At 43.7% G+C, this 71,273-nt stretch overlaps 1 protein-coding gene, 1 non-coding gene and 1 pseudogene across 2 annotated transcripts; all 3 read left to right on the top strand.

The window, feature by feature from the left end:
- Window positions 1-29,968: 29,968 nt before the first annotated feature.
- On the top strand, window positions 29,969-30,033 carry Trnaa-ugc. Its single transcript has one exon. It is a non-coding gene; the product is annotated as a tRNA-Ala (tRNA).
- A 4,813-nt stretch (window positions 30,034-34,846) lies between these two features.
- LOC122127714 (anaphase-promoting complex subunit 4-like) lies at window positions 34,847-48,498 on the top strand. The gene is made up of 7 exons (XM_042702134.1): window positions 34,847-34,865; window positions 36,298-36,381; window positions 38,150-38,236; window positions 38,976-39,040; window positions 44,547-44,602; window positions 46,368-46,414; window positions 48,466-48,498. The coding sequence occupies exons 2-7, from the start codon at window positions 36,343-36,345 to the stop codon at window positions 48,496-48,498; spliced, it is 327 nt and encodes a 108-aa protein (XP_042558068.1). The 5' UTR covers window positions 34,847-34,865; window positions 36,298-36,342.
- A 5,036-nt stretch (window positions 48,499-53,534) lies between these two features.
- On the top strand, window positions 53,535-59,497 carry LOC122127720 (annotated as a pseudogene).
- The last annotated feature ends 11,776 nt before the right edge of the window (window positions 59,498-71,273 follow it).

The following is a 71,273-nucleotide window of genomic DNA, read 5'->3' as shown; positions in this document are numbered from 1 at the left end:
TATTTTCCTTTTCCTTCCCTCCCCCTTCCTTCTCTCCCTCCCTCCATCTTTCCTTCCTTCTTCCCTCCTCCCTGTATTCCTTTCTTCCCTCCCTTCTTCCTTCCTTCCTTCTGCCTTCCCTTTTTTCTTCACTCCTCCCTATATTCCTTCCTTCCCCCTTCTTCCTTCCTCCCTCCCTCCCTTCCTTCTTTACTCCTGTCTTCCCTCCTGTCTTTTCTTTCCTCCCCCCTGTCTTCCTTCTTCCTTCCTCTCTATCTTACTTTCCTCCTCCCTGTCTGCCTGCTTGCCTTCCTTCCTTCCTTCCCTCCCTCCATTGTTGTGTCCCCTGGGATGAGGAGCTAAGGTACAGAGAACTGGCACACAGACTGGGCTGAGCTGTGTAAGCCTTGGGGTTGGTTTGTGGGAGATTCTTAGGAAAGTCTGGGGGTTTGGGCGGGGCTGGGACTGCTGATGACAGGGCACGGCTCCGGGGCAGACCAGAGGGCTGGTGATGAGAGTTTTGAGGTTCACCTTTGGTGCTGACAACAGGTGGGGTTGTGCGTGGTACAGTATCTGCCCCAGAAGCATTTTCCTTGTGCCAGAGGTTGGCTGTCATGTGTGTGTGTGTGTGTGTGTGTGTGTGTGTGTGTGTGTGTGTGTGTGTGTGTGCATATGGTGTTTTCTTTTTCCAGTACTGGGGTTTGAACCTGGGGCTTCATGCTTATTAGGCAAGTGCAGTACCACTGAGCTATAGCCCAGGTACTGTTATGTGTATATGAGGTTGTTGACCTTTTATTTTTGATGCCAGTCCTGGGACTTGAACTCAGGGCCTGGGTGTTGTCCCTCAGCTCTTCAGCTCAAGGCTGGCACTCTACCCCTTGAGCCACAGCCCCACTTCTGCTTTTCTCATGGTTTATTGGAGATGAGTCTCACAGACTTTCCTGCCCAGGCTGGCTTTGAACCACGATCCTCAGATCTCAGCCTCCTGAATCTCTGGGATGTCAGGCGGATGCCTGGCTACTTCCTTGCTTTTTAAGTTCCCGATTAAGAACACAGATGTCAGCATCTGCCTCCCACCTAGGCAGAGCCAAAGACTGATCATTAGGGAAATTTAAACTTCATTAATTACCTACCCCATGTTCGTAAGAGGCTCGGAGAGAACAGGAGTGCTGCCTAAGTAAATACGTTCTCCTCCCAAGGTGACGGCTCCACTGCCATTCAGACACAGGCATCAGGGTTGGCTTTTTTGCCATTTAACTTTAATTTTAGTGGGTTGGGCCATTAAAAACATTTGGGTTACCGAGCATTTGATAAGCTTCTTCCAGCAGGTTCTCTCGCAGAAACTGCTCTGTGCAATTTTGAAGCTAAAAGCGATGTCTAAATCTAAAGTGGTTTATTTTATGTTACGTGTTTATTTTTACTTTAAAAAATTGTTATTATAAAGGTGATGTACAGAGGGATTACAGTTCTATAAGTCAGATAAAAAAGTACATTTCTTTTTGGACAATGTTTATCTTGTGTGTGTGTGTGCTGATCATGGGGCTTGAACTCAGGGCCTGGGTGCTGTTCCTGAGCTTTTGTATTTAAGGCTAATGCTCTACCACTTGAGCCACAGAGCCACTTGTGGCATTTTTGGTGGTTCACTGGAGGTAAGAATCTCATGGACTTTCCTGCCCAGGCTGGCTTTGAACTGAGATCCTCGTATCTCAGCTTCTTGAGTAGCTAGAATGACAGGCGTGAGCCACTGGCGCCTGGCTCTAAGTTTGCTTATTTATTTTTTATTAGCACAGAGCATTCCATCTGTGAATAGCTGCAGCCGCCATCTTCTGGTTCCTTTACCGGGGAGTCCATGAATGCTTAAAGATTTTTCTTGTCAATTGTAGCCCAGGTTTAAGGGGACAGAGAAATGTCAGTTGATAAGTGAATGTTTCATGCTGAATTGTCCCATGTCAAGATTTCTTGACCTCCCATTACCCCACCCCTCACCTCCCAATCTCCGAGACGCTGAATAAAAATTGTGGTTATGTGTGTTGCTGTTTGATTGGCTCTTGCTTTAAAATTTAAATATTTTCCTTAAAATTTAAATACTTTGTTCATTCTGAGTCTCAAAAAGTGATTTCAAGCCAAGCACCAGTGGCTCACTCCTGTCATCCCAGCTACTCAGGAGGCTGAGATCTGAGGATTGTGGTTCAAAGCCAGCTCGGGCAGGAAAGTCCATGAGACTCTTATCTCCAATGAACCACCAGAAAATCAGAAGTGGAGCTGTGGCTCATGTGGTAGAGTGTCAGTCTTGAGTGAAAGGCTCAGGGACAGTGCCCAGGCCCTGAGGTCCAGCCCCAGGACTAATAAAAAATAAAAAAAATAAATCTCACAGTTTGATTTCCTCTCCTTTTTCCTCCCCTGTCCTTGATAACTCAGGCTTCTCATTTGTGAGTAAGCTGAAATACAAATTCCTAAAGACTCCCTTAAAAAAACTGTCTTCCTCAAAACCCCTTCTTTGCAAGTTGTTATAACTGATTGTGATCGTCTGTTTGCACGGCTCTCACTATTTTTCCTTTTCACAAATCTGACCACCTTAGAAGCTGGGATCATTCTTGAGTTATTTTGGTCCATCAGTTGCCTGGTGAAGTTTAAAAAAAAAACCCACATGCAACCCAGTAAACACTCAATAAAGACTGTATAAATAAGTAAGTCTTCCCCTTGGAGATCTTTCACGGACCTTTCTCTCTTCCTCATTTGGTGCCTTAATTATGTCAATTACTGTAAGTGTTCCGTTCCTGATTGCTGCAAGAATTCAAGCCATTTACCCTCGAAGAATGGTTCTTATGAGAAGCAAGCAAGCCGGACATCAATGTCAGGAAAAGGACATCATATCGCCACATATCTGATGCATCTGGGTCCAGGATTTCTTTGTTCTGTCACAGCAGGGATCATGTTTTCCCTGAAGGGGTCACTGCCATGACTCTCAGGGGCTTTAAACATTGCTTGTGGTCCAGTCCCACACACACAGAAGAGTCATGAGGTCAGACTTCACTGATAAACCTTACATGACCTCCCCAAATCAAAGACAGCCAGCCTTCCATATTCACCTGGGCCACATCTATGGGTCCAACCAATGGTAGACCGAAAATCTCTGCATGGCAAAAGCATGATGCCCTTTCTGGAAAAAAAATAGAACCTAAGGAAAAAAGTATTGGAGCTTATGTTTCAAATGGTAGAGCTTCTGCCTTGGAAGAATGAGGCTCTAGATTCAAATCTTGGTGCGAGCCCCAGAAAAATCTTTCGGTGTTCAATTTCTCTCCAATCCTCTTTCCCACATCAGCCTCCAACTGGCTCCCTGTACCTCAAGTCATCCCATCCCACATTGCATTGCAGACCGCAAGTGAGCTGTGCATTTCCACTGTTGAGCTACGGTTTCCTCAAGCACGATTGTCATCAGAAAGCTAGCACCAGAAATAGGGCAGATTCTCATTTTTTGGACTTCTTTTTGTCCTTGCACCCCCCCACCCCACCATGGTTTTAATTCACTCGGTTCGCAGATGGGAAGCTTAGCCCAGCAGTACGGAGCTGGTGCCACTGCCTTGCTCATATGTCATATGAGCATCAGTGGCTCATGCTTGTCTTCCCAGCTACTCAAGAGGCTGAGATCTGAGGATCACTGCCCAGGAGAACTCAGTGGACAGTTCCCATGCAGGAAAGAAACATAAAGATGAGGGTGAGCAGAACCTTCATTTTGCTGAGTTTAGAAGCTTTGTCCCTCAAGGAAGAGGAAGAGAACAGTTGAATGAATGAACCTGCTAATTACCAATGAATGAATGAATGACCAGCAACTATTAACCAACTAACCAATCACCAATGAATGAATGAATGAGCCATCAAGTACTAACTAACCAACTAAACAATCACCAGTGAGTGAATGAATAAACTATCAACTACTAACCAGCCAACCAACCAACCAATCACTAATGAATGAGCCATCAACTACTAAGCAACCAACTGACTAGACAAACATCCAACCAGCTAACCAATAACCAATGAAAGAATAAACATCCAACTAACCAACCATCAACAAATAAATGAGCATCAACTACTAACCAACCAACTGACCAGCCAAAACTAACCCAAAAAACATCCAACCAACTAACCAATAACCAATGAAAGAATAAACATCCAACTACCAACCAACCAACAACAAATGAATGAGCCATGAACTACTAACCAACCAGCCAACTAGCTAAAACTAACCAAAAACATCTAATCATCAAGCTACTTACTCACTGCCAACAAATGAGTGAATAAACCAATTACTAACCAGCTAACCAACTCACCAAACATCCAATCACCAACCAACCAATCACCAATGAATGCATGAATGAATGAACCAACTGCCAACCAACGAATGAATTAACCAGCCAAATAGCCAACCATCAACCAACCAAGCAGGCAGGCAAACACTGAATAAGCCAGCCAGTCCACGGCTGCCCACTCCAGTCCACGCAGCTCTCTGTGGTCCGGGATCTACAAGGGCCACCTGGAAGCCTGGAGCATGGAAGCCAGGCTGCCCAGATGGTGTGGGAGGTAGGGGAGGCAGTGGGGAGGAAGGAGTAGGGAGCAGACAGTTGGGACAGGAGCAAAGAAGTAGCAGAGAAGTTTACTGAACCACACCCAGGCATGCTCCTGTGGCTGCTCCTGGGGTCTTGTCTGTGTCATGTGTGATCCAGGTAGAGCCCTGTGGTTCTGACTCTGCCTGCCCGTGGCTGGGTGAGATCTCCATCCTGGCCTTGGGCTGTGAAGTAGGGTAACATGACAACGGATGAAGCAGGTCCTCTGGGTTCTCAGTCCTGGGTCTCCACTTGAGGTTTCGTGAGGCACCATGCACGCAGAATGCTAAGGCCCAGCCACCGATGGCTTTCTCTTATCCAGCTACCTCTACGGGTGGCATTCTCTGGCTATAGCTAACCAGAACAGAGTGAAGCAACAGGAAATATATATCATATGAGCATCAGTGGCTCATGTCTGTCTTCCCAGCTACTCAAGAGGGTGAGATCTGAGGATCACAGTTTGAGGCCAGCCCAGGTTGGGAAGTCCATGAGACTCTTAGCTCCACTGGACTGCCAAAATGCTGGATGCAGGGGTGTGGCTCAAGTGGTAGAGCGCCAGCCTTGAGCATAAAACAAAAAGCCAAGGGACAGTGTCCCAGGCCTTGAGTTTTATTTCTTCCAAGGTGGCTGCGAACCTGGCACATTTCCACTGTTTCAAAACCATTTCCTCTTTGCACTGACCACACAGAGGAGGCAGCTCGTCCAATTGCTCATGCCATGGGTGAAATAAAAGACCCTGGCTTGCTTTGGCTTTTAAGCTCATTTTCTTTTGCACATGCTTTCTTGTCCCTCCCAAATGGAGCCATCCAATTACTCTCCTCTTTGGTCTTTTAATTTCACATTTTTTTTCCTTTTTCTTTTTTGTATACTTGGAGACTGCACTGAATTCACAAGCAAAGCACCCAAAGAGCATTTAGATGAAAAGAAATGTATTTTACCTTGTAGCCACGTCACCTGGACTAGCCCTTGTGTTAAACCAAGTGAAGAAAACAAGGTTCTTATCACTATTATTATTATTACTTGCTCATCGTGGGGCTTGAACTCAGGGCCTGGACACTGTCCCTAAGCTTTTTTTTCCCCTCAAGGCTAGCACCCTAGCATATTAAGTCACAGCCTTATTTCTGTCTTTTGGGCAGCTAACTGGAGATGAGAATCTCACAGACTTTCCTTGCCAGGGCTGGCTTTGGACTGTGATCCTCAGATCTCAGCTTCCTGAGTAGCTGGGATGACAGGCATGAGCTACCAAGCACCGGCCACCTTCATCTTTTCTTGAGACTCCTCCTCTCCAACACCACAGTCACCTCTTCTGCAGTTTCCTCGCTTAAACCCGGGGTGCTGGCCATTCCTTGTAGGCCTTTCATCCCCTGCCTCACCATTCCACCAGAACATGCGAGTGGGTACAACCTCCCTCCCCAAATCTGGGAGACACGAGTCCCAGCTTCGCCTGCTCTGAGAATAATGATGAGGCCTTTGCTGAATTCTGAAGATCATGGCGGGGTGGGAGGGTGGAGTTACAGTCTCCTTCCTGTGCCATCTGTTCCCTGTGGATCTTGATGCTTCTGGGTACAGCATGTCTGAAATCCCCCATCATCTTTTCCAAGTGGGTGATGGGCCTCGCTGGTGCGTTGGGGTCTGGGTTGGCCACAGTCGTGGTTGGCACTGAGCGCTTGTGGTGCCTTGTGTGACTGGGTGATTGTGTGTGTGTGTGTGTGTGTGTGTGTGTGTGTGTGTGTGTGTGTGTGTGATTTTCTGGAGAAGGCATGGCATGGGGGGGTAGAACGAGGGGGGGAGGGGAAGAGAGAATGCTGGACATCTTTTCCGAGCAGAGACACAACGAGGAGGGAAGTGGTTTCCTAGGAGATGGAGCTCTTCTTTATTTAAAGTTTTCCCACAGAAAGATTTCTGTGCTGGCTTCTGTTCAGTCACTAGATGAGGGGGAGACGGCCTGGGAGGCCCCACTCAGCTCTGCTCTCCGTCAGGAGCCATTGTGGGTCAGCTGAGTCCCCCCACCCCACCCCCTGTCCTCCCCGGTTCCCTTTCCTACAGCGATCCTACCGAAGGCGGTGGGGCTTGGCTTCCCAGGACTGAGAATCAGTACCTTGTTGGAGAGGGAGGAGGACTCTGTTTGCCTGAGTGCTTGTGATCGGTGTCTCGGCCAGTGGAAGGTGATAGGAGTCAAAACGTGGGTGAAAGCACACGGCGGCTACCACCCTGCCCCAGACCCCTGATTTCAGCATCTTCCTCAGCTCAAGGGGCGACCAGTCTTCCTCAAGGTTGAGCAAGGTTGATGCGGACAGCACTGGGATATTGCACAGTGCTGGCTTGGGCTCCTGGTGTGGATCCAGGGAGATCTGAGGGTCTGATGCTGAGATCTGAGGATCAGGGTTTAAAGCCTGCCTGAGCAGGAAAGTCCATGAGACTTTACTGCCAATGAGCCACCAGAAAACCAGAAGTGGCACTGTGGCTCAAGTGGTAGAGTGCCAGCCTTGAGCTGAAGAGCTCAGGGACAGTGCCTAGGCCCTGAGTTCAAGATCTATGACTGGCACACACACACACACTCACAGAGTGGAATGGAAGGACCCACGCCATGGCTCAAGTCTCTAGAGCTCTAAGTTCACACAGGAGTGTAGGGTCGGAACACGTCTTGTCACTTGGTCCCACAAGCATGTCAATACTGTAAGGCAGCTGTTCTCTCTGTTTTTTGGTGGTCATGGGTCTTGAACTCAGGGCCTGGGCACTATCTCTGAGCTCTTTTGCTCAAAGCAGGCCCTCTACCAACTTAAGCCACAGTGCAACTTCTGGTTTTCTGGTAGTTTATTGGAGTCAAGAGTCTTATGGACTTTCCTGCCCTGGCTGGCTTTGAACTGTGATCCTCAGATTTCAGCCTCCTGAGTAGCTGGGATGACAGGCATGAGTACCAGTGCCTGGCTTGTAGAATTCTTGCAAGGGCAGTGAGGAGCCGGGAAGCTGGCAGGGTCTGATCAGCACAGCCAATGACACCTGCAGCGATCGCCCGTCTTTGCTTCCATCCTCGCCCAATCAGTCGCTGTAGGCCTATTTAATTAAATCTACCAGTTGATCTGATAACAGGAAGGTTTCCTTGCTTATGGACACAGACACTTTAATCACTGGGAAGATATGCCCTACATTTAACATGATGAATTGCCATTTTGATTCATATTCTCTGGTGAATCTGTGTAGTGTAGGTCAGCTCTCCTGGATTCCTTCCACTCCACAGGGATCCAAAAACTCAATTAGTTGTCTTCATTAGTTACTATCTCTTCTTCTCATTAACTAATGGCATGGGTCTCTTTCTGGACCACCCAACACGTTATTTAACATTATTCTGTCTCAGATTCATACAAGGCTCCAAAAGGTAGACAGGAACGGTGGACAGGAGCTGTGGACAGAATACATAGCTCAGCTACTCTCAGGGTTGGTTCCAGATGGTTCTATGTTGACACAAGTGTCAAAAGGGTAGATGGGCAGGGGCAGAGGGAAGATACCTGCAGTTTTGGTTATCCATTTTCTATTGTTGCTTTAAGAAATCATCACAGCCTATTGCTGGTGGCTCCCCCCTGTCATCCTAGCTACTCTGGAGGCTCAGATCTGTGGATCAAGGTTTGAGGCCAGCCTGAGCCAGGGAAGTTCATGAGACTCTTATCTGCAAGGAACCACCAAAATAAATAAATAAATAAATAAGGGCAGATAGAGAGTTGTGGGCAGAAGAGCTCAGGGAAGTGCCCAGGCCCTGAGTTCAAGCCCCACAATCGACAAAGAAAAAAAAGAAAAAAGATCATACACTGGGCCTCACTCTGAGTCTGGGAAGAACATTACCATTTCATGAGATCCTGATGGTTTCCTGGGGTCAGGGGTCAGAAGCATCACAAAAGCTGCCCGGGTGTCCTCAGAGATTCACAGTGAACTTCCTCAGGCCAAAGGAAGTATCTAGTCCTGGGTGCTGTTTAACTGGGTTTCTCAAATTTGATATTTTAACATTTTGGGGTGAGTGTGTGTGTGTGTGTGTGTGTGTGTGTGTGTGTGTGTGTGTGTGTGAGTGAGTGCCAGTCCTCTGTCTTGAACTCAGGGTCTGGGCACTGTTCTCAACTTTTGTGCTAAAGGCTGGTGCTCTACCACTTGAGCCACAGCTCCACTTCTGGCCTTTTGATGGTTCATTGGAGATAAGGACTTTCCTGCTGAGCTTCTCACCATGATCCTCCGATCTCAGCCTCTTGAGTGGCTGGTATGAAGATACAGACTACGGGGCAGTTCTTGTTCTCGCTGGGCCAGCCTGGACTGAAGAAGAGCACAGGTTAGCAAATCCATCCCTGGGGCCGGCCAGGACCGCCTTGCTGTCCATCGTGTCCCCTGCGGGTTTTCTTCATGTTCTCCGTGCTGGTGCACTGTGGCTGCCAGTTGTCCCCAGTGTTCCCAGCTCTAGGCCCCCTTGCTGGGCACAGGGCTTGGACGTGTTTGTCGAGGGCATGTGTCCTGCTTTCTTGGCTGGTGACTTTTCTGACACAATAGCTTGGGCACACCCTGCTGCCTTCCATTCTCTGCAAACACGCATTCCAGCAGCAGGCCTCCACAAAGGCAGCTCAGTGCCCGGCCAGTCTCAGACAGCAGGACTTAACTGGGCCTTTTCAGGATCAATGTGAGCTGGCCCCACCCTCAGGGACAAGAGGACAGGGGACAGACAGACCCCCCCCAGCCCTGTGAAGGACAAGCAGCCCTTTACTAGTGGGTTCCATCAGCCCAGGGAAGGATTCTAAGAGGCCTTGTCTTGCCTTACATTGGGGCTTATTGGCTGGTTTGTGGCTATTTGAACTGCACCGCATCAGGGAACATCCTAGTACTTGAGGCACAAAAGCCATAGGCCTTGAATGACCACAGGAGGGCCACTAAATTGTGCTCAACATCTTGGCACAATTGAACAATGCTTAGTTAGGTCAAAACTTGGTCTATCAGTCTCACAAAAGACCCAAGTGGATTTCCCATGTCTGTCTTTTTTTTCCCCTTCCTTCCTTTTCTCTCTCTCTGTTCCCCTCTCACCCCTTTCTCTTTGATGCCAGTCCTGGGGCTTGAACTCAGGGCCTGGGTGCTGTCCTTGAAGTTCTTTGGTTCAAGGCTGGTGCTCTACCACTTGAGCCACACCTCCACTTCCAACTTTTCTTGGTGGTTCATTGGAGATTAGAGTTTCACGGACTTTCCTGCCTGAGCTGGCTTCCAACCACGATCCTCAGATCTCAGCCTCCTGAGTAGCTAGGATGACAGGTGTGAGCCACCAGCACCTGGCTCTATTCAGAGCTATTTTTATTTAATGTAACAAATTAGGCAAGTTAGGCGAAATAGTTAATATTCCGGAAGGATACAAATTCTCAAAAAAAAAATTCCCAAGAAGAAATAGAAATCTAAATAGGTCTGAAATATATAGAGGTTGAATTAGTAATTAAAAATCTTCCTACAGTGCCACCCCAGTGCCAGCTGGTGTCAATAGTAAATTTTACCAGGCCTTCAGAAAATTTCAATAACACCATGCTAAATAAACATGTTCAGGAGGAAGGATGAGCTACGTTCAGCTTGACAGTGCTAGTGCAGACTCAAACCCAGATAAAGGGGGTACAGGACAAGGAGCCAAGGAAAATCTCTTCCCAGGAGTGTAGCAGCATCCTCTAAAACCAAAAATGTTCCAGAAAGTGAAATGAAAACCACAATGAAAAAAATCACTAAAGATACACAGAAATATCCACTGTCAGAAAGCCCCACATTCTTATACACTGGGCAAATTAAAATTTTTAATTTTTTTGTGCTTGTACTGGGACTTGAACTTGGGTCCTTTAAGCCTTTTATTATGATTGAATTTAAAAAAAAGTTACATACCTGTCATCCCAGAGACTCAGGAAGCTGAGATCTGAGGATCACATTTGAAAGCCAGCCTGGGCAGGAAAAGTCCGGGAGACTCTTATCTCCAAGGAACTACCAACAAAACCCAAAGTGGAGCTGTGGCTCAAGTGGTAGAGTGGCAACCTTGAACGAAAAAAGCTCACGCAATTTGATGCTAGTACACTAGACACATAGATGTAAATATGACAATAAAATCCCTATGTGCAATTAATTTATGCTAATCCAGAAGGAACAAAAGAAAGCGACTCAGACTCAGGTAACTGTGCCTTGCCTACGGCTATCATCGGAAAAGCATTTACTAGCATTCACTGATAATTATTACACGTGAGGTTGGAAATTAGCAATTTTCTCCTGTCATTCCTTCAGCATTTATGACTTGCATGAAAAACCTTTTGTTTCCATTGTTCACTATGTGGGGCATCCCCAGAGAGTAATGATTTATATAATGAATCATGGTCAATAGTGGTCATTATTGATTTTTGCTTATACATTTATGTATATTTGGTGTATATGCTGGTCCTGAGGCTTGAACTCAGGGCCTGGGTGCTGTCTTTGAGCTTTCTCACCCAAGGCTGGTGCTCTACCAGTTGAACCACAGCTCCACTTCTGTTTTCTGGTGGTTCATTGGAGATCAGAATCTCATGGACTTTCCTGCCCCGGCTGGCTTTGAACAGCCAATCCTCAGATCTCAGCCTCCTGAGTAGTTGGGATGACAGGCATGAGACACTAGTGCCTGGCCCAAGGATATTTTAATCATGATCCCTGGTGATCTCACCCTAGCTTTCCCTGTCCCCTTCTCCACCCCCACGCGACCCCCAGCCCCTTTGGCTGGGTATTTTGAAAGTGATGCTGAGCACTCTGGAGATGAAGCTGAATGCAAGCGCAAGTTGAACTGGAAACGGGTTTAGTGAGATGTTATTTATGAAGCTCGAATCAGCTCCTTAGAGACTTAGGTTGTTGGTAGCTTGCCCCAGGGAGAGAAAGACTTTCTGGTACAAGAAGTCACAATTGCCCTGTTCATCTCCTTGCTCTTTCTGGATGTGAAGCTGTGGGATAGATAAATGGGTTAAAGTAGATTGCTGGCAACTGTGAAAGTGGAATGAAGAAACCTGTTGAAATTGTTCTGGGAAGGGGAGAAAGAGTGCTAGAAGGGGTGGGACTGCAATATATTGATAATCTGTGTGGAAATGTACAATGAAACACCTGTAATACTAATACAAGCTAACATATATGCATATACATTATAGACATACAGAAAGAGGCACTCTGTATTGCATGTATGTATGTATATATGTACCTATGTATCTATGTATCTATCTGGCATTGCCTCTAACTCAGTCCTTGGTGAGAATTTGTTCTTCTCAATAAGCATTGCTGGGGAATACAGTCAGACCCCTTGTCTCATTAGCACGCACTTTCCTTTGGGGTGGTGAGGAGGTGTGCCAGGACATCATAATTTGCCACATCAAGGAATGGCGTTTCAGATTTGAAAAAGCTGCCTGGCTCCTGACATAGTTTTAATGAAAGGTCTGTGGTTCACAGAGGCCAAGTTGTTTGTAAAAATGTGTAAAAGTAGCCGGGTGTCAGTGGCTCACACCTGTCATCCTAGTTACACAGGAGGCTGAGATCTGGAGGATCATGTCTGGAGTCCTCGCTAAGATCTGGAGGCTGGAGGCTGGAGGCCCGGCAAGGGGCAGCAAAATCGGCTGGACACAGCCCCCGTGGATAAAGCCAGGTCGCCATTCCGATTTTAAGGAGAAGTCTAGAACCAGGGGGCCGCAGTCCCGCTAGGTCCTGCACAGGAAGCTGGTGCAAAGTGGGCCAGGGCCTGGCTCAGCGACAGAGCACCCGCTCGAGACAGAGGGTCTGCACGCGAACGAGCGGGTGTGAACTGTGAACCGTGTGAACAGGCATGACAGGTGTGATCCCAGCTCGAGTGTCGGGGAGGCTGGGGCCTGCGGGGCACCCCGGATCCCCCATCCTGCTTGCACTTATCTCAGTCCGCACCTTCCCAGGGATCGAACTCCGGGCCTCGAATTTTGGGCCCTCAGGCTGCACTTTCCCTGATTTTCTTTCTTTTCCCCTCGAGGCTGGCGCTGCACCGCTTGAACCACAGCTCCATTCCGGGCTTTGTGCTGGTTAGCTGGAACTCAGGAGAACCCCGCAAACTCCGTGGCCTGGGCTCTGATACAGGTTCCGGGAGCGATGGTGGCGGCCCCCGGCCGCGCCTACGCTCCTAGAAGGCTGGAACCAAGCCTAGCAAGCGCCTGGCTGCCTGGCCACCGTATGCAAATTACCGCCTGTCAATCATGCCTCTCAACCTATCAGAGGCCCCCACGGAGGAGTTTAGCCAATCAGAGGCGCCCAGGGGCGGCCCCACCCCCGGCCTGGGCCCCTTCATTCGCCTTAGCGGCCGGCAGGAGGCCCCGCCGACTCGGGGTTCGGCCTTGGGTATCCCCCGACGCCCCCGCTAGGGTGCTCACGATCCTGCAGGGCAGAGGCAGGGGTGCAGGCCCGCGGGGAGGGGGCACGCGCCTGCGTGTGCTGTGTGTGCGTGTGCGCGTGCACGACCCGCCTCGGGCGGTGTGAACCCCAAATCCATCCCTGGCCCGGCCACCTGTGCGGTCCCCAGGCGCTGCCGCTCCGGCCGGGTTCCTCCCAGATTGCTCCGACTGAGGTAAACCTGCCGCAGGAGGGAGGCGGCCCGACCCTTGACCCCAACCCCCGCGGGCGCACTGAGCTGCGGTGAGCTCCCGGCGTTGGGCCTGCGGGGGGGCGCGGCTGGGACCCCCGGGCTCGCTGTTGATCTCTGCGGGTTTTGGGGGTCGAAGGGATCCCGGGGGGCTTGTTGTGGTTCTCTGCGGGTTTCGGGGGCGGGGGCCCGGGCTGGGCCCTGGGGATCCCCCCCTTCTCCTGGGTCCTGCACGGGGCTGGCATGGCAGGTGAAGCCCGTGAGGATGCGCGCAAGCGGAGGGGGCGGGACAGTGCGCGAGGGGGATGGCGGTGGTGACTTGCGTCGGGGACGGGGGGGGGGGGGGGGGGGGGGGGGCAGTGCGCATGCGCGGAAGGGGGGGAAAACGGCGGCGGCGGCACGCGCAGGGGGAGCACGGCGGGGGCGTGCGGGGCTGAGCGTGCGCGCGTGCACGGGGGCGTGCGTCCGCCCGAGCCAGCGCCGGCCTGAGAGCGGAGCCCCGGGTGCGGCGCGGGCACCGGCAGAGCCGTCTGCACAAGCCGGGGTAGGAGGAGGAGGAAGGAGAGGAGGAAGGAGAGGAGAAAGGAGGAAAAGGAGGAAGGAAAAAGGAAGGAGGAAAAGGAGGAAGGAGAGGAGGAGGAGGAGGCCCCGCCATGGTCCGGGTGCCCCCTACCTGTCAGCCCCGCAGCCCGGGGCTTTGGCCGCATCAGCTGGCCCATTCCCAGTGTGAGTGACTGCCGTGCTCGCCCGCGCGTGCCCGTGTGCACGCCTCCCCCCCCCCCCCCCCCCCCGCCCCCCGCCCCCCCTCGGGTCGCCCGTCCCGGCGCTGTCTGGCGCCCCCCCCTTACACACACACACACACACACACTCGGGGTGTGGGGCTCCTCCTCCACTGCCACCCACTCGGGATCTCTCCTGGAGCACGCTCCCCTCCCCGCCCCCCTCCACCCTGACCCTCTTTCTCTCTCTCACTCTCTCTCCCCCCCCAGGAAGGGGCGGCTGCGCCATGCTCCCTTGCCGCCTGGGGAACACAGCCGGCGCCCTGCTGCTCCACCCCGAGCCTCTGCTGCTGAGCCTCTGTAAGGAAGAGGAGGGTCAGGAAGAAGAGCCAGGCGCAGAGCCCCACCGACAGTAGGAGCCCCACCAAGGGGGCTGCTGGAGGGGGGAACCGGGGCCACCCACCGACCGACCGACTGGACTGCCCGCCTGCCAGCCGGCCCACCGCCCATGCTGGGGCTGCCCCACAGCGCCCTTGGACCCCAGGGCCAGATTTCCATGCAAGCTTCCTGGCTCCCTCCCAGGTGGATATGACAGGCAGCACCCCAGGCCTGAGCCACCCAACAATGCTGGCCGCTGCCCTGACCGGCCTGGCTACAGGTTCGGCTCTTACCCACCCAGGTGAGCCCCGCACCGGCTGTGCCTCCCCCCACCCCACCACCCCCGCTCCTCACAGGGGGCAAGGGGCTCCCTGCACCCCTGTCCCCTTCCCGGACCACACACACACACAAAAGGGGTCTCTACTATTCATTCCCTTCAAGTGATTCTTTATTCATTTATTTTTGGGTCTCTCCCCCCAAAAAATGGATCTGAAAATTAATGCTTTTTTGGGGGGGGAAGACTTCTTACAAAGAAGGCGGCCTCTTTCCCCTCCATCATCAAACAGGTTTTATTGGGGGATCCTGGCAGGGGGCAGGTGGGAGGGTGGGTAGGCCTCTGAGTGAATGATGATTTTCTAGTTAAATGCCATTTTCTTTGCCCAGAGCTCCAGCTATCTATTCTTTTTTCTTTTCTTTTTTTTGGGGGGGGTCCGGTCATGGGGCCTGAACTCTGGGCCTGGGCACCGTCCCTCAGCTGTTTAAGCTCAAGGCTAGCGCTCTAACACTTGAGCCACAGCGCCACTTCTGGCTTTTTTCTTTTTGCTTATGTGGTGCTAGGGAATCGAACCCAGGGCCTCATGCATGCAAGGCAAGCGCTCTACCACTGAGCCTCCTCCCCAGTCCCCATGTGCTCCATCTATCTAGATTCCACCCCCCACACTTCTCCCCTTGTGCCTAATGTCTCCTCCCCCACCCCCACACCCCTATCTCCTGGCTCCATCTTTCCACCCCATCCTAATGATCTTCTCCACCCTTACATTAAAAAATCAGGAGAGAGGATTACAGCGAGGGTCACTGCGGCCATCCTGAGGGCAGACCGCTAGTCCCGTGCTGCCTCCCGTCCCTGGAGGCCAGGTCGCCCAGGGGCCCAGGCTGGCTGGAGAGGCAGGATTGCCAGGTTCCACCCCCCCCCCCCCCCCCCCCCCCGGGGGTCGCTGAGGGAGACCTTAAAATCCTGAGCTGGGCAAGGAGGGACTGTGTCTGTAATCTGCTTTTTCATTTGGATTTGGGGGGGGGGGGGGATTTCTTTATTTCTTTATGTTTTTCAATCATCCTCCACGCCATGTGTTCTCTCTGAGCTGTAAATTTCTCCTGTGTCTACACATCTATTTGTACCCACACATTCCTCCCCCCTCCCCCTTCCCTCCCTTTTTTTGGGGGGCAAACTGCTGGAGCTCCCTGGTTGCAAATGGCTCTCTCCCTGAGTTCAAAATGCAGGGCGTGTGGGAAGGGAGTCCACACGTGAGAGAGCTTTTGTGCTGAACAAAGGGATGGTACTGACCCCGCACGAACATACGTGTGTGTGTGTGTGTGTGTGTGTGTGTGTGTGTGTGTGTGTATGTCTTACCAGCTCTGAAAATCACATGGATACTTCCATTTCCCCCACCTTCCCCTCTCATCCATTTTCACAATATGGCAAAATGTCGGTTAGGCAGCATCTTAATGTGTGTGTGCATGTGTGTGTGGGGGGGGGGGGAGGAGAGCTGAAGAAAGACTTAGTGAAATGATTCTTCTATGAGCCACTTGGGCAAGCCAAGGTAACTCCTGAGGGAAAAACAAGATGGGATCACTACCCAGCTGGGGGGTGGCAACAGCTGGAGCTTCCGATCTTCCAGGGCCCAGCTTCCTGCCTCGCTCAACAGACAGCTGCAAACTCGGGGAATAGGTACATACCAGCCTGAGCTTGGGATCAAGGTCTGGAAGGAATCTAAAGCAGAATCATCAATAATGCTTTCCCGATATCTCATCCCTTTATGTGTGTTACTTATTTTCCCATCTCTGGTCTTAAAAAAACGAAGCAGCAATGCTTTGGAACCACTGAGATGGAGAGTCAGTGGAAGTCCCTCCGCCCTCTGGTAGATGATTATTAAAAAAAAAAAAGAATTGGCCAGAAAGGGTGGATGGATGTCAGCCAGATGCCCAGTCATCTCCTCTTATTTCAGAGTGTGTGTGAGACTCCAGTCTGTGCCCGAGGTGTCTCAGAGTGAGAGGTTCGAGTCCCACCGCATCCACACATCCTCGAGGTGCTTGCTCACTTTGGAGGTCCCTCAGCTGGCTTCTCCACCTGCTTGCTCCAGGAAGGGGGTGGGCTGGGAGAACTCTTCATCTTTCTTCAGAATAGCTCAGAGGCAGGGGTGGGGTGGGCCGTGATTGCAGGTGGAGTTGGCAGGTGAGTACCTTTGGGTCTCCCAGTGATTGGCGTGGAGTGGGTTGGGGCAATGGCAGGGTCTCAGCCCCCCTCCCTCCCCACTCACCCAGTGGGACAAAGCCAGGTTTCCAGTTGTCATGTGTGGACCCCAGGACCCACCAGCAATGGGGAGGGAGGGGGTGACAGAAGGTGGGTGCAGAGGAAGAGAAGAGAAAGGGCGTGAGGAGGCTGTGGAGGGGAAGGACCCCGAGTGGGGGTGAGGGGTTCCAACTGGCCAAGGCCTCTGGGGGAGTGGCCACAGGTGGGCCTTTGTGGGGTGGGGGGGACCCCCAAGGCGAGGTGTCCATGTGAGGGGGAGCCTTTGTTCTCTTCTCCTCTTGGCTGCATGAATTGCCAGTTGGGTTGGCTTTTGTCTCCTCCTGCCCCCTCCCCCGTGGCATGCATGACAAGGTTGCTGGTGGGAGCAAGAGCAGCTTTAATAGCAACAGCAATGAGGAGCATGCGTGGTATGCAATTAAGACAAGAAATTAATAGGAAACCAAGACTTCCCAGGAAGGGTCAGTGGTGCTGCGAAGCGAGGAGGCCCAGCCCCCCTGGGGGCCGTGTTTCTGGGGTGCCTGGCTGGGGTCCCCGCATGGGGATGGTGGCCCATGGGCTCCGGCCTGCCTCCTCTTCTCACTCATTGGCCTTGGCTCTAGGAAGCCTGTCTTGTCCGAGAGTCTGCCTCTGCTACTGGGTGATTTTTTTCTTAGGGGCGATGCAGCAGGCAGAGGAGTAAGTGAGGATAAATGGCAGGATAGGGAAGGGAGGAGAAAAATCCCTCTCGAAAAATCACCCCCTCTGCACACCAGTTGCTTTTTTGGGGGGGCTTGAACTCTGGGCCTGGGCGCTGTCACTGAGCGCTTGAGCTCAAGGTGAGTGCTCTACCACTTGAACGACAGCACCACTACCTCCAACCTTTTCCCAGTAATTTACTGGAGACAAGAGACTCACAGACTTTCCCACCTGGGCTGGCTTTGAACCTCGATCCTCAGATCTCAGTAGCTTGGATGACAGGTGTGAGCTGCTGGTGCCTGGCTTCTTTCTCCTCCTCCTTTTATTTTAGTCTGGTTGAGAAGAGCGGCTCCTACTGGAGGCGGAGGGAACTGTAGGGCCTTGCATCTAGAAAGATGGCAGCAGATTCTTCCCTGTCCTCTTGGCTTTTGGCCTCATGGCCCCTGTGGGTAGGGCCTGGTGCAGGGGAGGCTGGGTGGGGAACAGCACCAGGGCTGAAATCAGCAGATGGAGGAAGTGATCTTGGGCAGGGAGAAGCAGGCTGAGTGGATCTGGCTCTCAGCATGTTTTTTACATCATAAGACATCTTTCCAGATCCTTCCCATCTCTGCTGGATTTGAGGATGGGGCGGGAGAGGACAGGGAAGATGATGATGGCATTTTATGTTTCGCTGTTCAAGAATCAACTGACAATGACATCTGTGCTCCCCTCTGTGGGCTGACGTCCCTTCAGTTGTCTGAGGCAGGGTGTGAGGAAGGGGCAGGGAGAACTGGCCTTGTGACTGTGTGTGGTTGGGCATGGTGGTTCCAAGCTAGTGTGCTTCTCTTTCCTTTTTCCGTTTTGAACTTGAACTTGGTCCCTGACCCTATTGGCTGGCACTCTATCAACGGAGACACGCCTCTGTGGCTATGTGTGGTTGGGCATGGTGGTTCCAAGCTAGTGTGCTTTTCTTTCCTTTTTCCGTTTTGAACTTGAACTTGGTCCCTGACCCTATTGGCTGGCACTCTATCAACGGAGACACGCCTCCTTCCCCCCCCTGCAGTTCCTCTTTTGAACTACAAAGATGGAGGTTGTCCCAAGGGGGTGGGGTGTGGATGGTCTTGGCCAGGCACGGCTCTTCTGTTTTGTTTTGTTTTTCAGCCTCATCCTCCAAGGTTCCCTGACAATTCTAGAAAGTTCTTCCTCACAGTTGACTCCCATTTTCCCTTCTCTGCCACTGGGTGTGCACAGCCCCATCCTCGTGGAGTTCCTCCACCCCCCTCCCCCACCCTCTCTGTAAATAGAGATCAAAAGGGGAGTTATGGGTCTAATGAATTGTTCACATTTTGTTAGAGTGGATCTCCTCTTTCAACCGCAGGGGATTCTCCAGAGACAGGAGATTAGTGGTGGGATTGATGGCCTCTTCCAGGATGCCGGGGCTGGGCCAGCAGCAGGCAGTCCAGAGAGGGGTGGGCTTCAGGGCCTGCCCAGGCCCTGACGGTGGCACAAAACCCATTGGGTGCCTCAGCCCCGGGGGGCAGGGATGGGAGAGTGGTGGTGTGAGCTGGAAGGGCGCGCTCGTGGTTGGATGTCCATGCTCCTCCCAGGTTAGTGGCCTTGTGGCCTTTCTCTGGGCCTTCTCGAAGCTACCGGCAGCTGCTCAGGATTTCAGGTGTACTTGATGCCCCGAAATTCTCTTCACGCACCCAGCTGGAGAACGGGAAGTGTGTGAACTTCTCCAGGGCGGGGAGAGAAATTTCAATTCAGCACTTGTATTTAACATTGTTGAGTGACTAGTAGCACCTAATGAAATACACACGTGTGGACTAAGTGAATGAATGAATGAGTTAATGAAGTTGGGGGCAGGGGTTGTCTGGTCTGGTGGATTAGAGGAAACCGGAAACGTCCAGCTCTGACCTGCTAGAAAGATGTCCACTGTCGGCTTCTCATTTAAGAGATGGGGGAAAGTGAGGCCCAGGGTCTCCAGGTTGATTTGCCTCAGGGCTGGCGGCTCCTCAGTACCCATGTCCAGTGGGTCTTTCTTTTAATGGGTGATTTGCTTTCTTATTTTTTCTTTGGGTTCCCCCCCCCATTGTAATTGATCTTATCTGATATCTTGGCATCTCTTCTCTTTCACATTGTCTTCTTTTATTTAATTAGATTTTTTTTTTTTTTTTGGTGCCAGTTGTGGGGCTTGAGTGCTGCCCTGAGTTTTTTTAATTTTTAATTAATTAATTAATTTTGATTTTGCTCAATGCTGGCGGCTCTGCCTCTTGAGTCACACCTCCACCTCTGGCTTTTTGGTCTCACAGACCTTCCTGGCCTAGGCTGGCTTTGAATATTGACCCTCAGATCTTAGCCTCCTGAGTGGCTGGGATTGCAGGTGTAAGCCACTGGTGCCCAACTTCTGTCTTTTCTAAGTGTGTGTGTGTGTGTATGTGTGTGTGTGTGTGTGTGTGTGTGTGTGTGATTTCTCTATTCAACTATTCAATAAATACCTGCTACAGACAGATTTGCCAAACACGGGTGACCACTGGGGCTGGACTCTGTTCTCTGCCTTCTAGCACTGTGGGAACAGAGTGCTTGGAGACCATCTCAGGGCCGGGTGAGATATCTCAGGAAGAGTGTGTGGGGAGAGAGGGATAGTCCATATTACAATTATTATTATTATTATTTTTTGCTGGTTGTGGCCTGAATTCTGGGCCTGGGCACTGTCCCTCAGTTCTTCAGCTCAAGGCTAGCACTCTACCACTTGAGCCACAGCGCCACTTCCAGCTTTTTTGCTTATGTGGTGCTGAGGAATTGAACCCAGGGCCTCATGCATGCAAGGCAAGCACTCCACTACTGAGCCACCTTCCCAGCCCACAATTGATTTTTTTATTGTGATGATAAAGATGACGTGCAGAAGGGTGACAGTGACATCAGTTGGGCTGTGAGCTCATTTTTCTGTGGACCATGTCTTCCCTTCCCTCGCTCTCTCCTCCAGTTTCTCCCTCCCGTCCCCACCCAGGAGTGGTAGAGTTCATTCTCCACGTGGTGTCCAGTGAGGACCACGGCTGCCTTTGTTCACCCTCTGTCCCCTCATTTCTGTGCCTCCCCTTCCTTTGTTCTTGTTGGTTGTTTTCTGGTGCAGATCCTGGGGCTTGAACTCAGGACCTGGATACTGTCTTTTTGCTCAAGGCTAGTGCTCTATCATTTGAGCCACAGTCTCACTTCTGGCTTTTTGCTGGTGCCTTGGAGATGAGAGTCTCACAGAGTTTTTCTATCTAGGCTGGCTTTGAACCAAGATCCTCCTGTCTCAGCCTTCTAAACAGCTCAGGTGACAGGCCGGAGCCACAGGCCCCCCGCCCATATTTCAGTTTCCCCCTGAAGGATGAATTGCAGGAAAGGAGGAGAGAGTGGTTTCAGGAGGAGGAGGAAGGACACAGGGAGAAGGAGCTGGTGGAGGGCCCAGCCCTCCGTGTTCTGCACCCCCACTCAGGGAGACACGTAATGAGGGGCACGTGCGTGCATTCTCTGGCCAGCGGGAAGGGGGCCAGCTCCCTGATCTAGCTCACCAGAGCTGTCCAGCTGAGGGGCTAGTGAAGGACACATGAAGCAAGCTTCCTCCCTGGCCACTGGCTTTCTTGCTGGCCAGGAGGAAGAAAGGGAAGCTGCTGGTTGACTCTCGGCCAAGACAGAGCTGGATGGGGGCCCAGGCCCGGCTGTTCACAGAGAGGGGCTGGCCCAGGCCCTTATGTTTCTGGAGTGGTGAAGGCTGTGCCGTGCACACACTGGCCGCTTTCACTGGGGGTGCAGAGCAGGCCGGGTGAGGGGTGTGGGGGGGGATTGGGCAGAAGGGGGGCGCCCAGGACAACCTCTGGGCATGCCCGATCCTGTAGCACTTCCTCCCTCACTGTGGACAGGGGAAGGGGCGGGGGTAGACCCCACGCACTGCATCACCCAGCCCCTGGGGTTGTGGTTTGGACAGACGCCGCCCCCAAATTGATTTTTAGCCTTCGAATCTCCACGCTGTGGTTTGCATTCGGAAAGACAATTCACAAAAACGAACTGAGGCTCGGCTGAAGATGTGCTCACTTGCTCTCCCCCCCCTCTCTAGCTCTCTCTTTCTCTCACTCACTCAATGGGTGGGTGCTTCCCTCCACTGGCTGGGCACCCAGCCCTTTTCGCTTTAGCTGCTTTTATTCAGGTAGGGGACCTCAGATGGTGCTCTTCCCATGCATACCTTTGGCATAGCTGGGATTACAGGTGCAAGCTCTCATACCTGGCCTTCAGCCTGAAGGCCAGATGTGGTACTCTGGGAATGGAACTGTTGGGGATGAATTTTTAGGGGTCTCTGAAGGGCAGCGCCTGGAGGCAGAGGCACAAGACTCTGCCTTTGAGGCCAGAGCAGGAGGGGAACTGAGGAGAGGCCAAGGTGGATCTATAAATGTCAGGCCTGGCTGGGGGTGGGAGGTGGACATGGTGGGCAGAATCCTTCACTGGACTTCCGGGTATTGTAGGGGGATGGGAGAGAGTTGTAGGTTAGAGCTTCCTTGGCCTTGAACTAGAGCCACAGCTCTACTTCCCACCTCTCTGCTGGCTCATTGGAGATAAAAGCACTTCCATCCTCCCATCTTCTGGGGTCCCATCAGGTCATGCGGATGTCAAAATAGAGGTTGGTGGAAGAGTAAAGAGGGGAAGGAGGAAGAATGAGGAGGAAGAGTGAGGAGGAAGAATAAGGAGGAGAAGGAGAGGAAGAGGAGAAAAAGAGAAGGAGGGATGAGGAGGAGGAAGAGCAAGGAGGAGGAGGAGGAAGCCTTAAGAGACACCTTTGCTCACCTGACTGTGGCTTTAATCACTGATGGTTAGCCTGGCTGGCTTCGTCGTTTTTGCACAACCACGTTTTTTGGCTTCCTCCTTTCTCTGTTTTAAAATAAATGGGAACCCAGATGTACAGAGGTAGGAAAAAAAAAAAAAGCCAATCAAGATCAAGATTTATGGATCTGTGTTCCTGAACAAAGCCCGGTGTGTTCATTTATTTACCTATTTCTTTTCTGTTGTTTTTCTTCTGGATGCCTGTTGGTGGAGGTGGGTTGGGGAGGAGCGGTAGTGAGTGTAATCTGGGTTTTCTGGTGTGTGTGGTAGGGTCTACAATATTCAGGGAAATCAAGTCACGCCCCATGGATCTGTGTTTTCAGACCTCTGCTGGTGGGCTCCACCTAGGCAGGGGCAGTGATCACAGACCGACTGAGTGACCATGGCTGGGAGTTCCTACCAGGCAGGCCAGGTGTGCCTCTGGAGTGTCAGAATGGGAGCCTTGGGTGTGTGTGTGTGTGTGTGTGTGTGTGTGTGTGTGTGTGTGTGTGTGCCTTGGGTGTGTGTGCCTTGGGTGTGTGTATGTGTTTCTCCTTGTTAGAAACTCCAGGTGTGCCTCTGGAGTGTCAGAATGGGAGCTTTGTGTGTGTGTGTGTGTGTGTGTGTGTGTGTGTGTGTGTGCCTTGGGTATGTGTGCCTTGGGTGTGTGTGTGTGTGTTTCTCCTTGTTAGAAACTCCAGGTGTGCCTCTGGAGTGTCAGAATGGGAGCTTTGTGTGTGTGTGTGTGTGTGTGTGTGTGTGTGTGCCTTGGGTATGTGTGCCTTGGGTGTGTGTGTGTGTGTTTCTCCTTGTTAGAAACTCCAGGAATTGTGGATGAAACTCAAGGGTCATTATTTGTTTGATTTGCACCCACCTCTGCTGGAAATGACTTGAGAACAATTCCACTTTGGCCTACCTATCATAGGGAGGGGCACGTAGAATCTACTGGAGTGAGATGGAGACTAGACTTGAAGAGAGGGAAGGCCTTGCCGGTCTAGCTGTAGTGATGTAGGAGGAGGGCTGAACCAATTGCACCTGTGTTGGTCATTCGGTCTTCATCTAGCTTCATCCTTCTGTGGGGATGCTGTTTCCCCAAATTCCTCTAACTCCATTTCAAAGCTCTTCTCTCCTCCAGTTGCATCCCAAAGGGGCTGTCCGCTGCAATTCTTGATTGTTCTCCTCAGCTAGAAATAAGCTCTGAGCATGTCTGTCCTCGAACTCCTGTCTTCATCTGTGTTCCTAGCATTTTTTCCTAAGTGGTTTTGGGGTCAGGTCTTATGAGGGTTTTTCACCCCTTCGTCATCCCAGGTCCTCTCTCTGTCCTTCCATTTTCTGGAACAAACACGATCTTACTTCCTTAATCTTCCCGACCTCTTATTTATTTAGTTGGTCATGGGACTTGAACTCAGGGCCTGGGCGCTGTCCCTGAGCCTCCTTGTGCTCAAGGCTAGCACTCTACCACTTGAGCCACAGTGCCACTTCTGGTTTTCGAGTGGTTCATTGGAGATAAGCATCTCACAGGGACTTTCTTGCTCATGCTGGCTTCGAACGATGATCCTCAGACCTCAGCCTTCTGAGTAGCTAGGATCACAGGCATGAGCCATTGGCGCCCAGCTGTTTTCTTTTAAAATTTATTCTGTGCCTATTTACAAAGGTGCTTTGGTTTCAAGAAGAAAAACCCAAGAAGGTTACTTCTGAAACACACCCGATTCTTTCAAGAACCTTCTCCTGGAGTCTGTTTTGCCGGTGAATCAACATTTATTTACAGAAAGCGAGATGAGAGCAGTTAAGGGAAAACACAAGTAGGTTTCTAGAAATAGGGAGCTTGAGATAGTGTTTTTGAAAAAATAAAAAATAAAGGGTGGGGTGAAAGCTCTACAGCCCTTTGGTGTGAATCTGACTAGGATAGTCTCCCGTTGGTACTTGTGACTGGTCTCTGCTGGTGGTGACTTCCGGCAGCTACGGTGCTGATGGGATAGATGTCCTTGGAGGCTCGTGGCTGGTCCTTGGCATTCTGTGTCAGGTTCACACGTGGAGGCCTCAGGAGACTGGCCTTGTGTGATTCTTGCTGCCCTTCAGAGGCACAGAGACAGGGGCTCCAGAACTTGGGGTGGCACTGATACCACCCAGGTTTCCGAGTAGATCTCCTGAGAGTTGAGCTCCTGGTGTGTGGCCCGCTGGGGGTGGAAGGCACGGATTACATTGTAAGTGAAGGAACTCCTTAGCCGCACTGGCTTTGGGACGTCCCCCAAAGTGCCCTTCTAGAGCCTTGTCTCTTCGCACATCACACAAGGCTGATTTGGTTCGAATGAATGACTAGAATTCCTGCAAAATAGCCCATTTCCGGGTCTTGATGTACTTTGTGGAGGACAAGAGGGCGGGAAATTGCCCCGCACGTGGTGATCCCGTTTCCCACAAGGCTGAGTTCTGGCTGCTGTCCTCTCCACCTTCCCCTTTCCTGCTGTACATACGTCCCTAGCGCCCCCCTGTGCATCTGGGAGACCGTCTACTCTCCTGCGCCTGTCTCTGCCTGCATTCTGTCTGTGTACTCGGACTCTGTGTGGAGACTGACCGTGATTCTCCCTACTCGAGAATGGCCGGCGGGAGTGCTGTTTCAGTGATGGGTTTTTTAATCATTGTTGTTTTCAAAGGAGCTTTCCAGAAAGGATGTGAAGCCAGGTGTGGTCACTTTCTCCTATCATTCTAGCTACTCCTGAGGCAGATTGGGAGGATGGAGGTTCTAGATCAGCTAGGGTAAAAAATTCAGGAGAATCCAGGTGCCGATTGCTCATGCCTGGAACCCCAGTTTCTCTGAAATTTGAGGATTGAGGTTCAAAACCAGCACAGGCATAAAAATCCACGAGACTCTTATTTCCAATGAACCACTAGAAAATCAGAAATGGAGCTGGGCTCAAGTGGTACAGCACTAGGTCTCTAGCAAAACAGCTAAGGGACAGGTTTATGAATTGTCTGCAAATCCATGGGACGGAATGGCTTCCTTGCTCACCCATGATCATGATAGGCTGAGGTCTCCCAAGTGTGTAGGTGGCAGTACAGAATTATGTGGTGTGTTCAAGGCTGGTGCTGTACCACTTGAGCCACAGCACCACTTCTGGTTTTCTAGTGGTTCATTGGAGATCAGAGTCGCACAGACTTTCCTTCCCAGGCTGGCTTTGAGCCATGATCCTCAGATCTCAGCCTCCTGAGTCGCTGGGATGACAGGTGTGAGCCACTGGTACCTGATGTATTATACCTGATGTATATAATACACCCGCTGTATTATGATTGCATTTTGTTTTGAGATTTCTCCGGTGCAGCCAGCAGCTTTGGCGGCATCTCGGATACATTTCATGTCTTGTCTCTCCCGATGTCTCTTAGGAGCACGTGGGTTCTTTGGCCAGTGGATGAGCTCAATACTTCCTGAGAACCTGTGGGACCCCTGGGTGTCTGTTTATTTAGAGGATGTGGCCCCTCGGTCCGCAGCCTCCCCTGCCAGCCGGGTTGGGGGGTCAGTGTCTGGCATCCAAAGAGAGCAGGATCTATGGGGTCATGCGTGTGGGGCGGTGCTATTTGGGTGTGGTGGGGGACTGGGCTGCCCTGCAAATGCAGAGCACAATTAGCCTGGGCGCTAGCACCCCCTCCCCCCCAGCCTGCCCCCCATCCAGGCTGAACAAGACTCCATTCTTTTGCTGGGAACATTTTTGAATTTCAACCTAGAGGAAGGGGCAGATGGGTCCCTGATAGTATGTCATCATCCCCTCCCCTCCCCTCCCCTTCCTTTTCCTCTCCCCCCTTCCCCTTCCCTTCCTTTCCCTCCTTTTCCCTCCCCTTCCGCTCCCCTTCCCTCTCCCCTTCCCCCCCCCCTCTCTCCTCTCTTCCCTCCCCTTCTTCTTTTCCTTCCTTGGAGACAGTGTGCCTGTGTTTGCCCCAGAATATCACTCTTTATTCCTTTGCATTCAACAACAGTTTGACATTTTGCATGATTGTCTGGGTACTAATATTAGATGTCACCTTATCCTTCTCTAATCATAATTTTAACAACCAAAAGTCAATTGGTGTGTGTGTGTGTGTGTGTGTGTGTGTGTGTGAGTGTGTGTGTGTGTGTGATAGTACTGGGGTTTGAACTCAGGACCTCCTTTGCTCATGCTCAGATTTTTCTCTCCTGGCTGACACTCTACCACTTGAGCTATGCTTCCTGTCTCTAAAAAGTCAGTTTATTAAAGTGATACTTTAATGAATTGGTAATTAATTAAGTGGAGTAAAGGTACTCTACCATTTGAGCCATGTATCAAGTTCATTGTTGCTTTTTTAAATTTATTGTGCTGGTCCTGGGTTTTGAACTCAGGGTCTGGGCGCTTTCCCTGCGCTATTTTTGCTCAAGGCTGGTGCTCTACCACTTGAGCCACAATTCTACTTCTGGCCTTTGGTGGTTCACTGGAGATCAGAGTCTCATGGACTTTCCTGTCCAGGCTGGCTTCAAACCTCGATCCTCAGCTCTCAGCCTCCTGAGTAGCTGGAATGACAGGTGTGAGCTACCAGGTGCCTCCATTTTAATGGGGGGGGGGGGTAATCTATTCTGAGATCTTCGCAGAACATGTAAGTTAGGGAGTCGCAGATGCTCATCTGGAACGTTCTCCATGTCCTCAGACTTCCTCCCAGGAAGTTTGTCTCCATGGCGGTGACCTTTGGGCTGGCTCTTGGATGGAGCTCTCTCCCTAGTGTCTGACTGGTTCAGCAGTGCCACCCTCCCCTGAGGCTCCCCACCCCTGAGTATCGCCTCTGTGGCTGCATGTGTTACTCTGGTGTCTTTGCAATCGCTGGCCTAGTGCTCTTCAGGGAGGTCAGCCATGAGTCATACGCAGACGAGGCCCCAGGGCCCCTCTGACTAGTGTCAGCGTGTCCATCGGGAGCTGAAGTAGAGTCGGCTTTCTTGTGCCTAAATAAATGCCGTACTTCCTGGGGGTAAAACTCATGTTTTCTTGTGTCAAGTCCTGAACATAGGATTTGGCCTGGGCTGAAGTGTGTGTGTGTGTGTGTGTGTGTGTGTGTGTGTGTGTGTGTGTGTGTGTGTGTGTGTGTGTGTGCTGGTCCTGGGGCTTGAACTCAGAGCCTAGGTGCTTTTCTGAGTTTTTTTACTCAAGACTAGTGCTCTACCACTTGAACCACAGCTCCACTTCTGACTTTTTGCTGGTTCATTGGAACTAAAGACTCTCATCTGACTTTCCTTCCCAGGCTGGCTTTGAACCACGGTCCTCAGATCTCAATCTTCTGAGTGGCTAGGATTGATAGGTGTGAGCCACTGGAGCCTGCCTCAGAACCCCACCTTTTATTTCAGTGTTCTCTCTGCTTCTCTGCCAATGTGTACATTCTCCACAGGCATGGTCTAATGCCGTGTCATTGTTCGTAGGGATTTTGTTTAACATCACTTATGCGTTTATGTGTTTCAAGCTAGCTGGCATTCAAAGGACATTTAATGCCCACCTTTGCCTGCTTAGTGTTGGGAGAGCAGCAGGAGAAGGGGATGGAGCAGAGGTCACAGCTGGGACTTTGGATGAGACCAAAATGTGGGTTGTGTTGGACTTTATCCCATGAGAAGATAGAAGCTGGGGTGGGGTCCTCAAATTGGGTAATAATCTCTGACTGGGGGAAACTCTCTTGATTTTTCAATTTTTTTTTTCCAATTTTTATTTTTAAGTAGGTCATGGGGCTTGAACTCAGGGCCTGGGTGCTGCCCTTGAGCTCTGATTTGCTCAAGAGTAATGCTCTACCATTTGAGCCACAGCTCTACTTCTAGCTTTTTGTGGTTCATTGGGGATAAGAGTCTCACAGACTTCCCTGCCTGGGCTGGTTTCGAGCCACAATCCTCAGATCTCAGCCTCCTGAGTAGGTAGGAAGACAGGCATGAGCTACCAGTGTGGAAAAGGAGAGGATGGGAGAGACAGTGGGGAAGACAAGCTAGAGCAGGGCTATGGGGATGGTGCCATCTGCCCAGGCCATGGACAGCTTTGCCCTGGCTGCGGTGGGGGAAATGTCCGCCTGCGTCTGCTCTCTCAGGTCCCCAGTCCTCAGGGAGGTGAAGGCCTGCTTGTCTAGTGGAGCCTGGCTCACAGGTTTTCTGCTGGCTGGGCCAAGCTGTCAGCTCCCTCCTATTGGGAGATAAAGAGGAGAGGAAAGTAGTGCGGCCCACATTGGCATCACCCCAGGGCGAAGTTCACATAGGGCACCGCAGCCTCTCCTTGCTCAGGGCACGGCAAAGAGCCATCTGTAGCCACTGCCGCCGCCTCCAGTGTAGAGAGCAGAGGACATGCAAGGACCCCCAGCTCTGCAAGGAGTGTGAAGGTGCGGGCGATCGGAAGGTTCTAGTTTCCAGATCTTTCCTTCCCGCCTGTCTTCCCTTGCCAGAGACAGTGCCAGCCCTCCCCTCTCCCCTTTGTGGCTTTTTCTTACATGTCAAAAGAAGAGGGTGTCTCTCATTTACCTAGAATTTCACTACCTAGCTAGTCCCAAGGTGTTAATGCTCCTAAGGTCATAGAAAATGATAATAAGAAATACTGGTGTTAGGGGAAGCATGGTGTGTGTGTGTGTGTGTGTGTGTGTGTGTGTGTGTGCGTGCACGCACGCGTGTGCACACACATATGCACCAGTCTTGGGGCTTGAACTCAGGGCCTGGGCACTGTCCCTGAGCTTTTGTGCTGGTACTCTACCCCTTTGGGCCACAGGCCCCTTGACTGGACCCAAAAAACAAACAAACAAAAACCAAAGATTATCAGTGTATATTCTAGTTGTAAACAAGTGTCACATAATCCAATATTGGACAAAATTAGATTTCTTTTTTTTTTTGGGGCGGGGTTTCCAATTGTGAGGCCTGAACTCTGGGCCTGGGTGCTGTCCCTCAGCTCTTCAGCTCAAGGCTAGCACTCTACCACTTGAGCCACCGTGCCACTTCTGGCTTTTTTTCTTTTTTGCTTATGTGGTGCTGAGGAATTGAACCCAGGGCCTCAGGCATGCAAGGCAAGCACTCTACCACCGAGAGACCTTCCCAGCCCCGTCCTTTGGAATTTTTTTAAGTGGTTAAACATTTTTCATAGCTCGAATTCTATCTGTTGGAGATACCTCTTTGGAAAAATGTGGCTTCTTGGCAAAGATAAGCGCAGTAAACTCTAACTTTGTTCTGTTCTATACTCCTGTCCTCTACCCTTTGGTCAAGCACCAGCTGCCGTTTGCCAGTCTAATCAATGCCATCATGGCCTTTTACCCAGAAAATATTTCAGTGGTAATTGTACAGGCTCGGAAGCATTCTTATGAATATGTATGAATATGTGTGAATAAGATATGCATAATATAAATAAGTAGGTCACACATGAGGACCCCCTGCTTTGACTCCAGTTCTTTCATTTCTGTGTGGTCTTTTGCCTCTTGCTACCTCTTCTATCCTGGCTGGTAGGGCTATGATGACTGAACTTCTCTGCCAGGTGTTTCACAGTGGCAGTCCTTTTCTAAGCTGTGGTACACATACAGTCAGCTCTGTAAACTACTAAATCCTAGTGTCAACTTTGTCTGCATCATTAGTACTCTAAGAAAAAAGCAAATTGCTTTTGTAAAGTGAATATATATTCTTCATTGCTTAATTTTTTTCTAGGTAAATGTAAGGACTTAAAATTCTTTGACGGGCTGGGAAGGTGGCTCAGTGGTAGAGCACTTGCCTTGCAAGCATGAGGTCCTGGGTTCGATTCCCCAGCACCACATAAGCAAAAAGAAAAAAGCCGGAAGTGGTGCTGTGGCTCAAGTGGTAGAGCGCTAGCCTTGAGCTGAAGAGCTAAGGGACAGCGCCCAGGCCTAGAGTTCAGGCCCCACTACTGGACCCAAAATAAATAAATAAATAAACAAACAAATAAATAATATTCTTTGAAAGCTTATCACTGAAATGTAGCAACTGCTTTTATTTTGGTGAACAGTTTTCCACGTTGCTTGATATGTGCAAATAGAGATCTATGTGTGCACTTTTATTAAGTCAGTGAGCTGTAAACCCTCTGTACATCACCTTTATAATAAGAATACAATTTTTTAAAGTTAATGATGCTTCCTATTTTCGTACATAATTTTTTTCTTTTTGGCTCAATAGAGATAGATTTATCACATTAATGTTAAATGCTTGCATAGCAATTCACTTTTTCATATATTCTAATTTACTTAATATGACTCCTATGGTGGTTTTAGATAATTGTCAGTTTTGGGTTTTTATAAGCAATGTTGTATAAACATTCTGAGTACTTGAAATAACTCTGTGTAATTACTCCTTAGATTAATTACTAGAAGTAAAATTTCCAAAAATGCTTTCAAAATAGTATAGACAAGTAAAGCTTGCAGTAAAGGTAGACTGAGGGGCTAGTGAATCTGGGTGATGTTGAATTTGGGGAAGGGAGGATTAAAAAATTTACTTTTCTGCAGGGAGCCTGTGGCTCACGCCTGTAATCCTAGCTATTCAAGAGGCTAAGATCTGAGCATCACCACTCAAAGCCAGCCTGAGCAGGAAAGTCCATGAGACTCTTATCTCCAATTCACTACCACAAAACCAGAATTGGTGCTGTGGCTCAAGTGGTAGAGCACTCGCCTTGAGGTGAAGAGTTGAGGAACAGCACCCAGGCTAGAGTTCAAGGCCCAGAGTTCAAACCCCACTACCAACCACCCCCCCTAAAAAAATAATTTTTTCCCTCACCTCCTCCTTACTGATTAAATTTTACTAACTTGATATCAAATAAATTTGTAAATCCTGAATGTTAACTGACAACTTGATGAAGGGCCTGAAAGAAATAGATAACAAGGTGGTAGCCTGGCATTTGAAATATACATGAATCCACAGTGATTAATCCGTTATCAGGTAATCAGTGAATCTTCTAGAAAGTGAGAGAAGCAGACCATATTTGTACTTCCTATCCCAGCTCACTTACTTGCTAACTGTGTTCTCAGTACTTGGTACTCATGGTTTAGAATTGTTTCCTGTTAAGTCTAGAAACTCAGGATAGCTACTTTGTGTAAAAGTGTGAAAAATACTTCTAAGTTCCCATTCTTTCATTTGCTAGCTTATCTGTTTCCAGTCTTATTTGAGAATGACAAGGGGAAATAAACCTATTTATAAGCCAAGTGCAGTAGTACATGCCTATAAACCCACATGCTGTTATCCCAGCTACTGAGACTGTTGCAAAGTTTATGATATAGTCTCTTGTACCTGCTGTCTTGTCAGATGGCAAATGTATGTAAGCCATAGAACCAGTAATTAAATGATATATTAATTGCACTGTTCTGTAAAGTTACTTTTAGTAGCAAAATTTCTTAGATATGAGTTAAAAAATCATATATTTTCAGTATCCCAATACTGAGTATATATGAAAGGTGGATTTTTTGTGTGTGTTTTTGTTTTTTTTTTTTTTTATCTGTCATAAGAGCTTGAACTCAGGGCCTAAGTGCTGTTCCTAAGCTTTCATGCTGAAGGCTAGTGCTCTGTTACTTTGAGGCACAGCTCCACTTCCTGTTTTCTGGTGGTTAATGGGAGATAAGAGTCCCACAGACTTTCCTGCCCAGGCTGGCTTTGAACCATGGTCCTCAGATCTCAGCCTCTTGAGCAGCTAGGATTACAGGCACCTGGCTGAAGGTATTTCATGCTAAGAAAGCTGTTTTTGTTTTTGCTTTGGGTCCGGTTGTGGGGCCTGAACTCTGGGCCTGGGCACTGTCCCTCAGCTCTTCAGCTCAAGGCAAGTGCTCTACCACTCGAGCCACTGCGCCACTTCTGACCTTTTTTTTTTCTGCTTATGTGGTGCTGAGGAAGCGAACACAGGGCCTCATGTATGCAAGGCAATCGTTCAATCGCTGAGCCACCTTCCCAGCCCAAGAAAACTGTTGAATAACAGTAGGTCCATTTGTTTTTACAAACAAAAGAAATTTCTGTTTTTATCATTTCTTATTTGTGATTATTAGACAGGTAAACTATCTGTGCCATATCTTTACTTTTTGTTGTTGTTGTTGGTTGTGGGGCTTCAACTCTGGGCCTGGGCTCTGTTCCTGAGCTCTTTAGCTCAAGGATAGCCCTTTACCACTTGAGCCACAGCACCACTTCTCATTTTCTGGTGGTTTATTGGAGATAAGAGTCTCACTGAGTTTCCTGCCCCAGCTTGCTTTGAACGGTGACACTCATGTTTCAGCCTCCTGAGTAGCTAGGATTATAGGCATGAGCCATGAGCCAGGATGTCTGGCATATGTTTACTTCTTAATGTTATGGAATGAGTCTTTAAAAAATATATTTTTAATAGAAAGAGAAGTAACTTATTACTGTTTGTGTAATGCCTGGTTCCCCTTCCTTTTAGTGTTCTAATATCCTTCTATAATGCTGAAGATGAGTCAAACCTTCTCTTACCCAAGCTGCCCACATTACCAAAAAAGTAAGTATCAGAGTTGTATTTCTTTGGACTTAATCTTGCAGGTTAATCTGCTTTAAATATTGGTACATACTTCTCTCATGAGTATCATTTTACCTTTGTCTCTCTTTTCTCTCGTTACAGCAGCACCTCAAAAATATTTAGGTAAGATGTACTTTTTTGCTGTTTTCAAATAAAATAATGGTTTTTTTTTAGTTGAAAGAACATGGTTGAAAGATGACTCAATTTATTTTTATATTGTAGTGAGGAGAATTCTGATGAAATTATTAAATGCTTGGGAGATGTCAGGTAAATCTAATTTAAATAAGTCTGATTTCTTTAAGTCACTTTTCATATTGGAGGAGCATTTCCAAATTTTCAGGAGCAAATCTTTTGTTATGTTATCTCATTGTAAACACTCCGTGTCTTCAAATAATAGATGTCACCGTCTTGCTGTTTTTACTGTGTGCTCGTTCTTTGTTTCATGTGTTAGCAGTAATGCAGTATACTTGTTTTTAATAAGTAAAAGGGGATAGTACTAGAATTTTTAAAATTTCAATTTTAATTATCCAAGTTCTTCATTGTGTCATATCCATAATAAAACTGTTTTGTTATTGGCTGTATGTGAATACAATTATTAGTATGTTATGTTACTATAAATGCTTAATGTTAGCTATAAGAAATATATATTGTTCTTCGGAAACAAAAGAAATGGCCTGCTGTGATTGAATATTGAGAGTTGCTGTGTTTGCTTAGTGTATCAGTTTTCCCCAAAGAGGAATTTTAGCACTCAGATTAGATGAAAGCAGTAACAATTGATATTTTGGCTAAAAAAACCACGGTCATCTAAAAGAGAGAAGAGGAGCCAGCAGGAGGGAGAAAGGAAAAAGAGATGGTGAGGGAAGGTGAATATATATGTATGACAATACCATCATGAAGCCCTCCAGAAACTTAGGAAGGAATAGATAGGGAGGAAGGATAGTTAAGAAAGAGTAATATAGATTAGGAGTAAATTTAATCAAAGTATATTATATTCATGTTGTAAATATCACAGTGTAACACTTTTGTACTATAAGTTCATGCTAATTATATTTTAAAGATAGTGTAGAAATAAAATCAACAAATATAAAAAACACCCACAATCATCTGTGTTGTTCACTGGTTCTCTGCTTGTTACATTTTTTTATTAGATTAAATATTCTTGTCCTTGGAGGAAGCTCTGGATTTATTCAGCTTTATGCTTATGGGATGTTCAAAATTGCTCGAGTCACAGGGGTGAGTTTTTCTTTTAGGTTTCCTGTATTATTTCTCTTAAAATATAGTGGCTAGTTTACTTATGGAATAAGAATAACATAGTAAGTTTTATTTTTATTTTTTCAGTTTCAATTTGTTTTTAAATAATTAGAGGATTTTTTAAGCTAAAATAATGATTTTACTATAGAGATGAGAAACTTTTGGTGGAATTACTCATGCTTTTTCCTTTAATGAAAAGATTGATCTGATCCACTTGACTGTGATTTAACTGGAGCCTAATGAAAGCTATCGGAAGCCACTCTTTGTTGAGTACTGAGTCTCTTAATACTGCTAAATCAGTCTTCTCCAGAGCCTTTTTCATCTTGCTCTCACAATTCCCCAAGGTGTAGAAAATGTCATAGCCTTCAGGGAATTTGTTTGTTCATCAACCTTTGATGTGCAACTGTTGATGGGATTGGGATCAGAAGTTTTAATGTTTATAGGTCTTTGTGACTAGGAGGAGCCCTTTACCTGCTTTACCTACCTTTACCTGCTACATGAGTATCGCTGAAACCAGAAGTGTGTGTCACAGCTTTCTAAAGTTGTGTATAAATTGTTGCTTCCAGTATTACAAAGTGCACCCTAGCAGTGATACCACATGTATGAGGGTGTGTGATTATTTTGCAGATTGCTGGCACTTGTCTTGCATTGTGTCTATCAAGTGATTTGAAATCATTATCAGTGGTCGCAGAGGTTTCCACTGGTGATGCTTCAAAGGTTTCATACTTTCAGCTATGTACTGGAATTTCATAATTGTAGAGATTAAGAATATGTTTTAGTTTTTCTGTTGTTTTTTAGGGGTGGTTGGTGCTGAGAGTTGACAGGACGTTCTAGCATGCTGTCCACCACTGAGCTGGGTCCCCACCTCTGTGGGTTTGTATCTATATCTCACTGTATTCTAATGGGCAGCAAAATAAAACATCTACGTGGAGTTTCTAAATTGTACATATTGAATGCTGTGGTAGTACTATTGTTTTCCACATAAAAACAATGTTTTGATGATCATGGCCCTACAAATTGGTTCCTATAACAGAATTACTTGGTTTTGAGCATTTTCTTGGGACTCAGTTATTAGTAATAATAAGGGCTGATATTCATCATTTATTATATGCCAAGCCCTTAGTGCCTTAAACACAACAACATATGGATAGGAATTGTTATTATACCTGAAGAAAGTACAGGGCACATACAAAAGCTCATAATTGGAAAGTGATACTAGGCAGTCTGCATTCAGGTTCTGTGCCTTTTTTCTCCTTCTAATGAGAGGAAGGCTTGCTCTGTAATCCAGACTGGCCTAGAACTTTAGGTTCTCCTGCTTTAGCCTCCCAAGTGTTGGGATTACAGGTGTGCACCATTAGGCTCTAAACATGCTTTTTGTGTAAAACATTTAAGTATTGGTGAGGGCTCTTTTATTGTGTGTATCATACATAATAAGATTAGGAAGCTGTTTGGGCTCTTGTTATTTAGATTGTACCTTTGCTTTGCCAAGAAAACTTCCCCAGTGTTTCCTCTGAAAATCCTATATGTTTATCCTAAGAATGTGTAAATTTTCAAACAAAGTAGAATAAAAGGATAGAAGATGTGAGGACTGCTTAGTGTCTTCAATAGCATGCTGTTCAGTGTTCCAGAGCACCCTAGACATAGAATTCACAACAATGGTAGTACACATTTGTGTCTTAAGGCTGAGCAACTGTGATCACCAGGCTGTATTTGTGCTATAATAGAGCAGCTCTTTTTTTTCTGTGAAATTTGTAAAAGTTTTTTTTTTTTTTTTGTCCTGGGGCTTGAACTCAGGGCTTGGGCACTGTCCCTGAGCTTCTTTTGCTCAAGGCTGACACTCTACTGCTTGAGCTACAGTGCCACTTTTGGCTTTTTCTGTTTATGTGGTACTGAGGAATCAAATCTAGGGCTTCATGCATGCTAGGCAAGCACTCTACAACTAAGCAACATTCCCAGCTAGTAATAGATTTTTTTTTTAATGACAACTTCTGTGTGATACAACTGGTAAGGGGTATTTTCTTTGTTTTTACCAGTAGTATTTTAATACCTTTTGATGCCTTCCCTTGGTTCTGATGCCTCCAACTTGGTTATGTTTCAAAGGGGACAGAATTCTGATTTGGTCTTCCTGATACTTAGTTACATCTTTGCTCCTCTTTAAGTTAGAGGATGCACACGTGTGCGCATGCACATGTGTGTGTATGTGTGTGTGTGTGTGTGTGTGTGTGTGTGTGTGTTTTACAGGAACAATTTATCTTTAAAAAAGTAAATACATCTGATTATGACTCAATTTATTCTTGTTTTTCAGCTTGAAACCAATCTGCTCTACTCCTTCTTACATGAAGTAACTCGGATGGCCAGGAAGTTTATTCACATTTCAGCTCTGTTGCAGGTATTTATTCATCACTTGCTTTCTAGAAGTATTTACTGTAACCTTTGTAATTTTATTTTTTAAAACTGAAGGCAGTTGGATGTCTATTCTGCTAATCTTACAATATTTATTAAAGCCAGAAAAAGTAATTTAATTAATCTACTCATCCAATCCTATCACCTCCAAATGAAAGGGAAAAAATAGTCAATCTTTTAAATGTTCCTGTTAATGTTACTTATACTTTATTGCAAATAAAATAGTCTTTTTATGATTTTAGCTTTTGATCATAAGAAAGATACTCCAAATTAGTAGATAATTTTGTAGGTTAGCAGTTTGGACTAAACTCAGCCAGAAAGTTGTGGTAATCTGTACCTGGTAGGGCTCACGTCACCCAGCCTGATCATGCAAGCTGATATGTGTCCCTGGCTGAAGTGGCTTTGTCTCTGCCCTGCATCCCTCATCTTCTAGCCAGCTAGTCCTGGGCTTTTTCTAGGGTAGTGGCAGCAAAGGTTTTAAGAGTACACATTGAGGGCTGGGAATGTGTCTCAGTGGTAGAATGCTTGCCTCACATGCATGAAGCCCTGGGTTCGATTCCTCAGTACCATGTACACAAAAAAGGCTAGAACTGGAGCAGTGGCTTAAGTGGCAGAGTGATAGCCTTGAACAAAAGAAGCTCAGGGACAGTGCCCAGGCCAAGTTCAAGCTCAGGACTGGCAAAAAATTAAATAAGAGTGTAAGTTGAACTGTGGTTTGTGGGACACTTCTATAATCCAGCAATTGGGAGGCTCAGGCAAGAATATTATAATATCAACTTGAGTTATATAGCAAGCTTGGGCTATATAACAAGATCCTGTCTCCCTCTCCCTCCCCTCAAAAAAAGTACAAGTCAAGATGTATAAACAACTTGAAGGCCCTGGCCTCAGCAGTGTTTTTTCTGCTATGTTCAGTTAGAGCAAGTTATAGGGCAGCCAGGTGCAAGGTGAGGAGAATAAGTCAGGATAGAAGAACTGTAAAGAATTCAGGCCATTTTTTTCATTATTGTTCTACCACAGCCATTAATTTACTTGATGGCAAACATAACTAGGGGTCGAAATCTTTTAAGGGTCCTCTGACAGTTTAATAGTTGAACAAATGAACATTTTGACAGTGTAATAAAACACAGCTTAAATAATAAAATGTAAAAGATGTTTGTTTTACTAGGTACAGAAATGTTCTTTTGAAATGAAGGAAGGGGTAACACTGTGCAAAAAGAAATGTACTCATTACCTTTCTTATGTAACTGTAACCCCTCTGTATATTACCTTTACAATAAAATTTAAGTATAAAAAAAGTTCCTTTTTAAAGTTCTAAGAATCATTGATTCTTTGGTAAAAATAGTTGTTACCAAACAGTTAGACCCTGGTGGCTTACACCTGTAATCCTAGCTACTTAAGAGGCTCAGATCTTAGGATCATGGTTCAAGGCCAGCCCAGGCAGTAAAGTCTATGAGACTTTTAGTTCCATTTAACCACCAGAAAATAGGAGGTAGCACTGTGGTTCAAGGTGGTAAGGAGCTAGCCTTGAGCAAAAGAGCTCAGGGACAGTCCCCAGACCACAAGTTCAAGCCCCACAATTGGAAAAAAAAAAAAAAAAAAGAAGTTACCAAAGGTTAGCTATGGTCTTCTCTTTTCCTTTGGCTTAACTAAATTAATTAGGGTGGTTGAAAGTAAGTTCTGGATTTTTTGTGACCTTAAGAAGCACATATTATGTAGAATGTGGGTTTAAAATATTTTCTTCTTTTTGCTAATAGTATATAAATTTGTCACTGACATGTATGTGTGAAGCATGGGAAGAAATACTGATGCAGATGGATTCTCGTCTCACTAAGTTTGTGCAGGTAATGTAACTGACATTTCCTGTGGAAAGAGTTTAAAAGTCTATTTGCTTCATATGCTATATGAGAAAGGTCAGTTTAATTTATGAAATGTTAAGACAATTTCTTCAGACAGCTTGGCCTAACGACTATTTTCACAGAAAATATTTGCAAAAAGGAGTCTATAGTAGGTTTTGTTACTATAACAAAGTACCTGAACTTGGGTAATGTATACAGAAAAGAGGTTTTGTAGACTAGAAGTCCCAGATTGTGTGGCTCTGTTATTTTCTTCCTCTGGGAGATGGCATCTTGGCAGAGGGATCACTTTGTGACCCAGGAACCAGAAAGTAGAGAAGGGTGGTCTTGCTCTTTTAGAATAACTCACTCTGCAGGATCTAACCAGGTTCCTATGAGAACTACATTTTCTTCACATAGCAGCACCCCCAGTGACCTAACCACCTCCCAGTATGCCTTACCTCTTAAAGATTCCACTACCTCAGCAGCATCATAATACATGAACCGTTGGGGGACAAACCATATCAGATCCATAGCTGACTCTTCCACCATTGGAACAACTTAATGCAGTGGGTGGGCTTTGGGAATGAGGAAGCTATTGAAACAGCTGACTGGTTGTCTCCAGTCACTGAACCTCAGATATTTCCTATATATAAGGGCTTGAGAGAAGACAGAGGAAAGAACAGTGAGTAGATGTACTTTATAAGCTGCAAAACATGTATCACATATTTCTTTTTATTTTATCTAGGAAAAGAACACAACCACATCAGTACAGGATGAATTTATGCACTTGCTGTTGTGGGGGAAGGCAAGGTAATAAACTCCTCCTTTTCCTCCCTTCTCCCCCGATTGGTTGTAGGGCTTGAACTCAGGGCCTATATGCTGTCCTTAAGATCTTTTCGCTCTACCACTTTGAGCCACATCCCTGCTTCCAGTTTTTTGAGTGGTTAACTGGAAATAAGACTCTCACAGGGACTTCTCTGTTTGGGCTGTCTTTTTTTCTGTCCTGGAGCCTGAACTCTGGGCCTAGGCTCTGTCCCTGAGCTCTTCAGCTCAAGGCTAGCACTCTACCACTTGAGCCACAGCGACACTTCAGGCCTTTTCTGCTTATGTAATGCTGAGGAATCCAACCCAGGGCCTCATGCATGCAAGGCAAGCACTCTACCACTGAGCCCAGCCCTGTCTGGGCTGTCTTTGAATCACAATCCTTAGATATCAACCTCCTGAGTAGCTAGGATTATAGGCATGAGCCACTGATGCCCTGTTTCACCTCTCTCTCCCCTTTTTAAATCAATTTATTTTAAAAGTAAATAAAAATGAATAATTCATTTGTCCAAATGAAATAGAAAATTCTGGTATAAAAAGAGTATTAGGAGTATAGATCTCCAGGTTTTTGGATACACCCTTTTGGGTTAATGTGATCATTTTGTACAGAAATTTTAGTTTTTATGTTGCCAAACTAAACTTTTTCTTTTTGGTATCTTAGAACTTTCCCCATCTTAAGAGCATGAAAAGGTTAATCTGTATTTACTTCTGGGATTATTTTTTATGGTTTTCATTTATTCCCTCCCGTGTTTCAGATGTGATTTCCATGGTGCTTTGTGGAAACCTCTGCCATCTTTTTCCTAAATGCTTAGATTGGTACAATATGGCTTAGTGAGCATTGCCCTTTGCCTTACTAAGCTAAGTCCTTTTTAATATGCAGTGTATCCTCATGTGTACTTAAGTGTGTTAGGGTTATGTTTTTGTTTCTTTTTGTATACAAAAGGAAGTTGTATTTTTTTAAGAAAGTTGTATTTTTGTTGGGAGTAGTTTTACTTTGTTCCAAAATCTTGTTTTTTCTTTAAAATCTATGATTTTAAGCAATGTGTACAGATTTTAGATGGGGAAATGACTAAAAAATCCTTTTTCATTGTAGTGCTGAACTTCAGCCCCTTTTGGTGAACCAGCTAACTGTAAAGGTGCTGTTAAAGTCATCATATTCCAGTATTCAGAAGCTGGTTATAAGTCATTTGCAGAGGTATAAAGATGATGGGCATTGCTTTGGTCTTTCTGAAAATTTACCTTTATTGTCTGGCATTTTCTTCTGGAATCTTTCCTAGCTGAATTTTTTTTTTTTTTTTGTCAGTCATGGGGCTTGAACTTTGGGCCTGGGCGCTGTCCCTCAGCTCTTCAGCTCAAGGCGAGCGCTCTACCACTTGAGCTACAGTGCCACTACCCTGAAAATTTTTTAATAATAATTTTTAGTGAGATTAAGTGATTATATAAATGTCACAAATTTCATAGTACTGTAGAATAGTGATATTTTGTTAAAATCACAAACACATTTTAACCTTTGCAAGGCAAATTGTCATTATCTTGGTCTATAAAGTTTGTGAATTCTATGAGCTTTGACAATATTTCTTCTGCTTTGGGTGATAAATATATTTCTTTCCTTTTGCTTAGTGTTAGCTGTTCCCTCTTTCCCTCTCATTCCCTCCCTCCCTTGAGTTCTTTAGTTCATTTTCATCAATGTCCAGTGTAGCTGATGGGTTCCTCTGTTGTATTTTTTCACCTGTTTCCCTCTGATTCCATGCCTTCCTCCTAGGTTCCCTTAGATGTGTGCACATATATACCCTATATGAGGTCAAGAACATGGAGTCATTTAGAAATTATATGGCAGATTAAGTAGATGTCCTTGGTTTCTTGAGTCCTGTTTACTTTGTCGTATTTCCTTGCGTTTTGGATTTTAACATCCTCATATCAGGAAGAACATGTGCTATTTGTCTCTCTGCTCTTGTCTTACCTCACTCACACTGATTCATTTTAGTTCCATCCATTTCTCTGCATCTGGGTTGTTTCTATATCTTGGCTATTTATTGTGAATAGTGCCTAGCTGAAATTTTTGCATTGGCATTTGAAGGGGAATCTTGGCACACTCAAGTGTAAAGATTATTTCTGCTTCATGAAATAATTTTTCACTATCTTTTCACCAAGCAAGTCTCCCATCTGGATCCCCCCACTAAACTATAAGGTATATTTTGAAATAGAGCATATATTCCTTTTTTTGTTCCACAGAGAAAATTGAGTATGTTGTATATTTTATCTTGTAAAACATATTGTGTATTTTTCATTCAACACCCTAGAATTTTGTTCTGAGTCTCATTTTACCAGGATGAAACTGAATTAGTTATATGGATGGCCCAAAGATAGTACATGGCAGAGCCACGATTCCTTTTAGTGTTCCAGGTCTCGTGTTGTTCCTTTCCATAGCTGCTTGAGTGACAGTTTTACAAGCGGATGCTGAATGTTCAGTTTAAATTTGTATACAGCCCGTTATGTAATGCCTTCTGCACTGGTCTTTCTATACTTTGTTCCACAAATGTCTGGTCTTTTTACTCTTCTTTTTCCTTTTCTTGCAATGCTCTGGGTCAAAACCAGGGTCTTGTATATGCTGGGCAAGCATTCTACTAGTGAGCTATATCCCCATCCCTGTAGAATGTGTATTCCTTAGTAAATCCAATAGAATACCTCTCACAGATGCTCCTGGTCCCTTCTTTTTGATCAGTCCCCATATTTTTTCACCAGTCCCCATATTAACTCATATTACACTTATACCCTTGTCCTATGCATTCCCCTCAAGGCATTTATGGCCATTGGGAAGATTACACTGTATGATCATGTGGTTGAGACCTGTCTCCCCTGTTATGCTGTAATTTCTGTGGTCACAAGGACCTGATTCTTGTCAGCTTTCTGTCCCTCGCATCTAGCACAATGTCTGACACAAAGTTGGATATCAAAAACTATTTGTTTAGTATTGGGTAGATATGGGTGAACAAGATTGCCTACTGGCTGTCTTTAAAGTGCCAAGATTGGGGCTAAGGGGTAGCTTAGTGGTTGAGCACTTGCTAGCTTATGCAAGGCCCTAGCTTCATCCCTAGCATGGCCCCTCCCCCCAGATAGTGCCAGGACTGTGAAACACAATTTGTTCATATAAAATTTAATCGTATTGTCATGTATATTCATTTCAGTAGATGATAGCCAGATGATTGTGCTTACGTTTACAGAACTAGAGATACAATTTTTTAATGGCAAGAAAATTAAATAGTTACCTTAAATTTTTATTTCTGAAAAATTGGAACTGTCTACCACTGCCTACCACCCTGACTAAGTAATGATACTATGTCTCCTGTGACTAAGTAATGATACGATGTCTCCTGTGACTAAGTAATGATACTATGTCTCCTGTGACTAAGTAATGATACTATGTCTCCTGTTGTGCTAGTGGCTCATAGTCTTTATTGTATCATTTGAGTGAACTGAAAGGAATGGCTTCATGGAAGCAAAAATACAAACCCCTTGGACTGGATGCTATGGGAATTGAAGGCAGTGATTTAATATCTCAACAGAATATATTAGATATAGTTTACTTATTTAACAAGGACTATTTCTTTATATTTTTTATTTCCTTTTAGATTGCTATTGATTGTGAATATTTACATTTGAAATTAATAAGAACCTTACACACATACCTGTAATCCCAGTGCTTGGTATGCTAAGGCAAAAGGATTGTAAGTTTATTTAATCATACAAAGAGTTTCAAGTCTACGAAATTTAACTTTGATTCAGTTTTTAATCTATTTATATTTGGCTAGTATGTCCAGTACAGTAAGATACAGTTTAGGAATACATTTTACTTTCTCTTTCTGTTGAGCTGTTTTTCTTTTCTTTCTTTCTTTTTTTTTTTTTTTGGTGCCAGTCTCAGAACTTAAACTCAAGGCCTGAGTGCTGTCCCTGAGCTTTTTCTCAAGGCTAGCATTCTACCATTTGCTCCATTTCTGGCTTTTGGTGATTAGTTGGAGTTTATGAATCTCCTGGATTTTCCTGTCTGGGGTGTCTTTGAACTGCAGGCCTCAGATCTCAGCACCTGAGTATCTAGGATGAGGCGTGAACCGCCAGCACCAAGCTTCTCAGGCTCTCTTGTCATTCCTGGCTGTTGGCTCTTTGAGCTGTCTGTACTTGGCTTCTCCTGGGGAACTTTGTCACTCACCAGTATTCAGTACTTCTGAAACTAGTTTTAAGTTGTTCTTTACTCTTTATTTTTCTAAGTTTATAATACATATGCTTCCTCCTGTTCACTGTCATTATAATTGGGCTCTAGAAAGTGAAAGCTCCAGCACTTGCTCAGAAGACAAAGTGAGAGGAGAAATGACATTGCTTTTCCTGTGTTTTGGAATATTTTTGGAATTTACATTTGCTGAGAGCAAATATGATATACTAAGTTTTCTAGGATTACCTCTCACGATGAATAGAAAGTATTTAACTTCTTGATCCTCTTAAGTAGAAAAAATGTCACTACGAAGGGTTACAGATGGAGGAACAGAGCAGTGGGGGAGGGCTTTAGTGTGGTCTGGTTGCGTTAGGTAGGGGTGAAGGTATTAGTTAGGTAGAACACAGAGAAACTTTGTTTTTCACTGGTGCTGCAAGAGAATGTTAGTTACCTTACTTGATAACATAGGAGTGCTGCAATCTTTGATTTCCTAGTAGGGTGATTGATACTGATCTACCTCTCAGTGATATTATGAAACATAAAAAAAAATACTTGTACTGCTGGGAACGTAGCTCACTGGCACACTGTTGTCTAGTATGCACAGGCTCCCGGTTCTGGTCTTAGGACCTCAAGGAAAATCAGTACAGGTATTATTTGCTTACTGTAATTATCACATAGAAGTAAACTTAAAGAGTTTATAAAAATTGAACTCATCTCTGTATTCAGAAAGTTCACCAAAATGAAGATGAGTTTGATTTATAATACTTAACGTTTTTTCATTTGTGTCAAATCCAAGAGAATTCAATTTTTGAGACCTCATTTATTTGTTGGACTAAAAAATCAGTTTCATAAAATGATGTCCAGTGGTATCAGACATTGTGACATAACATAAGTTTATAGTAGTAACTTCCTCTTGGAGTCAGTTTTTTTTTTTATTGATTAGTAATTTTTTAACAAAAAATAATGTGGGAAAATTTTTTCCTCACTTACTTGCAGAGTTAGGAAAAGAATTCATATGTCACAGAATTCTGGGAAAGATTCAGGTTTTTGGAAACACAGTTACAACCAGTTAGTATCATTTATTTGCTTAATTTTTTGAAAGAATCGAGATGTGTTTTGTTTTTGATTGCCTTAATTTTAGGAATATAATAATGTTTGGCTTGTAAAATCTGCTCTTCTAAGGGCTTAAATCCTGACAAGACAAAGAAGAACAGTAAGGTTTATTTTACTCTGTGACAGTTGAACAGTACTACATGAACTTTTTTTTTTCTGATTTGTTTATCTTTTTAGAATTATAGACATTAGTATAAAGAATTTCAAGGCATTTTTCCGGTGGCTTTATGTGGGTAAGTTAACTTTAACATTGTTGTTTTAACACTTTTGAAAACTGTGGAAATACATCTTAGATTTGAATTAGTCTGTTAAAATTTCAAATACTTATAAAATAGTATAATGAGCCTCCTTGTTTCCTTCTTTCACCCAGCTTCAACTGTTGTCCATCTATGGCAGTCCTATTTCACCTACTCCATGCTTCCCCCGTAGAAGTATTAAAGCTAATTTGTAACACCTGTGCCCCTTACACTCACTAGTACAGTGATCCCTTACCTATCTTGGGAGTTAAGTTCCAGACACCCCCATGATAGGTGAAAATCCCATGCTCTATTGTGGTTCACTTATTGCTCTGGAAAGTAACTACATGATAGGTGAGGGATCAATATTTCTGGTTTGTTTTGTTTTGTTTTTTAAACCTGGGATGCAATGAAGCTACAATACAGCGAGGGACAACTGTATTTCCTTAGGTTAAAATTGAGTGTTTGAGCCCTTGCTATATATTGGGCACGGGTATAAGATTTTCAAAAAGCCCTTCAGTAGCTTGTGTTACATTTTACACTCTGTTCTTCAGTCTCTGGAGCTGTGTGGTCCATGGTGGTAACCACTAACTAGCCTGTGGCTGTTGAATTGATTGAAATCATCTAAAATTACACATTTAGTTATGTAGTCAGGCTAGCCTCTTTGAAGTTCCTAGGACTCACAGATGATCAGTGACAGCACAGAACTGAGACCTTGCTATTACATTTTCATGGGCAGTGGTGCCCTTGCTAAGTGGTACACAGACTACTTTAGGACTTTCTTTGTAATGCCACTACGTCTTTGCCATTGGGTAGGCAGTTTAATTAACAAATACCTGTTGACTTCACATGAGATGGTTTGATCACCACTCTGAGGTACTTGCATTTTTTTAGGCCCATTTATACTGCTATTTTTGTGAAGTATATTCTTTAAATAATGAAACAAACATTTCTCTCCAACATATGCAACATTTAGTTTTATGTCTCATATTTGTTAAAATTTAGAGTGAAATACAAGATAAATTCCTTTTGATATGCTAATACTGCAGTGTCCAGATGTTCAGTTCTAATATTACAAAAGCAGACTTTATGCTTATCACTCTACTATAGTTACTTTTGTTTAAAACCTGAATGTGATCTTAAGTTACTTGAATTCTTGGTTGGATATTTTTGTTTGTTTCCTTTTTTTCAACTGTATGATTGATAGTTGGAATAGGGAACTGGAGTTTTTTCAGGCTAGCTTGTTGCAGATCTGAGTTTTAATTAGAATAAATTGCAATATTAAAAGTAGGACTTTAGAAATCCTTTCTCTGATAGGATTAGTGGTTTAGTTTTACTTATAATTATTGCGTGCTCTAACTAAGCATCAGCAGTAGAAGAGCAGTGAGTAACTGCTCAGTTCTTATCTCCAGAATGTGACACTGTTGTCACCCTGGCTTTGTCACTGACACGAGGTTATAACTTTGTTGTATTTTTTTGGTAAAATGTAATTTCCATGAAGGCATTTTTACTGCTCTGCCCCCAGCAGCATAATCAATAAGGTTTTGTTTGGGGTGAGGACCAACAATCCTGAATATATTTCAGATCCTGATTAAGTCAGATTTTAGTTCATCTTTAGTTTAATTGTTCAAAGAGAAAGTTTTTTGTAGTAAAAAGAAACTGTTCAAATGGAAAATTTAGTTCAGTAAACTTCATTTGGTCTTTGAGGTATATCTGTAATAAAAATTACATTTCAAGATAATTTTTAACTTTGTATTTCCAGCCATGTTGAGAATGACTGAAGACCATGTGCTTCCTGAGCTGAATAAGGTATGCACAGAAGTACGTCTGGCCAGCCCTGTGTGTCAGCAGGTTCCATCTCAGTAGATTCAACCAACCACCAATGAAAAATATTCTGAAAATAATGCATCTGTTCCAAATATATGTACTTGTTTTTCTCTTTACTATTCCTTACACAATACAACAATAGTTATTTACATTGTATTAGGTGTTACAAGCACTCTAAATGGGATTTAAAGTGTACAGGAGGATGTGTTTTCTTATATAAAGATCTTGAGCACCTGTGGATTGTGTTATCTGTGGGGGTCTTAGAACCAATCTCTCAGATAACAGGGGACACCTGTGTAATTTCCTTACCTATTGTCCTGATTGAGCTCAGCCTTGCTCATGGTTTTGGTACTCTTACAGAGTTAGATAACAGGACGTTGGGCTTGTTATCTAAAGAAATTTGAGTGTTTGCATAATATTTTCATCTCGAGGAATACTGTTACGGATATTTGAATTTACAATTTTCATGTTTGAATGAGGTTTTATAATTCTTACAACATAGCATCCTTATACTCTTTAACTGCCTTAAGTCTTTTTATTATTGTGAAAATATTGTACAGAGGGGGTTACAATTACATGGGCAAGATAATGAGTACACTTCTTATCAAGCATTGTAGCCTCCTCCTTTGTTTCCCCTTCCCATCCCAACCTCCCCCTTCCCCCCCCCGCTCCCCCACTTAACCCTCCTCCCCCCCCACCAAAGTTGTAAAGTTCGTTTTCGACATATGACTTGTACATCTCATTTTTTTTAGTTGGGGCCTGAACCTGGGCCTGGGCGCTGTCCCTCAGCTCTTCAGCTCAAGGCTAGCGCTCTACCACTTGAGCCACAGTGCCACTTCTGGCTTTTTTTTTGCTTATGTGGTGCTGAGGAATCAAACCCAGGGCCTCATGCATGCAAGGCAAGCGCTCTACCACTGAGCCACCTTCCCAGCCATTGTACATCTCATTGTTGCAATGGGTCCACCTGTATCCCTACTTCAATGATTTGTTTTTTCCCTTCCCCTCCACAAATTATAACAACATCAAATACAGTGATAGCAGGGGTTATTCCATGGGGGGGGGACATACAAATGAACAAAGAAATAATCTTATAAATGTGATAGAAACAATCGCATGAAAGAAAAAACAAACATTTGAATACACATCTTAGGGTTCATTTCCCTAACATCAACTTATCTGACCTTTTTGGCTTGACTCAGACATATACTAAGTATTGAAAACAAGGGAAACCATGGGACCTATGTTTCTTTGGGCCTGGCTTTCTTCACTTAATATAATTTTTTCCAAGACTTTCCATTTCCTAACAAATGGGGCAATGTCATTCTTTCTGATGGAGGCATAGAATTCCATTGTGTATATATACCACATTTTCTTGATCCACTCCATCTACTAAGGGGCATCTGGGTTGGTTCTATATTTTATGCCTTAAAGTCTTAAACGCATTTTATTTTCCTTGAAATATAAGTACTTAAATGTTGTACCTAAGTTGAAGCCTGGAAATGAGCAGTTTCTTTCTGTGAGGATGTGGAAAGAAGCATTCCCTGAAAGTGAGCTTAGAGAACAGCCAGCCTCCTCCTTGCTCCCCACAGCCCACTCACCTGCACCCAGGCCCAAACTGTGGATTCAGGCAAATTATTGGGAAGCTTACTTTTTACCTTGATTTGTTTTCTTTTTGCCCCTTTTTGTTAATAGATGACTCAGAAAGATATCACATTTGTTACTGAATTTCTTACTGAACATTTCTATGAGGAAAGAAATGGCTATTTTTACAATTAAGTCACTTTGAAAATAATCACAGAAAAGATAGTTCATGGTTAAAAAGTAATTAGCAATTACTTTTATAAAAAGACTAATTTTAAAAAGACTAAACATAAAGTCTATAAGTAGACTTCTGTTTGTATGTACTTACAATCTGCAAAAAACTAAATGCAATGGATAGCTGTTTTATAAAATACATATTGAGTTTGTTAATTTTAAGATTATTTTCTTAATATTTTGAGCTTTTAGAAATAAACTATGTTTGTTCTTTCTAGGCTCCAGACTTTTATAATCGAAAAAGAAAATAATGTTGAAAAAGTTGGTCAGGTATGGGCTTTCTATTGAACTTGGTTTGATTTTTAAGAACGAATTTTAAGACTTTGTACTGTTAATTCATATTATCTAAAGTTTATGGAAAATAATATAATGCCAGTATAACTGGCATTGTTGTGTATTTTCTCAGCTGTCTTTGATGTCCAGCTTAATAGAAGACAGCTAATTTTAATGTCTACCTATGTGTTTATTCTGTTTTAATATGCTAATTTGCTTAATGTATATAAGGAAAATCTAACTTCAAGCAGGTGTGTGTCCTTGGAAAGGAGAAAGTACTGAACTAGTTTTGTCCTTTAACTGAGGATATTCTTTAATATTATACAAAATCCTTCCAAGTGTTGGTCTCTTGGAAGTTTTTAATGTGGAATCTAAAATTGGGTTAGTAGACACTTCATACTCAGTTTCATTAAAAATCTCTCCATCTTCCTTGCACTTTGAAAGGCACTTTTACTCATGCTTGTTTTCATAGCATCATAACTTGGTCTTTTTAGAACTATTGGTTCTGTGGCTTTTACAGATCTTTTTAAGTACTGATGCCTTCCATTATACATTATAAATATCAGGTGACTTCAGTCTACTCTAATCAGTCTTTAGTTACTGTGAAGCTGTCAGGCACTCAGTAACAGATGCAGGTGCCAACATTTTGAGTTTTGCTTAAAAGTTGCTTTTTTTTTGAGACAGGGTCTTGCTCTATAGGCCTTAAACTTGTGATATTCCTGCCTCATCCTCTTCTAAGTGCTGGAATTACAGGCCGTTAGAACCAAGTTTAGCTGAAATGTTATTTGCAATAAATATTTTAGGTTGTTTTGTTCAAAGTCACTTTATTTTCAAGAAAATACCTGCCAAAAGTAAGAGTTTGAGGGGGTAGAGGGATGGATGAGTATGCATGTTCAAAGGGGTAACATTGACCAAGACATATTTGTCCATAAGCTGAACAATGGCAACTCCTTGTGCATCTATTTAATAAAATAAATAAAAAATTTTAAATTAAAAAATACCTCGCAAACATCTAAGTATGAAGAATCAGTTTGTCCCCTAGTCTTTTGTTTCCAAGTAAAAATGGAATGTCATTTTTAAAATTATTTATTTATTTATTATTGTGAAAATACTGTACAGAGGGGTTACAATTACATGGGCAAGATAATGAGTACATTTCTTATCAAGTATTGTAGCCTCCTCCTTAGTTTCCCCTTCCCATCCCTTCCCATCCTCCCCCCTGGAATGTCATTTTTTACAAAATGTCTGCCTTTACAACTGAAACAAGACAGTTTCAGTCTTTCTTCAAGACAACTTTGCATGCTTTGATGTGTTGTAAAATCACCCCTGTGTGCCTCCCAACTCTGTCTCAAAAAACGTTAAAAGATCTGCCATCAAGACTTGAGAATTAACAATTTAATAGTTCTATCAGGATAAATGAAACTGAATATGTGACAAAGAACACAAGAATTTGGTCCACTAGGTGAGGGGTGCAGGTACTGGCTGTTCTTTCTTCCACACCTTCAGTGCAAATGTTGACACCGTGAAAGGGCAAGTGACACCTTGGCACTAAAGCTGGCATTAACCTTGTAGTCAATGGAAGCATGCTGAGCACTCTCAGGGATGGGGCTACACTGTGAGAACTGCCCTTGTGGAGCATACTGTCAGTTGGTACTTGTAAAACTAAAATATAGCCCTGATAGGTAAGGTTAAAATATATCTTGAAAATGAACCACAAAAAGTTTCTGGTTTCTACATTTACTGTACTCTGACCATTTAAGTCATTTTCATGTTGTCTAGAATTTGTCACCTCACTTAGAAAAATAATGTACCTTCAGAGAACCTGGCAGTACAACAAGATAACTTACTAACTAGAATAATGTTAAATACAGATTAGAGCCTGAATCATTGCTTAACTGAAAAAATTTTTAACTATTTTTAGTATTTGAAAGATGAAGATGATGGCCTTGTATCACCCCTAACATGGAAGGAAACCAGTGGTATGACTTCCTCCAAAACAGCAGCCATCTTAAAGGTACTTTATGAACCAAGCAGATGTTGGCCATGTTTATACTTATTTGAGATTAAAGAGTAACCTCAAAATTTGTCTAATTTCTTCAGGCTTACTTGGCATGTCCATTTTATTTGATTAGAGAACAGCATTTTAACAAATAGAGTATGATGTCACCATGATAGATAGAAAACACCCTGAAATTAACTGTGCTGTGGTACATTAACTATGCTGACACTAAAATTATTTTTCCCTCCTGACACCAGCCAGTTATGATACCAGCTGAAGGTCCTGCAATGCAATTCATTGCAGTTATGACACTGAGCACCCACAACGAGCATTAGCCTCCAGGGGGAGGAAGGCTCAGTCCGCTAGACTCCTCACATTACATCAGTCCCAAGAGCTAGGTTCCCTTACCCACACCTCTGTGGGACTTGACTATGGGACATATGTCCCAACTTTCTCCCTTAAGTTGGCATAGCTTCCAGACTAGTGTACAATGCTCAGGAACACATTCAGCTTTCCTTTCCAGACTGTTTGTAATAAAAATTTAACTTGGGCATAGCCCAGTGGAAAACATCATTCAGGGTTTGATATGGAGGAAGAGCCCACAGCTTTTAGATCCTCCCAGCACTCAACATGTTCACCAACCAGGGAGCCATCCAAACCTCCCCAGTGTCTTTTTTTTTAATTATTAAGAAGGTTAGTAAAGAAGGGTTATGGTGGGCTGGGAAGTTGGCTCAGTGGTAGAGGGCTTGCCTTGCATGCATCAAGCCCTGGGTTTCATTCCTCAGGACCACATAAGCAGAAAAAGCTGGAAGTGGCTCTGTGGCTCAAGTGGTACGGTGCTAGCCTTGAGCTGAAGAGCTGAGGGACAGCTCCCAGGCAAAGAGTTCAGGCCCCAGGACCAGAAAAAAAGAAAAAAGAAAAAAAAAGAAAGTTTATGGTTACGTAAGGCAGGTAAAGATTACATTTCTTTTTTTTGACAATGTCACCCTTTCCCTTACTCTCTCCCAGTTTGTCTTGGGTTTTTGATGGAGGCTTTATTATAATGATTAAGTCACTGGGGTAGAATTCAACCCCAAACCCCTATTCCTTTCCTGCAGTCTGGCAGATGGAGCTGAAAGTTATAAGCTTCTGGTTAAGGCATAGTCTTTCCACCCCACCCAACCCTGAGGCTTTGCAGGAACCTGCCAGAGTGGCCACATTAAAATTGGCCATCACATTTACTACTCAGGATATCTGGGTTTCAGGAGCTGAGTTTTGGGAACTGGGGACAAAGGCAACATGTTTTTGTGTAATCACCTAGTATGTCACCTCTTGAACCTTAAAGTGCTGAAATGATGATTTTTTTTACCTAACACAGCTGTGAAGGGAAGTGCTGAGTGTGGGAGAGACAGTCTCAGAGCCATTTGAGCTGGTGGGCCTGAGTCACAGCTTGATTCACAGCTCTTTTCATCCCAGGCAGTTCCAGAGGCCCAGTAGGCCTCTTTGTTTTTTTTTCCTTTTAAGTTGGAGAATACGATGAGTTCTTATGGATATTGTAATACTGTATAAAAAAACCATTTTAAAATAAAAAGCACACTGAATACAACAGCAAAAAAGAAACAAAGCTAGCAGTGGCAGAGTAGCCTGGACTGCTGCTGCTATCACATTGTGGCAGAGTTGAGAAGAAAGAACAGGTTTCAGTACATAGCTTATGGTTTCCAATGCCTTCCATTTTTCTAATAGCCAATAGCATTTTACTGTTGGGCTTTGGTGTAGGACTAAGCATGAGAAGGACCAAGCGAATGTAGTTGTATTAAGTGGACTGGATTGAAGGGAGATTCTGGTCATTTATTTTAACAAGGTATGTCCAAAGTATAATGAGAATTCCACCATGAAAAAGTATGGACTGCTTCTGACACTGGATTATTTTCTCCTAATCATTGGTTTGCTATAGTTTTTGTTTTGTTTCTGTTTTTGTCTGAAACCAGAAAGCCCTTTGCTGTTTCCTTATTATGCTCGAAAATCATTGCATTTTGTGAAAAGGCAAATGAAAACCATTATTGATCAGTGTTTGCAAATGACAGCAGTAAGTTGGGAAGAAATGCATGTCTTTGTGTGGGAACAAGAGTATAGTATGTCTCATCTATGTAAATGAACATATATATTAGGATAAATTGTAAAAATGCTGATATTCAACTGGTTTTGATTGTCAAAATTGGCAGTTTCTTATGGCTTGGTTATATCCATAGTTAATTCCTTATATAAATTTATTTTACTTTATGTATTTTTAAAATTATTATAAGGTAGGCACTTATGGCTCATGCCTGTAATCCTAGCTTCTCAGGAGACTGAGATCTGAGGATCAAGTTCAAAGCCAGCTAGGGCAGGAAAGGCCATGAGACTTATCTCCAATAAACCACTTAGAAAACCAGAAGTGGCACTGTGGCTCAAGTGGTAGAGCACTAGTCTTGAGCTGAAGAGCTGAGGGACAGAGTTCCCAGGCCCAGAGTTCAAACCCCACCACCGACAAAAAAAAAATTATTGTAAAGGTGATGTACAGAAAGGTTACAGTTACATAGGTCAGGTACTGAATACTGTACATTTCTTTTTCAACAATGTAACCCCCTCCCTCATTTTCTGCTCACATAAATTTAAAAATTATCGTCTTAGTATCTTTAGTGTTTTATTTGCCCCTCCAGATCAATCTCATTACAGTCTTAGTCCCAGAGCTGGTTTGTCTTGTCAGTGACTGATGTCATGAGACCAGAGGGAGGGAGTGGTCCTTTAGCACAGGCCAAGCAGGCTCCTCACCACTAGCTGCTCCCCTTCTCTCTAATGATGTTTCCAAATCTTGCTTTTCTGTAGGATGAAATTGGAAAATCAATGAATCAAGCCATCTGTATTCCGTTATATAGAGATGCTAGAAGGTAATCTTCTTTACCTGTTAGGTAGTATAATTTAGCAGCAAGTTTGAATTTTTCTCATTTTTTTTTTGCTTTTGTTTTAGTGAGGACTCTGCGCGCAGATTGTTCACATTTCCTTTTCTGTAAGTGTGTGTTCTCCTCGTCTTGTGTAAACAGTAGTTTTTGTTCTAAACTTAAATAGCTAAATACATTACTTTTCTTTCCTTAGGTGGAATAATAAAAGTTCAAATCTACAGTACCTTCTTTTTACTATTTTAGAAGACTCACTGTATAAAATGTGTATCTTAAGATTAAGGCATACTGATATTTCCCAGTGAGTATTCCTTTGAAGTTTGAACCGAAGAGATGAGAGCTTGATATTTGTAATAATAATAAGCCATTCAGCTTCCCTCCAGCATTTCGGGTTTCAGCGAAGCTGAAGCATGACTTTAGGTTTGCATCTGGGAGATGGTAATGCTGAGTTGAGAAGCTATTTTATCCCTTCTTGTTCTAGAGTTTTAACTTTTATATTAGTATATAGCCTCGTATATAAGTTTTTTTTAAATAGGTTTAGGAAAATGACAGCAGACCTGGGTTATATCTAAGAACACTTAGCAATTCAAAACTGTGTTAGTAAGTACTTTATAGAAAGGCTTTTTTAAATTTTAGGTTAATTATCTTTCATCAAATAAGAGATCTTGCCCACAGAGACTTTTTGAGATTCCAAAGTAAACATTCTGAAAATCAAATGATATTCAGGGTTCCATTAGCATTTTAAATCGTTTTAAATCTCACTATGAAGGTACTATTTTATTTGTGTGTGCCAGTCTGGGGTATGAATTTAGGCTCTGGGCATTGTCCCTCCACTTTTGTGCTCAACGCTATTGTTTTCCCACTTGAACCACAATTCCACTTTTGACTTTTTGGTGGTTAATTGAAGATAGGAGTCTCCTGGATCCCTGCCCAGGCTAGCTTCAAATGATGATCCTCAGATCTCAGTGCTGGGTAGCTGGGATTACTGGCATGAGCCACCAGCACATGGCTAAAGGGATTTTTTTTTCATTGTCAAGAGGGGTTACAGTTAATAAGTAAGATAATAGGTACATATCTTGTCTAACTTGTTACCCCCTGCCTCATTTTTCTCCTTTCCCTCCCCTCCCTAATCCTCCCACTTGCCAAATTGTACAGATCATTTCCAACATATTGACTTGTGAATATGGCTATTGTATTGGATCCCCCTTGTCCTTTGTCTCACGATTCTGTTCTCCTTTCCCTTCCCTAATTCAGATAAATGTATGTACAATACCAGGGTACCAAAATCAAATACAGTGACAATAGGGGATAAACCGCAGGGGGAAGAACACACCAAAGAAACAAAAAGTACATAGTACATTAAAAACAACAGGGCTGGGAAGGTGGCTCAGTGGTAGAGTGCTTGCCTTTCATGCCTGAGGCCCTGGGTTCGATTCCTCAGCACCACGTAAGCAAAAAGAAAAAAGCCGGAAGTGGCGTTGTGGCTCAAGTGGTAGAGCACTAGCCTTGAGCTGAAGAAGTGAGGGACAGCGCCCAAGCCTAGAGTTCAGGCCCCACGAACGGACCCAAAAAACAAAACAATAACAAAGAAAAACCTCATGTTTTCATGTCTTGGAGTTCATTTCGCTTAGTATCATCTTATATGGTCATATGTACATAGCTCTTGAGCTATTTTTCTCATCTGTTAAAATTATCCTAGATGTATACTAATTATTGAAAATAAGGGAAACAATGGGACCTATTTTGGGGGGGTGTCTGGCTTCACTTGATAGGATTTTTTTCCCAGTCTTTCCATTTCCTTACAAATGGGGCAGTGTCATTCTTTCTGATGGAAGAATAGAATTCCATATATATATATATATATATATATACACACACACATATGTGTGTATGTATGTATACATATGTGTGTATGTATGTATACATATGTGTATCACATTTTCTTTTTTGCTGGTCATGGGACTTGAACTCTGTGCCTGGGCACTGTCCCTCAGCTCTTCAGCTCAAGGCAAGTGCTCTACCACTTGAGCCACAGTGCCACTTCCAGTTTTCTGGTGGTTTATTGAGGATAAGAGTCTCACAGACTTTCCTGTCTGGACTGGCTTTGAACTGCATTCCTCAGATCTCAACCTCCTGAGTAGCTTGGGATATACGTGTGAGCCACTGGCACCCAGCTTTACCACATTTTCTTGATCCATTGATTTACTGAAGGGCATCTGGGTTGGTTCCATATGTTAGCTATGGTGAATAATGCGGCAATAAACCTAGTTGTGCTGTAGCTTTAGTATGGCCTTGTTTGTGGTCATTTGGGTAAATGCCCAGCACGTGATTGCTGGGTCATAGGGGAGCTCTTTGTGCCTTTTGAGAACCTCCACTAAAGGGAATTTTTGAATTCAAGATGTTAGTTGTTCTTAGTTATGGCCTTTAGCTGCTTAGTGATTAAGATTTTAAACCAAGCTGGTTTGCCTGACTAAGTGTTTAAATTATAGTATTCTGGAGTGGAAGTGGTAGTGTTGGTCTGGGATTTGGGAAGTAGATATGTGTGCTAACATTGCCAGTCATGTTTGTTCAGGCATTTAGATTTATTGGCTATGTAGTTGTTCCATAGGGTCTCATTCCCCTCTCTCCTTTCTTTCTTCAAGATCTGTAAGTAATGGACTAATTGCTGTGAAATTTGGGAGCTTCACCTATGCTACGACTGAAAAAGTCAGAAGAAGATAACGCCCAAGCCTGATTTGGGACAGAAGCATGTGGGATGTATGTGTAGTCAGTGCTATGTCAGATGTGCTGTCAACAAAGGGGCTCTGTCATTTGTAGGGGGCCAGATTTTCTTTTACTTTGATTCTTGTTACCTCTGTTCACTCAGTTATATATAAGGTATAACTCATGAAATTTTCACAGGCTTAAGGCCTAGCCATTTATGTCCAGAGTTTTCTAGAACAGTGATAAAATGTCACAGATCATTTTGTTTGATCTCATGATTACTTATTTTGTTATAACTAGTTATATTTGTGAAAATTGATATAAAAGTATAAACTGATAAGGTGTTTTGTCATTGCAGGGAATATCACCTACGGTTTTAAATTATTTTGTTTTTGCTTAGTGTCAGCATAATGTTATGTGATTATGATCATTTCTGATATAACAAAACGCATCTCACTTCCAGCAACTACAGCTGTTTAGATGCCCAGTTTTATGATGATGAAACTGTAACAGTCATTCTTAAAGACACCATGGGACGTGAAGGAAGAGACAGACTCTTGGTCCAGTTGCCATTGTCGTTTGTGTATAATAGTGAAGATGCTGCAGAGTATCAATTCACTAGAACTTATACCACAAGGTAACTAACTACCTTAGTGGTAGAGGGTCTGTGTGGTTAAAGTTAGCTTTATTTTTTTAAAGGTAGGATCTCAAAAAGAGCTGGAAGTGTGGCTCAAGTGGTAGAGTGCCAGGTGCTGATTTCAAAACCCAGAACCACCAAAAATTTAAAAAAGAAGTGTCCCATTGTGTATCTCAGGTTGCCTCGCCTTGAAATAACCAGGCTTGTCTCAAATTCATGAAGTTCTTGCATTGGTCTCCAAGGTGTTGAGTTGTCAGTCATATGGTACCAGGCTTAGCTTATATTTAGCTATATTTACCATATGCCAAGAATTCCAGTTTCTTAGATATGCTAGGCAATGTTTTTTTAGTTACTGGTCTACCCATACAGACAGCTGAGCAGAAAACCTCCTGCTTTTATTTTTCTTTGTCCATCATGGGGTTTGAACTCTGGGCCTGAGTGCTGTCCCTCAGTTCTTCAGGTCAAGCCTAGCACTCTGCCACTTGAGCCACAGTGCCACTTTGGGTTTTGTGGTGGTTTATTGGAGAGAAGAGTTTCACAGTTTTTCCTGCATGGACTGGCTTTGAACCATGATCCTCCTGAGTAGCTAGGATTACAGGAATGAGCCACCAGTGCCTGCCAGGCTTCCTACTTTGTATTTTTAAAATCCTAACTTCATACAACACGCTGAAACCCACCAAACACTGTTAGGAAAGGTGAGGAGGAGACTAATTGCTATTAAATTTAGGAGGATCATCTACCCCAGAACTGAAAAAAATCAGAAGGTAAGTCTTCCTTCATGCTACAAAGTCTTCCCAAATGTTACAAATTTCCTAATGTTACAATTGTATGTTACCTCAAAAATTAAAAAACGGGGAAAAATGTGCCAACTTTAATCATTGTCTTGTCCCTTGCTTTAATATTAAACTAGGATTTTTTGCTAGAATAAGATGAGGAATTATTTGGAATGGAGAAGAGGACTTCATTTGAGTTATGTTTTAAAGGAATGCATTAACTTTAGTTTGTTGTCACTAATAATTGTAAACTTGCCTTTAGTGTTTTCCAGAATTGGGACCCCAGTTCCATTGCAGAGTCTAAAGTCAGTTCTAGGAGATAGTTTTAGTTGCTTGAGGATTTAAAGTAATGAGATTCCTTCTCTAATTTAAAAACATGAGCATCTGCTCTCCTTGAAAGGGAATTGAGGATTGGGTGCATAGCTCAGTTGTGCAAGGCTTCAATTTAATCTCTAGTACTGTATCCTCCCTCCCCATCACCCAAAAAACAAAGGGCACCAAGACCTTACTAAAATGAAGCCAAGGCTCTGTGGAATGTAGTATTTTTACAGACTGTCTTGTCACCTGGGAATGGAGTGTGGGTGGGAATAGGACCCCAGTTGCCCCAAACCCCTCCTCTAGTGAATGTGGGAGGTGGAGGTCCTGTTTGATTCCTGGGCTGGTTTTTCCTCCAGGCTAGATGAACAAAGCAGTGTTATTTCCACATGTACTCTGCACTTTGAGAAGCACTGGTGGTTACTGGAGAGCATGAAAGCTCAGTACGTTGCTGGGAATGTTTTTCACAAAGTGTCCTGTGTGGTGAGTATGGCTTTGTTTCTATGCAGCATCCTATGAGTACTCAAGCATGTCATCTCCAAGGCTCATTCTCTGCTTGTCATTCTGTCCTTTGGTTTCAGTTAACTGAGCAAGCAGCAGGCTAGTTAATTTGTTTTCTTGTTTGGAGAAACTTTGAGTAATTAAGAGCAATTTCAGAGCCAGGTGCTGGTGGCTCACGCCTGTAATCCTAGTTACTCAGGAGGTTGAGATCTGAGGATCTTAGTTTGAAGCCAGCCCAGGCAGGAAAGTTCAAGAGGCTCTTATCTCCAATGAATTACAGAAAAAGCCAGAAGTGGCTCTGTGGCTCAAGTGGTAGAGTGCTCACCTTGAACAAAAGGATAGCACCCAGGCCCAGAATTCAAGCCCCAGGACTGGCAAAAATAGTTTGGCTTCTAAGTTACATAAATTCACCATGTGGTGTGTGGAGATCCTTTTATGTAAAATGAAGGTGGAATTGGGTGATTTTATAGTAAATTGCTAAAAATATAACTTTCCTATAAATCTATTCTTTGCTTAAAGCTTCTGATTTCTGCTTCGTTTTATAAAATTTGTTTGCAAACCCATTAGTTAGAAAATTGTTAATGTGACTCCTGACACCCCTGGCTCATACCTATATCTCTAGCTGCTCAGGAGCTGTGGCTCCACTAGAACGCTATGAGCAAAAGATGCTCAGGCCCCGTGTTCAAGTCCCAGTTCCAGGTGCATGTGCGCTTTCACACACACACACACACACACACACACACACACACACACACACACACATTAATGTGCCTTTTCTTTAGTTAAGTTCAAGTCTCCATCATGTAAGAGTATTTGAAATGGACATCGATGATGAATGGGAGCTGGATGAGTCTGAGATGAAGAGAAGGAAGCCAGTGGTAAGCCTGTGACGATCAAGGAGAAAGTGCTGTCCGAGTCAGAGACAGAGGCCCACCACGCCTCTGCTGATGCTCCAGCCCCAGAGATAGTCATCAAAGTGGAGAAGCTTGACCCTGAACTGGACTCATAATCCAACTTGCCATTGTTTATTATATGTTACTGTGGCAGAAAGGACTTAGAAGATGGACTGAGATGTCTTGGGCTGTGCTTCATTTTCTTTGTATAACAAAGAAATAAACAGTAACTTTTTTCATATTTTGTATCACCTTCTTTTAGTAGGATGGCCATTGTAATACTTTCTCTTTGTTAGAAGTCTTTAAAAATGTGTAAAGAAAACACAAATGAAGAGGCCAGGTGTGGTGGCTCATCCTGGTAATCCTAGCTACTCAGGAGGTAGAAATTTGGAAGATCCTTGTTCAAGGTCAGCCTGGGCAAAGTTTTCAAGACCACATCTCAATCAGTAAAGCTGGGCATGGTGATGCTGACCTGGGCATACACTTAAGACTCTATTTGAAAAGTGATGCCAAAAGTGCTAGGGTTGTGGCTCACATGGTATATCACCTGTCTAGAAAGTGTAAGGCCCTGAGCTCAAACACCAGTACTGCTACAACAACAACAAAAATTCCCACAAATTTGATGAGATGAAAAATTGGTCAATCTCCTCTCTTAAAAAGTTACTCAGAATTCCTGTCTGAGAAATTCAGTAATCCTTTCTCACTGAAAATCTTGTATATTTAGTATTTTTTAAACATTCCATTGGACAATAATTATTCTAGGTTTTTAATCTAAATCATGTTTGATCTCTAGAATACTTTTAATGCTGTCTTTAAAATGAATCAGCTGATAGCCAAAAAAAATGAATCTTGCCTCAAAAACTTTAAATAGCAAATACACTGTACCCACATGATTAGTTTTCTTGTTGTGTTTCTGTATGCATATCAGAGTTGCTTTGAAATAGCCATGTTTAGATGTATTTCCCCCCTGAGAATACTTGGTCAAGGACCTGAAATAGCTGTTTGGGTGATTGGCTAACTTGGGAATCTGAGAAGAATGGCTGAACTAAATACAACCCCGAGTTAGTACAGGTGTGCTCCTATTGTCTTCCTAATGCTTAGGAGCTTCCAGTGTGCATGAATTCTACTATCAGTTCACTGATAAATGAAAGGACCAGTTCTTAAACATGTAAATATCCTTGAGCAGGAAGTCTTACACTAACTGTGTGAGTGGGTATCTTCCAGGTAGATGAGTAGTTTGTCAGCTTAATAGGTTGGTAGATAACACTTGGGTTTGGGTCTGCTAGTAAAAATCAGAGGAGGCCATTGTTTTACTTGAGGCACCCTTACTGGGTCCTAGAACACTACACTAAAAAAGTGAAGTTAGGGGCTGGGAAGGTGGCTCAGTGGTAGAGCTTTTGCCTTGCATGCATGAGGCCCTGGGTTCGATTCCTCAGCACCACATAAGCAGAAAAAGCCAAAAGTGGCGCTGTGGCTCAAGTGGTAGAGTGCTAGCCTTGAGCTGAAGAGCTGAGGGACAGTACCCTGAGTTCAGGCCCCATGAACAGCAAAAAAAAAAAAAAGTGAAGTTACCCATGTCACCAAAAAGACAGGAGTTCTTATCTGACTTCCTAAGAAATAAGAGACCTAACAGCTAAAATTCCCAGACACCGGTGGCTCACTCCTGTAAATACTAGCTAACTCAGGAGGCTGAGATCTTAAGATTCTGGTTCAAAACCAGCTCAGGAAGGGAAGTCTTACCTCCAGTTAACCACCCAAAAAAGGAGTGGAGCTATGGCTCAAGTGGTAGAGCATCACCAGCCTTATGCAAAAAGCTATAGGACAGCATCCAAGCCTTGAGTTCAAGCCCCAGTTCTGGCACAGAAAAATAATAAAATTTCCAAATGGACCAGCTTGAGTTGGCAGAACAATGCAGTTCTCTGTGCTTTAATCTTAGAATAAAATAACCTGAGATGAACAAATCAAGTGTTTTTCTATTCGATCTCCCTGTAAATTTGAAATGACAGGTCTACTTTTTTTTTTTGGGGGGGGGTCTTGTTGTGGGGCCTGAACTCTGGGCCTGGGCGCTGTTCCTCAGCTCTTCAAGCTCAAGGCTAGCACTCTACCACTTGAGCCACAGTGCCACTTCCAGCTTTTTTCTTTTTTCTTATGTGGTGCTGAGGAATCGAACCCAGGGCCTCAAGCATGCAAGGCAAGTGCTCTACCACTGAGCCACCTCCCCAGCCCTGGATAGGTCTGCTTTTTGCTCTTTGTTTTTGAATCTTTTAGTGTTCACTGTAGAAAACTAGTATCTTCTATTCAGTCCATCAGAACATTTCTCTGTTTTATAGAAGGAAATGTCCAAATTTAGAATCTCAAAGCCAGTTGTCTTGGAACTAAATTTGTTGTCACTTTTTTCCTTTGACAGGACTTTTTCAGGTGCTCAGGATACCTACCATGGCCTGATCTTTGTACATTTTGAAGGAATAGAAGCCACTGCAGGTGGCAGGGTATTGAGGGCTTGTGCTGTTCAAAAGATGAGTTCATAATAGAATTGATCTTGATCAATATGTTATTTTCATTTTGTAATTTATAAAATGACCAGTGCTCATGGTAGAGAGTAGAATGTCTTAGATTAGCATTTGTGAGCAGGAAAGATCAACTGTCAGACTCTGTGGAGAAATGATAGGTTGTAGGAATATAGGACACTTTAAAATAACGTATTGCATGTTCACCACACCAATCTTCAGTGGTTTCGGAGACAAATAATCTCAGCTTGTACTTAGAGTGAATTATGATGTCACAATAAGTAGCCAGTTCTTTATTAAGTCTGGTAATCTGATTGTGGGACTTCAGTACTATATCTATTAAAGTGCTTTTGATAAATGCATATTTGCTTCCTGTGGTTTTAGCACAGGCATAAATTGAAACAGAAATGTCCAGCCTCTTACCTTAAGTGATGGGTCAGTCTTACTTTTATTGATGTGCCAGCTGTCACCTAAAATTAAAATTTTAATTTCAGTCGTTTCTAACTATGGGTAGTAGGGTTTTTTTCCTATTAATGCTTTGCAAATATATAAAAAAGTAGGAACTAATTTTTTATTAAATCTAAATAAAAAATTTTATACTCTTAACTAAAGCTCGTTAACTTTTAATGTATAGAACAAATGATTTCCTATTTATCATTGAGTGGTTCAATATATCGTACAACTTTTTTACCTCACTGGTTACTTTGCTTTTAATATTTAGAACCAATTTGATCATTGTACACTGTCATGTTAGTATATATAGCTGTGGGTGCTGCTCTTGCATTACTTTTGGGAATGGCAAGGGAAGTGCAGGATGAGGAAGCTGGGAAGTAGAACCTCACGGTTCCAGCTGTGTAGAGGGAGCACTGGATGCCTTGCCTCCTATAGTAGGGCCTTGAATGCCTATCTCTGGGCTTGAGGCATTACTGAGAGCATGATCTTTGGCCACGTGGGCAATACCCAGCAAGATGAGTACTGACTACATATTGTGTGTTGTCCTTTTCCTGTCTGTGTGGTGTTGTTCCATTTAAAAATACTCCTTGCCCCCCCTGCTTTTTTTAAACACTAAACTTAATAGAAATATGATAAGCCTGATTCTCTGTCTTTATAGTTTTTGTTGTGGTTGTTGTTGGGTTTTTGATCTTTTTCCAAAATAAAAATTTTATATTTAGCAAAATGCTAAAACATGATGCCTTTTTTTTTGTTGTTGTTTCTGGTTGTGGGGTTTGAACTCAGGGCCTGGGTGCTGTCCCTAAGCTCTTTTGCTCAAGGCTAGAGCTCTATCACTTCAAGCCACAGCTCTATTTCTGGTTTTTGAGAGGTTAAGTGGAGATAAGAGTCTCAGAGGGACTTTCCTCCCCAGGCCCGCTTCAAATCCTCAGACCTCAGCCTTCTGGTAGCTAGGATTATAGGCATGATTCACCAGGGCCCAGCTCATTCTGCCTTCTTAATTAAGAACATTTTAATGTAAATATGACAAAATGTTGCTATAGCCTTTATATGGCAACATAACTAGAGAGTTTATATGCATCTTAGTTTATCTGAATATTTCTGCCTTTTTTTTTTTTGTCGGTCATGGGGCTTGAACTCTGGGCCTGGGCCCTGTCCCTCAGTTCTTCAGCTCGAAGCTAGTGCTCTACCACTTGAGCCACAGCTCCACTTCCAGTTTTCTAAGAGGCTTTTATTGGAGCTAAGAGTCTCATGGAATTCCCTGCCCTGGCTGGCTTTGAAACATGATCCTCACATCTTAGCCTCCTGAGTAGCTAGGATACAGGCATGAGCCACCGGTGCCCAGCTATTTCTGCATGTTAAGGAAAGTCTGCAAGCAGACATGAACTACAGCATCTGAGGGATTCTATTGAAATCAGGCAGCCTGATTGCATAGGAGCTGGTCAGTTTCTTTGGCACCATTTGAAGTTGTGATTATCTACTTACAGATCATTTATACTAACATTTACTCCTGCCTGTCCATCATAGTTTTAGTTCTCATAGACCAAAGGGAGCTAGGACTTAGGATTATACTGTCAAGGTTACCCAACCTAAATAACATGAGAGCAGAAATGATCATTATGAGGAATATTCCATTCACAAACATACATTTGTCTGTTTACAGATGGGAACTCACTGTGTAACCCAGTTAGAACCCAAATTTGTGATCCTCTTGCCTCAGCCTCCCTGGTGCATAATGATTGGTGTGTGCCACCACTCCCAGCCAGAACTTAATTTTTTTTTAATTTAATTTTATTTTATTTGAGAACATACTGTACAGAGGGGTTACAATTACATGGACAGGATAATGCATACATTTCTTACCAAGCATTGCAGCCTCCTCCTTTGTTTACCCTTCACCTCCCTTCCCAGCCTCCCCCCTCCATCCCGCTCAATCATACCCCCCCTCCCAATAATACCCCCCTTCCCCCCCACCACACCGACATTGTAAAGCTGGTTTTGACATGACATTTTGTACTTCTCATTGTTGCAACAGGTCCACCTGAATCCTTAAACGACTTGTTTGTCCCCTTCTCCTCTACATGTTATACTGACATCAAATATAGTGAAAGCGGGGGTTACACTGTGGGGGAGGGACATACAAAGCAACAAAGAAATAATCTTATATATGCATTAGAAACACATGCATGAAAGAAACAAAAACATTAAAATACATATTTGAGGGTTTGTTTTCCTAACATCACATTATCTGACTTTTTCTGCTTGACTCATACATATACTAGATATTGCAAATAAGGGAAATCATGGGACCTATGTTTCTTTGGGCCTGGCTTACTTCACTTAATATAATTTTTTCCAAGCCTTTCCATTTCCTAACAAATGGGGAAATGTCATTCTTTCTGATGGAGGCATAGAATTCCATTGTGTATATATACCACATTTTCTTGATCCATTCATCTACTGAGGGGCATCTGGGTTGGTTCTTAGCTATGGTAAATAATGCTGCAATAAACATAGTTGTGCTGGAAGCTTTAGTGTGGTCTTGTTTGTGATCATTTGGGTAAATAGCCAAAAGTGGGATTGCTGGGTCATAGGGGAGTTCTATGGGAAGTCTTTTGAGGAACCTCCATACTGCTTTCCAAAGTGGTTGAACAAGTTTACATTCCCACCAACAATGAAGTAAGGTTCCTTTCTGTCCACATCCCCTCCAGCATCTGTTGTTGTTAGAGTTCTTGATTTTTGCTGTTCTAACTGGAGTGAGGTGATATCTCAATGTTGTTTTGATTTGCATTTCTTTTATGGCTAGGGATGTTGAACATTTCTTCATGTGTCTATTGGCCATCCTCCTTTCTTCTTCAGAGAAGCTTCTCTTTAAGTCTTTCGCCCACTTACTTATTGGGCAGTTGTTTCTTTGAGGGTTTGTTGTTGGGGGGTTTAATTTTTTGAGTTCCAAGTATATTTTAGATATGAGACCCTTGTCCGTTGTATGGCTAGTACAGATCTTCTCCCAATCCGTGGGCTTTCTATTGATCTTGCTAGCTCTGTCATTTGCCCTGCAGAAGCTCTGCAACCTTATGCAATCCCATTTGTCCAACCTTTCTTTGATTTGTTGTGTTTCCGGGTCTCTATTCAGAAAATTTCGGCCTGAGCCAAGGAGAGCCAGGGTTTATCCTATTCCATCCTGTAATGTTTTCAGAGTGTCTGCTTTGAGTTCAAGGTCTTTGATCCATTTGGAGTTGATTATGGTGCAGGGTGATATATAAGGATCTAGCTTTAGTTTTCTACATGTAGTTAACCAGTTTTGCCAGCACCATTTACTGAAGAGGCTGTCTTTCTTCCATTCTATTGTTTTAGCTCCCTTATCGAAGATTAGATGGCTATAGGTCTGTAGGTTCATTTCTGGGTTTTCAATTCTATTCCATTGTTCCTGAGGTCTGTTCTTATGCCAATACCAAGCTGTTTTGATTGCTATGGCTTTATAGTAGAGTTTGAAATTTCGTATTGATATTCCTCCAGCAGTGTTCTTTCCGTTGAGGAGCGTTTTTGCTATTCGGGGTCTTTTATTGTTCCATATGAATTTTTGGATTGCCTCTTCTATTTCCTTGAAGAATGAGGGTGGAATTTTGATAGGTATTGCGTTGAATTTGTAGATAGCCTTGGGAAGTATTGCCATTTTCACGATGTTAATCTTTCCAATCCAGGAGCATGGGAGGTTTTGCCATTTTTTAAGTTCTGTGTTGATTTCCTTTTTCAAGATTTTAAAGTTTTCATCATAGAGGTCCTTCACTTCTTTAGTTAAGTTAATTCCTAGGTATTTTATTTTTTGTGGGGCTATTACAAATGGAGTTGCTTTCCTAATTTCAGCCACACTTTTCTCATTGTTGGCATACAGAAAAGCCATTGATTTTGGGGGGTTAATTTTATAACCTGCTACTTTGCCAAAGTTTTGAATCAGCTTGAGTAGTTTGGGAGTGGAGTCTATGGGATTCTTTAAATACAAGATCATGTCATCTGCAAAGAGGGAGAGTTTTATTTCTTCTTTCCCTATTTGGATCCCCTTTATGTCTGCATCTTGTCTTATTGCTGTAGCTAGGCATTCTAATACTAGATTGAAGAGAAGTGGAGAGAGTGGGCATCCTTGTCTTGTTCCTGAGTTAAGAGGAAATGGCTTTAGTTTTTCACCATTGAGTATAATGCTGGCTGTAGGTTTGTCATATACAGCCTTTATTGTATTGAGGAATGTTCCATGGATTCCTAATTTTTCCAAAACCTTCATCATAAAGGGGTGTTGGATCTTGTCGAATGCTTTTTCTGAGTCTATTGAGATAACCATGTGGTTTTTATTCTTGCTCCTGTTGATGTGATGAATAATATTAATTGATTTGCATATATTGAACCAGCTTTGCATCCCTGAAATGAATCCTGTTTGATCGTGGTGTATGATTTTTTGGATGAATTGTTGAAGTCGGTTGGGCAAAATTTTGTTGAGAAGTTTTGCATCAATGTTCATCAAAGAAATGGGTCTATAGTTCTCTTTCTTTGATGAGTCCCTGCCTGGTTTTGGGATGAGGGTTATGATGGCTTCATAGAATGTGTTCGGTAGTGAGCTTTCTCTTTCAATTTCATTGAAGAGTTGGAGGAGAATTGGTGTGAGCTCTGCTTTGAAGGCCTTGTAAAATTCTGCTGTAAAACCATCTGGTCCTGGACTTTTCTTAGCTGGGAGGTCTCTTATTGCTGTTTCTATTTCAATGCTTGATATCGGCCTGTTAAGATAGTTTACCTCATCTTGGTTTAGTTTTGGCATGTCAATATTTGCTAGGAAGAGGTCCATTTCTGTCAAGTTCTCAAACTTATTAGCATAAAGTTTTGAGAAGTATTCCCTTATAATGTTCTGAATCTTGGTTATTTCCGTGGTGATGTTTCCGTTCTCATCTCTGAGTTTATTAATTTGGGTGTGTTCTCTTCTTTTTCTGATAAGATTTGCTAAGGGTCTGTCAATTTTGTTAAGTTTTTCGAAGAACCAACTCTTTGTTTTGTTGATTCTTTCTATAGTTTTTTTGGATTCTAATTCATTTAATTCTGATTTAATTTTGATTATTTCTTTCCATCTACTGGATTGGGGTTTATCTTGCTGCTCTTTTTCAAGGAGGTTTAGATGTGTCATTAGATTGTTAGTTTCAGATCTCTCCAATTTGTTGATGTAGGAGCTCAGAGCTATAAACTTGCCTCTGAGTACTGCCTTTGCTGTGTCCCAGAGGAGCTGGTATTTTGTGTGTACATTTTTGTTGAATAGCATGAACATTTGAATTTCCTTTCTAATCTCTTCCATGACCCACTCATGATTCAGCAGTGTGTTGTTCAGCCTCCATGTGATACCGGACTTTCTTTGGTGGTTTTTGGTGTTGAGTTCTACTTTTATTCCCTTGTGGTCAGAGAGAATGCAAGGTATAACTTCAATGTTTCTGAATTTAGACAAGTATGCTTTGTGGCCTAAAATGTGGTCTATTTTAGAAAACGTTCCATGTGCTGCTGAGAGAAACGTGTATTCTGATGTTGCTGGGTGAAATGTTCGGTAGATGTCTGTTAAGTCTATTTGATCTATGCAGCTGTTTATATCTGCGGTTTCTCTGTTGAGTTTTTGCCGAGTTGATCTATCTAGTGGGGAGAGTGGCGTGTTAAAATCCCCAACAATTAATGTCTTTGGATCTATATGGGATTTGAGGGAAAGTAGTGTTTCTTTGATAAATTTGGGTGCTCCATTACTTGGCGAATAGATATTTAGAATTGTAATATCCTCCTGAAGGAGAGATCCTTTAATTAGTATGTAGCGACCTTCTTTATCTCTTCTCACGAATTTTAATTTGAAGTCTATTTTATCTGATATTAGGATTGCAACTCCTGCCTGTTTATGGGGGCCGTTTGCTTGGTAGATTTTGTTCCAGCCTTTAACATTGAAAATGTGTTTGTTTTTACGGGCAAGATGTGACTCCTGCAGGCAGCAGATAGAAGGGTCTTGTTTTTTAATCCAACTAGACAGTCTATGTCGCTTAATTGGAGAGTTCAGTCCATTAACATTAAGAGATAGGACTGAGAAGTATTTGGGAGTTCCTGCCATGTTATCTACCTTCTTGGGGGCTGCAAAAACTGGGTTCTTCCTATGGTTCTTGGATTCTCAGTTTGGGTGCAGCTTCTTGGCCTTTATTGCGGTCTTGTTGGTTTTCTATGTGTAGGACATCTTTAAGAATCTTTTGTAGGGCTGGTTTGGTGGAGATGTATTGTTTCAATTTTTCTTTGCTATGGAAGGTTTTTATTTGGCCTTCAGTTATGAAGGAGAGTTTAGCTGGGTACAGTATTCTTGGTTGATAGTTGTTTGTTTTTAGGGCATGGCATACATCATTCCAGGCTCTTCTTGCTTTGATTGTCTCTGCTGAGAAATCTGAGGTGATTCTAATTGGTTTCCCTTTATAGGTGATTACCCTTTTCTCCTTGACAGCTTTAAGGATCTTTTCCTTGTTCTGAGTTGATCCTGTGTGGATTATAATGTGACGGTGGGATGTCCTATTCTGGTCTGGTCTATTTGGGGTTCTAAAGGCTTCTTGTATCTGGACAGGCCTATCTTTTTGCATGTTTGGGAAGTTCTCTGCTAGGATCCTGTTAAACAAATTTCCTAGACCATTAACTTCTGTTTCTAGGTGCTCCTCTACACCCATTATCCTTAGATTAGGCCTTCTGATGGTGTCTTCCAGGTGTTGGATAGATCTATCATATTTCTTGGACTTGTCTTGGATGGTTGTATGTTCTTTCTCTATAATATCTAGGCTGTCTTCAATCCCTGAGATTCGATCTTCTGCATGGTTTAACCTGCTGTCAAGACTCTCTACTTTGTTTTTTATCTCTTTTCCTTCTAGTTGGTCAGTTTGATGGCTTCAAGTTCTTTGTTGAAACTCTGTTTTAGGTCTTGTATGAATTTCTTTACTTCCTTAATTTGGTGGTCAGTGTTTGTCCTCAAATCACTTAGTTGATTGGTTATGGTTTCTTTGGGCTCCCATTCCTTCTGTTGGGTTCCATTCAGCATTCCCTTTGTGGTCTCCCTGACTTCCTTCAGCTCTTTGTTAATGGATTCCATGAATGCCTTTAGTGATCTTTGTGTGTTCTCTACCTGGTCTCTCAATTCCTGTATTACTCTTTGATTAGCTTCCTCCCATTCGTGGGATTCCTGCAGATCTCTTTGAGTGTTCTCACCTGCTCACGCCATTCCTCCCTTTCTCTTTGAGTATTCTCAAGTTGTTCACGCAAATCATGTATCAATTTTTGAGTAGCTTCCTCACACTTATGATATTCCTGTATAAACTTCTGGGATGCCTCCTCTCTCTCCCTATCACGCTCATACAGAGTCCTTTGTATGTTGTCAAACTTCTCATTTATCATGTTTGCCAGCAGTCTTTGTAGAGCTATTTGGGAACTCTCCTCTGTATTATTCATTATCTGTTCTAACCCCTGATTATCAAGATTGGGAATTGAGATACCCGAATTTGCCATTTTTCTTGTGTTTTTCCGGCTTACTCTGCCCATTTGAGATGAAGATAGCACCAGTTTTGTGCTAGAACACTATCTTAAGGCAACCATCAACCAAAGTTTGCATTTGTACAGTCAATAGTCTACAGATACAATCTAGTTCAACAGATACATCTATTCGACATCAAACAACTATATGTTAAAGGACTTCGAACCACAGAGAAGAATTTGGAAAACCAGAAATTATTAGGGTTAGGGAGAGATGTGCGTAAAAAATAGGAATAGATTGGTGTGGGGAGGCACAGGGAGAGTTAACTATGTCCTAATCACAATGCAGGAAATAGGTTGGGTAGGATGCAAGTAGAGAGAGAGAGGAAAAGAAAAAAGGGAAAGGGGAATGAAAAGAGACCAGAAAAACAATAGAAACGTAAAAATTAATGTTATTATAGAGATTAAAAGACCATCTATTTAGAGAGGAATGTGAATATGTTGAGAGAAAGGGAGGGACATAGAGGAGATGTGAAAAACTTTAAAAAAATGCTTAAAGTATTATATAGGTATAAAGAGGTAGTACTGCTATTAATGAATTTAAGTCTCAGAGGTTTTGAATTGAGTAATAAGTTTGTGGATTATGTGTGTACACAATGGGGGATAGGGTCTACTAGTTAACTACGGGTTTATCTGAGGATGTGCAGGACAAGAGTTAAGTCACATAAAGAAGAGCAAAAGAGGAAAATGTGGAAATGATAGGAAACTGAGAAGAAAAGATCAGAAGTTCAGTAGAGCTAGACAAAAAACAAAAAGATAATTAAGAATAAAAGAAAAAGAGAAAGAAGACAAGAAAAGAAAGGAAAACACACACTCACGTATTCCTAAAATAAAAATTATAAGAGGAGAAAAAAAAAAGTTACTGGAAAACAATTATTTTTTCAGAAGAGGCAAAAATTAAAGATTAATAAAAGTTTTAGAAAAGGAAAAAAATTTTTTATATATATAAGGTAACAAAAAAACGAAAAAAAACAAAACAAAAAAAAGAAAAAAAGAAAAGAAGAAGAAGAAAAAAAAAAAGTTCTTTGATTTTTTTTTTTTGGGAGGGGTGGGAAGAGTCCTGTATCTCTCTTTTGTCTGTAACCAGAGTCTGGTTGGAGTCTCTGGTCAGCTTGAAGTCCTGTGGCTTGATTGGTTTCTTAAGTCAGTTTGTTGGAACAGGCAGAAAAATGCTCTGCTTCACCCAAGATTTTGAGATCCCCCTCCCAGGTTAGTTTACTGGGAGGGTGATCTGCTTTGAGGATCACAAAAGAGGGGGATGCAGTGATGAGGCTAGGTTCTGGGTAGAGTTGAGGCCTTTCAACGAACAGTAGCTCTTCCCTGGGGCTATTTTGTGAAAAAAAAACTCACAGCACCCAGCCTGGAGCCATTCTCAGGGTTTCTGTTTTTCAATTGATTGTGGTGGCTGCTCGAGGGAGGGGCAGCCTCTGGCTCTGGTTACCCGGTGAGAAGAGCCACTCCAATGGCTGGCGCCTGAGCTGGGTGACTTTTCCCTGG

Source organism: Dipodomys spectabilis, unplaced genomic scaffold (assembly GCF_019054845.1).
Source record: "Dipodomys spectabilis isolate Male_0828 unplaced genomic scaffold, ASM1905484v1 ptg000308l, whole genome shotgun sequence".
Lineage (NCBI taxonomy): Eukaryota > Metazoa > Chordata > Mammalia > Rodentia > Heteromyidae > Dipodomys > Dipodomys spectabilis.
Note: the sequence above shows the minus strand (reverse complement) of the source record. Positions and strands in the feature narration are given on the sequence as shown.

Bases quoted from the DNA above. Each gene is read 5' to 3' on its own strand.
- LOC122127714 (XM_042702134.1), top strand. From the start codon at position 36,343: ATGGCCAGGAAGTTTATTCACATTTCAGCTCTGTTGCAG. The intron at 36,382-38,149 runs GTATTTATTCAT...TTTTGCTAATAG, and splicing joins ACATTTCAGCTCTGTTGCAG to TATATAAATTTGTCACTGAC. The intron at 38,237-38,975 runs GTAATGTAACTG...TATTTTATCTAG, and splicing joins GTCTCACTAAGTTTGTGCAG to GAAAAGAACACAACCACATC.